The 72,089-nt window shown below is 45.6% G+C and overlaps 2 protein-coding genes and 1 pseudogene across 2 annotated transcripts in view; 2 read left to right on the top strand and 1 right to left on the bottom strand.

The window, feature by feature from the left end:
• Positions 1-40,102: 40,102 nt before the first annotated feature.
• LOC136508455 (putative pentatricopeptide repeat-containing protein At3g16890, mitochondrial) lies at positions 40,103-43,765 on the top strand. Its single transcript, XM_066503136.1, is given in 4 exon segments — positions 40,103-40,550; positions 40,552-42,289; positions 42,438-42,558; positions 43,157-43,765. Coding segments are annotated over 2 exon segments (2,067 nt in total). The 5' UTR covers positions 40,103-40,154; the 3' UTR covers positions 42,223-42,289; positions 42,438-42,558; positions 43,157-43,765.
• Positions 43,766-50,907: 7,142 nt separating this feature from the next.
• Positions 50,908-52,374, bottom strand: LOC136506452 (uncharacterized acetyltransferase At3g50280-like; annotated as a pseudogene).
• An 18,270-nt stretch (positions 52,375-70,644) lies between these two features.
• Positions 70,645-72,089, top strand: part of LOC136507581 (uncharacterized) — a 3,239-nt gene continuing 1,794 nt past the window's right edge. The window contains exons 1-2 of the mRNA XM_066502256.1: positions 70,645-71,043; positions 71,123-71,220. Coding sequence (XP_066358353.1) covers positions 70,645-71,043; positions 71,123-71,220 — 497 coding nt within the window. The remainder of the gene's footprint in view (positions 71,044-71,122; positions 71,221-72,089) is intronic.

Genomic DNA, 72,089 nt, shown 5'->3' with positions numbered 1-72,089 from the left:
CGAGCGCGCGGGAAGTAGCCGGCTGTTTGTTTGGCTTACGGGCGGTGGTTGTTCGTTGCCGGCAATGCAAATCCAGATTGAACAGGCTGAAGGCCAGGAGGAGGATTTGCTTATGTAATTTTGATGACAGAGCATAAAGGATCGGAATCCATCTGGTTGCACACGATCGACGCAAATCATGCGTATCCGGTTCGGGCACGGTTCAACAGACGACCGAGATCGTCTCTATCTACGTACACATTGATGTGCTATACATCGAGTGTTACACTCGGCAAAACGTTTGCCAAGTGATTTTTGGACGTTTGCCGAGTGCCCCTAGTAGTCGGCAAATCTACCGTATCCATAGTGATTGATCTAACCCCGGCCCGTACCGCCAAGCCCAATGACCTGTTCACAGAGATTTCTTATACAGAATTTTGTGTACCTTATTAAATATAACGTCAGGTTAATCTCTCCCCCTCTCTCTCTCATTGAATGAGAAAAAAAAAATCTTTCCCTTAGACTAAAAACACGGCCCAAAGCTCACTCAGAAACTTGAATAATGATATCAATTGCTCTCAAAGTGGGCTTCAAATTTGTGCTCAGACAGACTTCATTAAAGTGCTAAAGGAACGAGAGAGGTTCATGTTGGTATATATGAGATCGGAAGGGCTAGCGCTCGGACGTTCGGACGGATGGCGCGTCCAAGCATAGCTCCCGCGTGTTATCCTGCACTACATCCCACGACCCGACTCCACATCCCATCCAGCATCAGTACCCCTGCGTCCGCATGCCACACTGTGCCTATCCCGCGCTCCAGCAGCCCATCCCACGTCCCACGCCCATCCCCAGGCCCCACGTGGGTCCCAATCACATGTCCTGCTTGCAGATGCATGCCGCGAGGCATCTGCCGCCCTCAAGGTGACTCACGGCGGCACCCCCAGCAGCAGCAGGGCGGTTTGCGACAGATGAAACATGTGCTCTTCCAGATCTACTTTTGAAATATCCAGATGAAACACTTGCAATATACATCTGAAACAGATGAAACACTTGAAACGTGCGCTTGAAATATGCGTGTATAGCCATAGCAACATATGCAACATCGAGATCTACTTTTGTAATATTTAGATGAAACATTTACAACATGTGTCTAAAACATATGAAAAACTTGAAACATACACTACAAACACTACTAGAGAACAGACTTTAGAACGATGCCCCAATTTGGCATTAGCCTCGGCATTTTTTGCCCCCGGAACTAAAGGACCCTTTAGTTCCGGTTGGTAATACCAACCGAGACTAAAGGTCCCTGCCCAACGGTCGTCCGTGGGGCAGGGATCTTTAGTCCCGGCTGGTATTACGACTAAAGGTTTACCTTTAGTCCCGGTTGGTAATACCAACCGGGACTAAAGCTTTTAGTCCCGGTTTGGGTGATGCCCCGGGAATAAAGATTAATCTTTAGTCCCGGTTTGGCCCCCTAACCGGGACTAATTATCCCGGCCTATAATTCAGCTCATTTCTTCCTCCCCGAGCCCGAGCCATTCCATTTAAACTCACTGCCTCTGTTCTTCAGCTTGCTGTTGTTCTTGCTCTCTCCCCCTCCACTCGTGTTGCTCTTCGATTTTGGAGGTAACAAACTTAATCCTCTTATGTTTTATCAGTAGCTTATCTCATTTTGCGATGTAGATGCATGTGTAACTTTATATGTTGGACTTTATTATGATTTTATATGTCATTTTTAGCTCAAAATCACATGATGATTTGCATATATGTTTGGATAAACAAAAGTTAAATTAGTTCATCAAAATCACGCCTCGCTCGTCCTCGCTGGAGCACGCGCCATCCTCGTCCCCGGTGGCTTACGTGATCTTAGAATTAATTTTTCCATGAAATGAAAAACTTAGAAATTTGTTAGAAAATTGTAGAAAATCCGTACTAGTTGAACTTGCGGACCATGTTCAGCTCAGCAAGCATGTTCTCTGCCGAGTGGTAACAGACGTCAAGAAGGAGCTTTGATTCTACGAGGGAGAGCGGCAACGGTCGTGGAAGACCGTGTTCCCTTTCTCATAGAATCGGAGCTCTTCCTTGGCCAAGTACGGTACCGTCCGGTGGAGAAATGCTCGCCGAGATGATCACGTAAGCAAGATCAACTAGTACGGATGATTATTTATTGAAACATGTTTTTGAGCTATAATTTGATGGATATTTGATAACTTCAGACCTACAAATGTCATCTACAAATGTTACTATCCTCGGCAACCTAAACGCCCGCGAGCTCGCCGATATCGAGCAGGTCACTTAGAATTATTTTTTCTATGAAATGAAATACTTAGAAATCATGCCTTTTATTTTTTAGAATTAAATTTTCTATGAAATGAAAAACTTAGAAAATAGTTAGAAAATTATAGAAAATCCGTACTAGTTGAACTTGCGGACCGTGTTTAGGTCGGCGAGCATGTTCTCTGCCGAGTGGTAACGGACGTCAAGGAGGAGCTTTGATTCTACGAGGGAGAGCGGCAACGGTCGTGGAAGACCGTGTTCCCTTTCTCGTAGAATCGGAGCTCTTCCTTGGCCAAGTACGGTGCCGTCCGGTGGAGAAATGCTCGCCGAGATGATCACGTAAGCAAGGTCAACTAGTACGGATGATTATTTGTTGAAACATGTTTTTGAGCTATAATTTGATGGATATTTGATAACTTCAGACCTACAAATGTCATCTACAAATGTTACTATCCTCGGCAACCTAAACGTCCGCGAGCTCGCTGATATCGAGCAGGTCACTTAGAATTATTTTTTCCATGAAATGAACTACTTAGAAATCATGCCTTTTATTTTTTAGAATTAAATTTTCCATGAAATGAAAAACTTAGTAAATAGTTAGAAAATTATAGAAAATCTGTACTAGTTGAACTTGCGGACCATGTTCAGCTCGGCCAACATGTTCTCTGCCGAGCGGTAACAGACGTCAAGGAGGAACTTTGATTCTACGAGGGAGAGCGGCAACGGTCGTGGAAGACCGTGTTCCCTTTCTCGTAGAATCAGAGCTCTTCCTTGGCCAAGTACGGTGCCGTCCGGTGGAGAAATGCTGGCCGAGATGATCACGTAAGCAAGGTCAACTAGTACGGATGGTTATTTATTAAAACATGTGAAATCCATACTAGTTTTGTTTAAATATATCATTTTAGAAAATATGAAATTTACACTAGTTTGCAAAAATAAGTATAGAAAGTAGATGACAACTGGTACCGGATCCTCGGCCTCTCGTTCGGTTGCGAAAACAACTGAGGCCAGAACTCTCTCTCATTATCTGCGGCAAGTGTAAGCAGAAGATTGTGATGGAGTACCGAGTCAAGAGATAGGGACCCAATAAGGGTCATGTTTTCTACAAGTGCCCGGATGACGATATGAGTTTCTTACGCATTTTATAATTATGGCTAATTGACCTGCTTTTCTTGAATATTTTTGACTAAATATTTTTTGGCTTTAATTTCAGTGGGAGGGCAATGGATGCGATGGTTGGTACTGGGAGGAAGATTATGCTACATACATGCAGAATTTGGGTGCGCTTGAGGTAGCGGCTGCTGATGATGAGGCAGTGAGCCAGCAGGAGAAGCTTATTGATATTCAACAGAAAAATGATTTGTCTATTTTAGTTGCGTACGATCACGAAATAATTATGTTACTGAAGTGCATTATAGTTTTAGTTTGTTTAGTGATAGTTGGGATTGCTTACATTGTAGCCAGGCTTAGTTAATTAATCAACCATGTGTGTCATCTATGTTGTGTAATAAAATACTTAATTATGTTCAAGGTTTTCATAATTTGTCGTGTAATGCAGATTATGTCACGCTATTGGATGTATAATGCCGATCGCCGCTCCTAAGACTTTATTGAGGGCGTGCACTATTTCTTAGGTGTGGCCGAGGCAAATAAGCGGGATGGTTTCATGTGCTGTCCATGTACCATATGTAAGAATTTAAAGGAATATTCAAGCTCAATGAGTCTTCATTCATATTTGCTTAAGTCAGGTTTTATGTCAAACTATATATGTTGGGCTAAGCATGGAGAAAGCGGGGTCATGATGGAAGAAGGTGAAGGAGAAGATTTAGACTTTGATGACATTATTGCTCAGTATGCTGCCTTTGATGATACTACAATGGGGAGAGATGAAGAAGAGGTAGCGGCAGAAGATGATCTCGGTGATGCTCTTGGCGATGCCATTCGTGATGCACAATAAGAATGCGAAAGTGAAAAAGAGAAAGTTAAGTTCGAGCGCATGCTTGAGGATCATAGGAAGTTGCTATACCCGATGGCCGAAGAGGCGCAAAAAAACTGGGTACAACACTGGAATTGTTACAGTGGAAGGTAAAGAATGGTATATCCGATAAGGCATTTAGGAATTTATTGAACCTCATAAAGAAGATGCTTCCGAAGCCAAATGAATTGCCCACCACTACATACGAAGCAAAACAGGTTGTCTGCCCTTTGGGATTAAAAATCCAGAAGATACATGTATGTCCTAATGACGGCATCCTCTACCATGGCAATGAATACGAGAATTTGGATGAATGCCCGGTATGTAAAGCAGCGCGGTATAAGATCAGGTGCGATGATCCTGGTGACATCGAGGGTGAACAACGTCCTAGAAAGAAAATCCCTGCCAAGGTTATGTGGTATGCTCCTATAATACCACGCTTAAAACGTTTGTTCAGAAATAAAGACCATGCAAAGTTGTTGCGGTGGCATAAAGAAGATCGTAAGGTAGACAATATGCTGAGACACCCAGCTGATGGGTCCCAGTGGAGAGCGATAGACAGGGAATTTCCAGAGTTTGCAAATGAGGCTAGAAACTTAAGGTTCGCCTTAAGTACAGATGGTATGAATCCTTTTGGGGAGCAGAGCACTAGTCATAGCACTTGGCCAGTTACTCTATGTATCTACAACCTTCCTCTATGGTTATGCATGAAGCGGAAGTTCATTATGATGCCGATCCTCATCCAAGGTCCGAGGCAACCCAGTAACGACATTGATGTCTATCTGAAGCCATTAGTTGAAGAACTTCTAGTTTTATAGAACAAACCAGGTGTACGTGTCTCGGTTGATAGAGTGCTCAAAGGTTACAGCAATGTTCCTCTTGACATTGAAGGCGGTGATGGGGAGAAGACACTAGGAGAAGCAGAGAAGACATTTATTCAATGGCGCAAACGCTTCATCATCATTCCTGGGGCGCCACCGCTTCCCCTACCTCACCCTAGGTAGGAATGATAGTGAATGAAATATTATTTTTCCATTAATTTTATATTGGCTTCAAAAATAATTGACCACAACTTGTTTTTGTAGCAGGGTCTCCCCCCAGCCTAGCCCAATTATTCATTCCCCATCTCATCACAGCATCACGGGGGGTGAGACGACTTCATCCCCACGGTGATCTCCAACTCCTACACCGGCCCCATCGCCTTCACAACGATCTCCAACTCCTACACCGGCCCCATCGCCTCCACAACGATCTCCAACGCCTCCACACCGGACTCCAACACCGGCCTCATCGCCTCCACGCCGGTCTCCAACACCGCCCCCACCACCTCCACAGCGACGCACTACAAAGACGTCTAAGGTCCCAGCGGCAAAGAAGACCCCAAAAAAAAGAGTTATTTCTCAAGAAATACTTCCTGAAAAGACTGATGAGCAAATAGCAGCTGAAGAAGGCAAAAAAGTGAAAGATTTTTTTATAGATATCCAAAAGCAGAGACAAGCAAAGCTTAAGGAGAAGTTGTACTTTTACATACCACGAGATCAGCTGAGGCAGAAGGTCGAAGCTCACAAGAAAAAGATGCTTGAAGTTCGTAAGCCACCGCCACTATCAGACTATGACCGCTTCCTTGTGAAGTCACATGATGCACATAAGAAAAGGAAAAGAGCATCAGGGAAGGATGTCCCACAGCTCAGACAATAGAAGCAACCAATGCAAAATCTTGTTGTTGCTAATCAATATGGTTCCAACATAGAAGTCTATCGACCAGACAACTCTGGAGAAGTGTCGGTTCAAGACCTTAATGATTTTTTTGAACAAACTGGTTTAACCTTGGATCAAGTGACGGGCAAAGCTCCAATCCAGAACCTGGAAGTTGATACCTGGAAGACTTATAAATTTGGCAAAAGTCTGTACAACCCTGCGGCTCTGAATGAATTGAGTACGCAAATGTACTTGCTCAACAAGTGGTACATGCAGGCGTGTGGCAGGAGTGAGCAGTGGATCTTTGTCAGATTTAGAGACCATCATTACTTCCATGGAGATGACATCTTACATATTAGTTTCGAAGAATTGCATCAACTATTCCACTTGGACGCTCTGGACAAATCAATCATTAGCTCCTTTTGTTTGTAAGTGATTCTTACTTTTATTTAATAAACTCACTTCCATGCGTACGTGTATATAATTATCCTCACATGTAACTTATATTTATATACAGATTCCAGATGTTAGAGCTCCAAAGAATACAAGACACTAGTGTTGGCTTCATTGATCCTTATATCATATTCAAAACTGATATTATTGTCAAGGACCACTGGGTATCTGAAGCACAGACGAATATCATGAAGTTCTTCGTGAAGCAGCACGACAAGACAACAATACTTTTTCCGTACAACTTTGAGTAAGTGTTAATAATAATGTAGTCTACACATTTTATGTAATATCAATACAACTTATATGCATGTACGTGTGTGTATAAACCAATGCAGGTTTCACTAGATACTCATTGTCATTGAGTTAAACTCAAGTCAGTTAGTAATCTTGGACTCATTGAGAAAAGAGCGAGCACAATACCAAGATATGATAGACATTATCCAGGGGTAATTTCGATCTCTCGCGCACAACTATTATTGAATAGACTTTGCCATAATTTATTATCGATCGTACATTATTGGTCGCATAGGGTTTGGAAAGAGTTTATTCGGCAACACCGCAAGGATTGCAAGGCACCACTTAATGTAGTTAAAATACCAGTAAGTAGTACTATATATACTTCCCCACGTGTTTAATTACTATATCATACTTCAATTTACATGTGAGATGATGAGAATAATCTTCTTCTCGTACAGTGGTGTTTGCGGCAGGAACCAGGTAATAACTTGTGTGGATACTACGTTTGTGAATTTATCACTGCATACATAAGAAGAACTCCTGAAGATGTCCTCAGAGTACGTATATATCAAATTTTTATTTATTTTTAAATGAATATATATATATATGTATTAATACTTTTCCTTTTATTTCAAATGCAAGACTGAATGGTTGAAACGAAGGGTCATGCAAAAAGACCATCTAAAAGCAGTTCAAGAGTCAATAGCAGGATATCTTCTAGAAAAAGTGCTAAATCCCAACGGCGAGTTCTACTTTGATCTAAGGAACTAATGATGTAAATTAAATGTTTATTGATATCGTTATTTTCAAGAACAAGATTATGAAAGTGTTGTATATATACATATATATCTATAATATATATAGTTTCATACTTTATTCAAATATAATAATGCTCGAGATGAGAATTAGATGTAATTATATGCATGCGTGTATTTATATTAGCAGCATAGAATACGTACATAAAAACATATTATATATTAAACAAATATGTGTAACTGAACTGAAAACAAATTAAACAAAAAAAGAAAAAGAAAAGGAACCTTTAGTCCCGGTTGGGGTTACCAATCGGGACTGAAGGGTGAACCTTTAGTCCCGGTTGGTGTTACCAACCGGGACTAAAGGGTGCGCCAGGTTTGCTCAGCTGGAGGGCCTTTAGTCCCAATTGGTAACACCAACCGGGACTAAAGGTCCCTCTTTAGTCCTGGCTCGATGACCCAGGACTGAAGGTTCCACCTTTAGTCCCGGGATCGTTGTCCTGGCGTGGTAACCGGGACTAAAGGCCGTTACCGCCCGGGACAACAAGTCCATTCTGTAATAGTGAAACATGTGTATGGCGCCATAGTAACATATGAAACATCCAGATGAAACACTTAAAACATACTTCGTATGTCTAAAACACCTGAAACACTTGAAACATAGTATTGCAACATATGCAACATCCAAGATCTATTTGCAACATTCAGATGACACATTTGAAACATAAGTTTAGAATGCCTAAAACACTTGAAACACAGCACCACCGGTGACCGCAACCTACCTGGTGGGAAACTCCGATAACCAGCAAGCTCGGGTCCGGGGGACGTCGAGAGCAACGGTTGAGCGTACACCCTAGGCACAGCACGAAGGCCTCCCCTTCCTACCGACGAGTGTGCTGGATGGGGGCGCAGGCGCAGGCCTCCCTTGCCTCTCCTTCTGTGACGGGCGAAGTGGATGGGGGCATGGCGCGGGGTGCGGAGCAGCGCGGGATGTGGCCGAGTGTGGTGGTAGAGAGGAAGGTGGGCGGGAGGCGTAGCGGAGCACGGTCACAGAGTAGTCGCGGCACTGCAGCGATGTTTTTAAAGAAATTGCAGTGCCTAAAGGGGAGCGGATTAGAGAACCTCATGGCCTCGTGGGCATCGTGGCCCGCCAATAGGGTCGTCTGGACAGATAGACGTCCTGGACAGAGCATTAGCCATATATGAGATAGATTTAGCATATTCCGCTTGGATCACTATTTGATTATTATAATCTTAACTATAGATTATATTAGTCTCCCTTGTTTGAATTCCTAGCTAGATTATATATAGGCTAGGTAGTCATTAATAAGTGCTAGATTATTGTATTTCTAACTATAATCTTGTATTAGTAGGTATGACATGGATTATAGGATTATTACAACAATCTATTGGTTGCATTATTATTATGATCTTGTTAGTCAACCTCCTGTTTGAGCGGGTGATTAGACTAAGTTGTCTTCCATATTGACCACACTATTGATGCGGGACCCATGAGATACCCCTCAATGAAGGGAGAAGATCTAGTCTAACTAGGATTCTTTCCATGTAATCTTAATAGTAGTATTATTCTGTAATCCTACTAGGAACTCTCATAGTAAACTGACTAGGACTCTGGCCTCCTAACTATATAAAGGAGGGTGGAGTTCCTGGAGAACGTAAGACAACACTTTACAATCAATCCAACGCAAAGGCTAACGCCGACTGGACGTAGGGCTATTACTCGATCATGGTCAAGGGCCCAAACCAGGATAAACCAACTGTCTCTTGCATTTACCGTCGAGTTCTGCATACGCTAAAGCCCAAACAAACTACCCCAGGTACCCCCATGGCAGGCTATCGGTGGTGAAACATCAACAGCTGGCGCGCCAAGTAGGGGCTTTCGGCGAATTTGCATCCGAGAGCTTGACGGACCTCGACAACATGATCTTCTCGACGGGATCAACCTTCATCTTTAGTTCATGGATCTACGAGGCAAGCGATGATGGCAAGCTCCAAAGTTGTCTCCTCAAAGATTCGGATCACCTTGAAGACCTTTCTATTTCGGCGATTACGACAGATCAACTCGCCGGAAGATTCACGCAGCTCGTGATGTCTGATCCAACTCAGATTTTGTGGCTTTGCGCATCCGACTCAAACTCAGGCTCCACATCCGAGATGGAGTCTATACCGAGTTCTTTCGAGAAACCAAGTTCTTTTCCGGTGGGGCTCCAGAACACGGCCTCAGCCTATGAAGAAAACAACTCGAAATACACTTAGAGTCCTTTCAAGAAGTCGGGTCCTTTTCTGTTCGAACTCCACAACATGGCAGAATCTTATCAGGCACAGCCCGAAGGATCCCTCGGTCTGGTGCTTAGAATGCCACTAAAAGGAGCTCAGGAAGGTCTCATACTAACTATAACATCTCAAGACTGCATCGTCCATTAGCCAGGTTCTGTTCCTGAGGATAGCGGTACCCAACTAGTCAGCACGACGACGATAGCAATTCTATCCTACCAAGAAGGAGACTCGATCTGCGACCTTGAAGCCTCTACTAAAATCATCAACAACTCCGACAGTGTGGAAACCAACACCGATAATAGAACAATTCACGCACGAGAAGTATTCATGGTTCACCGTCCTCGATCACCATTGGTCCCCCCAGAAGCACCCGACATCAGGTCATTGGATGAATCTGAGTCCAACATATCACCCTTTATCCAGGGGCACGATGGTGAGACTGAGAATCAGAGGCAAGCCAGAGAAAGAAGAAACAAATTGAAACAAGGACGCCAATGTCGTGCTAGGCAGTGCAAGGAAGCTTAGATCAAATATGAGTCAGATCTGGCTGAGTATGATAGAAGAAAATCAGAACAAGAAGTCGAAGAAAGACGCGTGGCGAATACACCCTACAATAGGATCCGAGAAGCACTAGAAGAACTTAGAGCGACATCACTTCCTAGTGAAAAATAGGAATAGCTCTGGGACCTCCTCCAGTCAGCAGCCCTAAGGATGCACGACAGAAGGGCCTGCTCAAGACTACCTACCAGGTCAACATCTCATAGGAAGGAAGATCAAAATAAAAGGAAGTCCACTTTCGAGAGACTTGGACCAAGTGGAAGTCACAATAGATAAAGTAGAAGGGGCCATAGTCAAAACTACCGAATCGAACAACCAAGGAAGATCAGAAGCGAAGCACCCATTTAGACATCCCCATAGAACTACTCTCACCAAAACAACAATTGGCAGGAAGGAGGTGTCGAATCAGAATACAATGAAGCCAGAATGCACGACAGATTCCCCTGTTTTTGCAAACAAACTTGCTTCAATACGACTACCTCAGAAGTTCAAGCCATCCAACCACTCTAAATATGATGGCAAGACCAAACCAAGGCAGTGGCTTAGGATTTACTCACAGTCGATGGAACTAGCCAGACGAGATGACGATATCAAGACCTTGTTCTTTCCCATGGCCCTAGAAACCATGCCCTCCAATGGTTCGACAAATTAAACCTAGGGTCAATCAGAAATTAGGAGGACTTGCAAAGAGTTTTCTGTGAAAATTTCATGGGTATCATTACGCACCCCATCACCCACGCAGAATTAAAAGGACTCAAGCAGAATGTGGGCAAAAGTCTCAGAGATTACTATCGACGATTTGGCAAACTACGTGCTCAAGTACATAACATCACCGAACGAGAAGTAATCGAAGCTTTCTCTCATGGAATCATGGCTAGGTGGCAATTTCAGGACTTCTGTAAAGAAAATCCAAGAAACAATGAAGAATTTGGATGCATAGTAGAAAAGATGATTACTGCAGAGGAGAAGACACGAGAAAGGTTCCCGGATAGAAACAACCGAGACAACCCGAACAAGCAAAATCATCGAAACATCAGACATTAGGAAAGAAAACATGGACCAGACAACACCGTAGCAGTGACTGACAAATCAAGGAAGTTTTCCAAACCCAGAAGGTATGATGACATTGAAAACATGCATTGTATCTGGCACCCTAAAGGAAATTACACCATCAGAAATTGCTACACCTTTAATGATCGATACACAAGAAAAGACAATAAGGTAAACACTAAAGAAGACAATCAGAAAAAAGATGAAGACAACCATGAAGTCAAGGGATTCCAAAAATCCAGAGGGACAATAGCAGTGATCTTCACTGGGGCCCCAAATTCTAGAAGCAAACATCAAGAAAAGCTGGCTCTACGAACCATCATGGCAGCAGAACTGGCTACTCCAAGATATCTCAATTGGTCATAGTATCCAATCCAGTTTTTAAGAGAAGACCAATGGACTAGCATAGGAAACACAGGCCATTACCCACTAGTTCTAGATCCAACTATCGCCGGTATGACTGTCACAAAAGTACTAATCGATGGGGGAGCCAAACTCAAGATCATTTTTTCAGAAACGCTAAGGAAGATGGGACTACAACTCGCCGGGATGATTACACCAATGAGCACCCCTTTTTATGGGATAGTACCCAGCAAGGCAGCCATGCCACTTGGACAAATCACTCTACCAGTTACTTTTGGAACTCCCTCAAACTACCGAACAGAGTTCATCAAGTTTGAAGTTGCAGACTTCGATTCATCATACCACATAATCCTCGGGCGCCTAGCACTAGCAAAATTCATGGCAATACCGCATTACCCATACCTATTGCTTAAGATGCCAGGGCCTAATGGTGTCCTTTCCCTTCAAAGTGATTTGAAGCGCGCTTTTGACTATGACGTTTAGGCAATTCAAATTGCAGCCAAAGCGCAAGCCACCAATGGTAGAAAAGAAATAGCCACTATTGCCGTAGAAATGAGCCGAGAAGAACTAGAGATACCGGCTAAAAAGCCCAGCATCCTCGCACCACCAAAAGAAGCCGACGTCAAGCAAATCGACCTGGGCACCGATGATCCCTCCAAAACGGCAACCATCAGCGCCCACCTCTCGGCAAAATAGGAACTCGCGCTCACCAACTTCGCTTGGAAGCCGGCCGACATGCCAGGTGTCCCAAGAGAGTTGGCTAAGCACAGAATCGATGTCAATGAAGGCTCCAAACCTATGAAGCAACGGCTGCGATGATTCTCACCTGACAAGAAGGCAGCAATCGAAAAAGAAATCACAAAGCTAATGGCAGCCGGATTCATCAGAGAAATCCTTCATCTAGATTGGCTAGCAAACCTAATTCTAGTACAAAAAAAGAATACAGACGAGTGGAGCATGTGCATCGACTACATAGATCTCAACAAGCACTACCTGAAAGATCCATTCGAGCTACCATGCATTGATCAGATAGTTGATTCAACAGTAGGATCTGTCCTATTATCCTTTCTTGATTGCTATTCAGGATATCACCAGATCGCATTAAAGGAACAAGACCAGAGCAAGACATCTTTCATCACTCCGTTCGGTGCCTACTGCTACAAGACCATGTCATTTGGACTCAAGAATGTTGGTGCCACATACCAAAGAGCTATCCAAACGCGCCTTGGCGATCAGATTGGCGAAAACATAGAGGCATACATGGATGACATAGTAGTAAAAACAAAGAACCCAGACACACTAATCGAAGACTTAAAGCAAACCTTCGAAAACCTGAAAAGGTGGAGGTGGAAATTGAACCCAAGCAAGTGTGTATTCGGAGTTCCTTTAGGACAACTACTCGGATTCTTGGTCAGTCATCGTGGAATCGAAGCTAGCACCAAGCAAATTCGAGCCATAACAGAGATGGGGCCTCCTCGAAGTGTCAAAGATGTGCAGAAACTAATAGGCTACATGGCGGCCCTCAATCATTTCATATCAAGACTCGGCAAAAAAGGGTTACCTTTCTTTAAACTACTAAAGAAGACAGACAAGTTCGAGTGGACAGAAGAAGCCAACGAATCTTTCAAAAGACTTAAGGCATACCTCACCTCCTCGCCCGTTCTCACACCTCCAAAGAAATACGAAGACATGATGCTGTACATTGCAGCAACTTCTACTGTGATTAGCATAGCGATAGTCATAGAAAGAGAAGAAGAAGGGCACGTATATAAAGTACAACACCCCCATATACTACATCAGTGAAGTACTATCAGAATAAAAAATCCGGTACCCGCATGTGCAAAAACTACTCTACGCCCTCCTGATCACTTCACGCAAGCTTCGCCACTATTTTGAAAGCCACAAGATTACTGTGGTAACATATTTCCCACTCAGAGACATCCTACACAATAAAGACACAACAGGGAGTATATCTAAGTGGGCAGTTGAACTTGGTGCTCTCAATATTGATTTCACCTCATGGAAGGCAATTAAATCTCAAGCCCTTGCCGATTTTGTTGCCGAGTGGATAGAAATTCAACAACCCATGTCAAATACCATCCTTGACCATTGGAAGATGTACTTTGATGGATCACTCAAGCTAGGCGGAGCCGGTGTAGGCGTTCTCTTCATTTCTCTAGACGGAAAACAACTCAAGTATGTCCTTCGGATATTATGGCAAGCTACAAACAATGAAGCAGAATACGAAGCCCTCATCCACGGACTCCGAGTAGCAATTACCCTCGGAATCAAGCGATTACTCATATACGGTGATTCAGCAGTAGTTATCAACCAAGTCAACAAAGATTGGGACTACACCAAAGAAAACATGGGTGCTTACTGTGTTGAAATACAAAAACTCAAAAAACATTTTCAAGGATTGGAAATTCTACATGTCCTGTGCGATTCTAATATTGCAGCAGATGTTCTCGCCAAGCTCGGAACGGACAGGGCAAGGGTCCCACCCAGCGTATTCATAGAAGAGTTATCAGCTCCCTCTATTAAACAACCCGATGAGATAACCCATGAACTCCTAGCTAAAGGCACCCAGATTTTTGTAATCACCACCTCATGGACCCAGGTTTTTATCGATTATATCAAAGAGAATAAGTTACCAGCAGATAAAGTAGAGGCTACCCAAGTTGTTCGCAGAAGCAAGAACTATGTCCTAGTAGGGGACAAGCTGTATAGAAGAGCCACATCATCAGGAGTACTCCTAAAATGTGTCTTGTTTGAAAAAGGCAAAGAGATCTTAGATGAAATACACTCAAGTTGCTGTGGAAATCATGCCACTTCAAGAACACTAGTCGGCAAAGCATTCCGCACCGGATTCTACTGGCCAACCGCTCTAAAAGACGTAGAAGAACTCGTCAGAAAATGCAAAGGTTGTCAAATGATCGCAAGACAAGCTCATGTACCAGCTCACAATCTCATTTGCATCCCTCCCGCTTGGCCTTTCTCCTGCTGGGGGCTGGATCAAGTAGGACCTCTCAAGAAAGCAAAGGGCGGTTTCGAGTATATCTTTGTAGCAATTGACAAGTTCACCAAGTGGATTGAATACAAACCACTCGCAAAATACAGCGTAGCCAAAGCAGTCGAGTTCATCCAAACCATCATGCATCGCTTCGGCATGCCTAATCGAATCATCACAGATTTGGGTTCCCCTTCATAGCTACAGAATTCCAAAGTTGGGCACAGGATTGTGGCTTCGGCATAGATTATGCATCAGTCGCACATCCAGAAGCCAACGGATAGGTAAATATGGCTAATGGACTCATACTAGCCGGATTAAAACCAAGATTGTATGAAGAACTAGTGGACTATGGATCCAAATGGGTTGAAGAATTACCCAAAGTAGTATGGGGGCTACGAACTCAAATAAGCAGAGCCATCGGATACTCACCTTTCTTCCTAGTTTATGGATCAGAAGTTGTACTACCTGCCGACTTGATCTGGACGTCAACAAGGATAGAACAATATGACGAAGGAGAAGCAGAACACACCCAAAGATTAGAACTCGACAGTACAGAAGAAGTCAGAGTAAATGCTACCCTTCAATCAGCCAGATACCTCTAAGGTTTAAGATGCCACTACAACAAGAATACCCAGCCTCGATCACTCCAAATCAGAGACCTAGTACTAAGAAGAATACAAAAAACTGACGGACGCCATAAACTACTCAGTCCATGGGAAAGTCCTTTTATTATCACAAAAGTCACCGGACTAGGCACGTACAAGTTGATAACCGAAGATGGAAAAGAAGTCAACAATACATGGCACATCAGCCAACTAAGAAGATTCTACACATGAAAACAACTCAAGGAAGAATATATATACAAGCCACAAGAGATCAACGTTCATGATCAATAAAGATGGTGTTCCTCGACAATATATGTCTTATTATGGCTTTCTCAAAGTTGTTTTCACTAAGCATATCAATGTTCATGATCAATAAAGATGGTGTTCCTCGACAACATATGTCTTATTATGGCTTTCCCCTAGTTGTTTTCACTGAGCATATCGGCCGAGAGCAAAAGAGCTAAAAAGATGCTTGAGCTCGCCGATGAGGGTAGCTAATAAGCTAACACCCGAACCAAAAATCAAAATGGCTGAAATTATGCCTAAGCATACCGGCCAAGAGCAAAAGAGCTGAAAAGATGCTTGAGCCTACCGATGAGGGTAGCTAATAAGCTAACACCCAAATTAAAAAGCAAAATGGCTAAAATTATGCCTGAGCATACCGGCCGAGAGCAAAAGAGCTGAAAAGATGCTTGAGCCCACCGATGAGGGTAGCTAATAAGCTAACACCCGAACCAAAAAGCAAAATGGCTAAAATTATGCCTGAGCATATCGGCTAAGAGCAAAAGAGCTGAAAAGATGCTTAAGCCCGCCGATGAGGGTAGCTAATAAGCTAACACCCGAACCAAAAAGCAAAATGGCTGAAATTATGCCTGAGCATACCGGCCGAGAGCAAAAGAGCTAAAAAGATGCTTGAGCCCACCAATAAGGGTAGCTAATAAGCTAACACCCAAACCAAAAAGCAAAATGGCTGAAATTATGCCTAAGCATACCGGCCGAGAGCAAAAAAGCTAAAAAGATGCTTGAGCCTGCCGATGAGGGTAGCTAATAAGCTAACACCCAAACCAAAAAGCAAAATGGCTGAAATTATGCCTGAGCATATCGGCCGTGAACAAAAAAGCCAAAAAGATGCTTGAGCCTGCCGATGAGGGTAGCTGATAAGCCAACACTTGAACCAATCCTAAGATGTTTTTACAACCAGGGAAAGAGCCAGATGCTGGCCACATCTCGAGTTAAGCAAAAAAGCTAAAAAGAAGAAGCTAAAGATACTTGAGATCGCTGGTCCTAAGTCTCTTCAGTACTAACAAGAACAAAAAGGTTGTCAGGACAAAGATCTACTTAACCCGAGTTATTTACACGGTAGCCAGACAAGCACTCGACAAATCAAGAAAGTTTGTCAAGACAACGATCTACATATACCGAGTTGTTTACACAGCACAGATAAAAGCCTGACAAGCACTTGACAAAATCAAGAAGATTTGACAAGACAACGATCTGCATATACCGAGTTGATTACATGGCGTAGATAAAAGCCATACAAACGCTCGACCTATCAAGGAGCGATCCTACAACGGATGAAACAACACAACCACCATAAACTATGGATGCGCACCACGACCAACAAATGACTACTCAAAAAAAATTCCGATCACTTGAACAACTACATCTGACAACAGTAGACTACCAGAGAATATGCCAAGATCCAGTTCTTTTTGAATAAAAGAACCTAGATATATGCTTAGGGGCTGCAACAGGAGAGGTTTTCAGTTCTTTGAACAAATTAGATTCAAGACCCTCCAACTCTTTGTTCCAAATAGCAAGAGGCTCAGTGAGTGCACTTTTTCTTCAAAAAAGCGCACATCACTCAGAAGAATTCTTCAAGACAGGAGTTTCAAAAAACATAAGATTCAAGACCCTCCAACTTTTTGTTTCAAATAGCAAGAGGCTCAGGGGCTACACTCAGTGAGTGCACTTTTTTCTTCAAAAAAGCGCACGTCACCAAGAAGACTTCTTCAAGACAGACCACTTCAAGGCCTCAAGACAAAAAGAACCCGGACCGAGCTATATCCGAGTTCTTTTTGATAAAGAACCCGGGTATATGCTCAGGAGCCCTTCGACGAAGAATCAGAGCAATTTCAAAACAAGACCCTCCAGCTCCTTGTTCCAAATAGCAAGAGGCTCGGGGGCTACACCCAGATGGGAGTACTTTTTCTTCAAAAAAAAGGTACACACCACCTGAAGATCTCATGAAGCGCTACATGGTTTCACTCAAGAAAGCACTCAGATGATGCTTGTTCCTACTCGGCAAGACCTGAAGGAACAAGACGAGGCTTCCAGAGCTCAACCATGAAGTGCTCGGGGGCTTGTCGATGCGAGACCCATAGGATACCCCTCAAGGAAGGGAGAAGATCTAGTCTAACTAGGATTCTTTCCATGTAATCTTAGTAGTAGTATTATTCTGTAATCCTACTAGGAACTCTCATTGTAAACCGACTAGGACTCTGGCCTCCTGACTATATAAAGGAGGGCGGAGTTCCTGGAGAACGTAAGACAACACTTTACAATCAATCTAACGCAAAGGCTAATGCCGACTGGATGTAGGGCTGTTACTCGATCACGGTTGAGGGCCCGAACCAGAATAAATCGACTGTCTCTTGCATTTACCATCGAGTTCTGCATACGCTGAAGCCCGAACAAACTGCCCTAGGTACCCCTGTGGTAGGCTATCAGTGGTGAAACATCGACACACACTTAATTATCCTAAGCCTCGACCCGTATGGTCGTCCTGTATGCTACCCATATAATACACAGTTGTTCAACCTTCATCCATAATCATTGCAAGTAGATTACACCATATGCTTCACATCAAATTTACATCACATTTAAAAGAAATATTTAAGTTTACAACTCATTGTTCATCACTTAGGCATGACACAAGCATACATCTCAGAGTCTAGCACGAAAGTCTCCAACATAAACAACATAGTTTTTTGGGACATGCCCATGGTTGTGCCATCTCACCATGGACCTATGCCTCATAGTGTAGTGTCTACCACTCCTAGTCCATAGAGGACTCAGGTGCATAGAAAAATACATAAGTGAGAGCTACCTCACCTGTAGAACACAATAAATAGAATCATGAGCACACAATTATACTCAACAAGTCATACCCAAATAATAGCAAGGACCATGCAAGTTGGTTTTGCAAGAAACCATTTTGTGCATATAAGTAAAATGGTCTAGTCAACTAGGGATTCATAGCATGGTTGACATATATATGTAAGCAATAGGCAAGAGTGGAACTCGATCCTCCACAAGTCCTTCCGATCATTACTAGTCTAGATCTAGAAAAGGAACATAATATAAAATGAAGACTCTACAGAGGGGTACATGTTCACCCCACCAAAGACAATGGTGACAGCCATATGACCCGTCAGTACATAAGGGTTGAGTCATGCCTCAACCTTTCCCAAGTTTAGCCAAACCGCCCACGATTGGTTAGAGAGTGAGTTGAGATACTGGCTCTCTGGTTACCCCACACTACAACTCATGCCAAATCCATGGGATATCTAGTCATAAAAAAGTACTAGGCTTACCACACCCATTCATGGTAAGTGGTGTGTACAAGTTATGTTTCAATCACGATCATGGATACACGCTTCTTAACAAATCTTAGTGAGCTACACCATCCGAGAACTTTCTGTCTTGCTATGGTCCAACCCCTCGCTAGTCCTGAAATCAAGTTCTCATAATGTGGTCAAGTTTTAGACTATTTCTCCATGTTGTGTGGTTTAGTATACAAACAATTCCTATAATGCACAAGAAGTGAGAAACCCGTCACTAACTTGATTTCTATAGTTGCTAAGCACGCTAAGCTTGAGTTACGTGATATTGATAAGCAACAAAAAACAAGCATGGTATAAGGTAGATGAAGCAATCGCAAGGTGTTAAGCTCAAATGGGTAAATAGGGTCTCTAGTCTTATTGTAAGTTTGTAACATAGATGCAATACTAACATACTTAGATTAAATGCATTTACAAAAAGAGAGAATATGCCTAGGATCCTGCCTTGGGGTTCAATGGGTGGTGTTGCAAACTCAGGCTTGGGTGCATGCATCGTTCTCCGGGTTCACCTTGTGTAGTTCCTCTCCTATATGATGCATGAACATGGATGACTAAAAGCTACGCTTATGCTTCGTATAACATGCTTAAACACTAGTATGATTTTGCATGAAAGCATATGACATAGTATTGAGTACATACAACATAAGTGTTGTAGTATAGGTACCTAGACAATGTCTAGGATTTATCGAATTGTATAGTGAGTGAGAACAGATTGTTTGTGAAACCTCAGGCTATGCGATTAAGGTTGAGAAAACATTCTGAGGAGTTCAGACCATCCTAGATGTAAGGAAAATGGACCCTAGGCCCATTTACTTTGGATTTTGGTGTTTGATGACCAACACAACCAAATTAGACTAATGAATTTGTAAGTAATTATTTTGTAGTTCAATAGGGTGCAAGACGTGACTTGGACGAAGGCGACATGATGATCCCACGATCAACACCATAAGCAAGACCCTAGAAGCACAAGAGAAGAACCAAGATATCAAGCATAGTCCAAGCATGAAGATGGAAACCAAGTCGGACGCAAGATTGTGAAGAAACGAGCTCGACAGAGGTGATCGGATGTAGCTCTTATAGGGACCAAACGCGTCTGATCAGTTGCTCGGCAACAGCAGACTTCAGTAGCTATGACCGAACGTTGAGCAAAGTAGTGACTGGACGCACCGATGACACTGTTCTTCATCACAGCAATGTCTTTAGCGTGACCGAACACAGCGGCACTGGACAACCGGACGCACAAAGTACAGCGTCCGATCGAGTCCACAGAGGTTCCAGAGCGGTGCCAGCGTGACCGGACGCGTCCGATCGAGTGAGACTGGACTCAGCCCAAAGTCCGATCAACACGCACGCTCTAATGGTCGGGACAACCGGACGTGCCCGGTCAGGATGATAGCAGCGTCTGGTCAGTAGTAGAAAGCTGGGTTTCGCCCCCAACGGCTGCTTTCTCGATGGGGCTTATAAATAGACCCCCAACCGGCCATTTGAGATGTGGAGAGTTGAGGAAACATACCAAGGGTGTTGATACACCATTTTAGTGATCTCCACTTGTATAGTGCTTAGTGATTCATTAGGTCATTAGCGTAGGTGCTTTGCGAAGTGCTTAGGTTGATTAGATCACCACTTATGTGCTTGCTCTAGGTTTAAGCCTTGTGGTTACTGAGGTTTGCATACCTCTTACCACTCGGTGCTTACGCGCACCATTGTTGTACATCAGAGGGGCCTGTAGTCTTGCGAGATCACACCAACCATATTTGTGGTGTGGCCACCACCATGTACCAGAGGGAACAAGGTCCGCGGCGTTTCGGCCGGAAGCTTGATAGTGAATACGGCGGGGTGCAGTTCGGGAGAGGCTTTGCCATGAGTGGCTTAACCGGAGACCTCCTTGTGCGCGGGGAAGGCCCGGAGCTATCCACAGAGTTACTCAACTGGGAGCTTGGCCCTTGCGAGGGATTCCTTGCGAGGGGCTCCAACAAGGACTAGGGAGAAGCTTGCGCGCTTCTCGATACCTCGATAAAAATACCAGAGTCATCGATGGGAGTTTGCATATCTCTACCTTACTCTTTAGCTTTCACATTTACATTGTTTGCATAACTCCTTTTGTGGTAGAGATAGCAACACACTAGCAAAACCATAGTTGCACATTTGGATAGTTTATCTTTTTGCTTAGGTTTTGCTAAGGATAGAAAAAGAGGCCATAGTTTAGAGTTGGAGTTTTAAGTTGCATAATTCACCCCCCTCTTAGGCGTCACGGTCCCTTTCAATTGGTATCAGAGCCGGTTGGCTCAATTTGGAGCTTTGGCTTCACCGCCGTTGAGCCGATGCTATTTAGAGTGGTTGGGATGGATACCTCTAGGCCTCCGCACTTTGATGGCACTAACTTCCCCTACTATAAAGCTAGAATGGCTTGTCACCTTAAGGCGGTAGATTTGGGTGTTTGGAGAGTCACTCGTGATGGGATGAAACCCATTAAGAATCCCAATAAACCCATAAAGACTGAAGAAAAAGAAATTCATTTTAATGCTAGAGCTAAAAATTGCTTGTTTGAATCTTTTAGCATAGATGTGTTTAACCAAGTGTTCACTTTAAATATGGCACATGAAATTTGGTTAAAACTCCAAGAGCTCCATGATGGCACAACTAATGTTCATGAGTAAAAACATTGTCTAGCTAAACAAAATTATGATTCCTTTAAAATGAATGATGATGAGCTTGTTCGTGACATGTATTCTCGTTTGAATCTAATTATCAATGAGCTAAATTCTATAGGATTAACGAAGCTAGATGATGCGGACATCGTGAGGAAGATCATCTCCGTGCTACCACAAAAGAAATATGCAAGCATCATCACCATCCTTCACAACATGGAGGACTTGAGCATCATGACCCCGGCCATAGTCATTGATAAGATAGTGGCATTTGAAATGTCACGCAAGATGGGTCAAGAAGAAGCCTATTCATCAAGCAAAGGTAAAGCTCTCGCATGTAGTGAGAAAAAAGAAGATGAAGGGCAAGCAAGTTGAGAAAAGCTCAAGATCAAGCTCCTCAAGTGAAGATGAGGATGATGATGAAGAAGAATCAAGTGATGATGATCAATCTTCCTCCTCCACCTCCGACCTTGATGAAAATTCAATCAAACTTATCAATAAGGTGGAGAAGATGATCCAAAGGCTCAATGTCAAGGGTGTGCCCATCCAAATTCAAGATTTCATCTTCACCAATCAAAGAAATGAGCAAAGAAAGAAAGGATGCTATGGATGCGGTAAGTTGGGACACTTTGTGGAAGTTTGTCCAAACAAGCCCACACCCAAGACAAAGAAGAAGGCGTGCAAGGACAAAGCTCTCACATCAATAAGGTCATGGGATGATTCTTCAAGTGAAGAAGAAGACCACCATAAGAGGCGCGGGCACAAGCACTCATCATCAAGCACTTCACGTGTGTGCCTTATGGCATGAGGTAACAAAAAACCTATCCCTAGTGATAGTGATAATGATAGTGATAGTGATAGTGATGATGAGCTACATTCTTATGATGAAATTATGCAAGAAAATCTTAACTTTGCTAAAGTTTGCACTAGTCAACAAAAGAAGCTTAAAAAATTAAAAGAAAAACTAGATAGCTCACAACAAGCTTATGCTACTTTGCTTGAACAATATGAAACTTTTGCCAATCTTAATATGGAGCTATCTACTAAACTTGAGCAACTTGAGACTAGTGCAAACACAAATAATTGCACAATCAATGATGAGCAACTTATAAAGAAAAATGAAAAATTAAAGGAAAAGTTAGCTACCTCACAGGATGATTATAAAAGTTTGCTCGCTAAAATGGAAAACATATGCAAACATTGTGATAAGCCAACTAATAAAGTTGCTAATCTTGAAGCCGTCGGTATAACCCCCACCGAGACACCTAAAAAGAAAGGTTTAATTTTTGATAAGCCTAAAAAGGATGCCTCTACTTCTTATAATGATTTATGTTTAGACTCACCCTTGTGCAACCAAGTTTGTGTTGAGAAAGTTGTTGTAGAAACATGCACACAAGAGGTCACAATGGAGAATGAGTAATTCAAGCAAGAAGTGGCTCGCCTCACCAAGGACTTGACTCAAGTGAAAGACAAGACGGAGCAAGCCCAACTTCATCAAGATAACACCATCAAGGGATTGAAGAAGCTTGATGAAGGACAAACCATGGTTTGCTATGTATGCCACAAGGAAGGCCACAAGTCCTATGAGTGCAAGGTAAAGAATGGGGGAGGAGAAAAGAAGAAAAACAAAAACAAAAGGCAAGCAAGCAAGCTCTCCCACACCTACATCAACAAGGTGGACAAGAAAGCCTCCACACCTTATCTCATGAAGAAGAAGAAGAATGACAAGGTGGTGACCATCAAGTTGAACAAGCAAGCCAACAATGGGACCAAACACATTTGGGTGCCAACGGAGATTATTTCCAACATGAAGAGCACCAAGAAAGTTTAGATCCAGAAAGGGAAGTGAGAAGTCCGATGGACTTTCAGGGAATTTAGAGACTTGGCAAAGTATGGGTGCATTTCATGGGGTGCATCATTATGGACAAGGTAATTGCCAAGTGGGTTAGTGAATACTATGGACCCAAATTCCCCTTCCCATGTTAGGTAACTAGATTTAATTTCTTGCAATCTTAATTAGCATTTGGTTCATTTTCATGCATAGGTTTGCATTTGCATGTTTAATCTTTTATCTTGCATACACTAGGTATATTTTATGGTAGGCTTGCTCCGTTTCACTCTTAACCCTTGGAGAAAACCTACATGGTTTAAATTGTTTAGGAACACGACACATAGCTTGTTTTACAATTGTTCATCTAATATGTGCCAAAGTCCAAATTGTAGATAATTTCTCCTGAATATCACTTTCAAAAACGATTCTCACATTCATGTGATGTCATCTTTCAAGTGGTATTGTTGGTCTAGAAAGTGACCAATATGTAAATATTTATAGTTTTGCCATACATTGTGATTGGATGTGGCCTAGCACTCAATGACATAGGGTTTATACTGGTTCAGGCAACGTGCCCTACGTCTAGTTTGAGTCGGTCAGTGACTTTATTCTTGAGCCCAAGTGATGAAGTTTGTTGTGGGGTTACAAACAGAAGGGAGAAAGATGGGGGGTGCAAGAGGTCCGGTCGGACTCTAGTCTAAAGGACCAAGAGTGATGGGAGCTTCGTTGTGCCCTAAGTGTTCGAATGTCTGTTGTTCCTTGGGATCCTTGGTCATTCGGATCATGTGTGTTGTTTTAGTTATGAACTAATTCTCCTATTGGGAGAGAGCGCGTCCCCTTTTATAGATGAAGGGGACGACCTTACAAGAGAGAGAGAGAGTACGTATGCTACTAAGTCTTGTTGCCCACGTTGTCGGGTACAAGACGATTATAGGCGCCCACAATATTGTTGTTGTCAGACACATGTGGGAGGTTTTTACCATGTTCTCCATATAGGGCAAATGATACCACCTACAACACTGTTGATGCCTAGAGGCATGTGGGGGGAGCCTTATTGTGTTTGTCTGGTATGGGAGTCGATGGCGCCCACAACACTGTAGGGTAAATGTTGGCGCCCACAACATTGCTGGGGTTCTGACATGCCTAGAAGGTTATAGGGCACCCTTCTGATATGTCATGTTGGTACTATAGGTGTACAGGGTATGGTCCTTGGTATTACGGTTGACTTGAATGTCTTGCTTTACCTGCTCCGCCCGTTATCTGGTCCTCACTGAGCGGGCATCCCTGGTTGGTTGGTCCCAATTGGCTCTAACTGTGCCAGTTAGAGAAGAGCTGTAAGCAGAGGTTCGGTGCATCCTTGGTCAGAGAGGTGGGCCAGAGTCAGAAGCAAGCATTGTTCCTCCTTGGCCAGGCCTTCCGGTCGAAGAGGTGGGCCAGAGTCGAAAGCGAGGCCTTTCGGTCGGAGAGGCGGGCTGGAGTCGGAAGCGAGCGTTGTTTTTCCTTGGCCAGGCCTTCTAGTTGGAGACTAGATCACTCTTTTGGCCTATCATTTTAGGTAGTTTTGGGCTAGCCCAGGAGTTGCGCATCGTTCACAATGTTGTCTGCTAGACCAAGCCTTTGCTGGGAAGTTGGTCCATGAGAGACCCCGGGTTCATGAACCCGACAGGAGCCCCCGAGCCCTCGGGTGATTTGGGTAGAATTGTCTGGGGGATTTTGTCTTGACAGTGGGTGCGCGTGAGCTCACTTGCAGTTGTAGACCTTGAGCCCCTAGGTGATTCAAATAGAATTATCTAGGGGGGTTTCATGTTGCTAGCGGGGGAATTTTTTGTTTCGTCAGCGGGTGCACGTGAGCGCACCCATGGGTGTAGCCCCTGAGCCCCTGGTGATTCGGGCAGAATCACCAAGGGGTTTTGTCAGCGAGTGTTTTTAGGGATCGGGCATAGCCAAGGGCTTAGGATCCTAGCATCGGGCACAACCGAGGCAGTTTTAGGGATCGGGCGAGACGGACTCGTGGATCCTAGCGTTGGGCACAGCCGAGGCAGTTTTAGGGATCAGGCGAGACAGACTTGTGGATCCTGGCATCGGGCGTAGCCAAGGAAGTTTAGGGATTGGGCAAGATAGATGGACTCATGGATCCTGGCATCGGGCGCAGCTGAGGAAGTTTAGGGATCGGGCGAGTCGGACTCATGGATCCTAGCGTCAGGCGCAGCCGAGGCAGTTTTAGGGATCGGGCAAGATGGACTCGTGGATCCTAGCGTCGGGTGTAGCTAAGGCAGTTTAGGGATCGGGCGAGTCAGACTAATGGATCCTGGTGTCGGGCACAACCGAGGTAGTTTTAGGGATCAGGCAAGACAGACTCGTGGATCCTAGCATCGGGTGCAGTCGAGGTAGTTTAGGGATCGGGCAAGATAGACTTGTGGATCCTGGCATCAGGCGTGCCGAGGGATCAGGCGAGTTAGAGTCACGGATCCTAGGCATAGCCGAGGCATTTGGGCGTCTTGAGCCCCTGAGTCCCGTTGGGTTTGGTAGGGGTCAGTTCAAGTTTCGTGCGTTACCCCATCCGCGGTTTCCGCAACCAGAGGGGCTGGGCTAACGTCGCTTGCCTCGATGGCTCGAGTGACATGCTCGGTGAGCTTGCTAACGGGCATGTTCGAGTGAAATCTGGGTCCGTCATTCATGACGGGGTCGGCATAGCCCTCATGTGGCATTCCACTTCTCCTTAACCCACGTCCCGGTAGATGCCTGGGTCATTTCGGAGACCGACCCAGGTGGCCCACTGGCCTCCACTCAATGGAGATTCTGTGGGCATGGCTCGAGGTTAGGATCGAAAAAGAAGGTTGATATGACCCTATCTACTACGGAGTAGACTGGGTGAGGGCCGCTCGAGGCTCATCTATGTTTTCTCCCCTAGATCTATTTGATGCGAGGCGGCCTCGAGCCCTTCATGGGCCGACCTTTGAACCCCGATCGATCATTGCTCATGTTTAATGAGGCAACTGCCGCTTCGTGACGCAACATGGAGCGTTGTGATGCATTTAACTGCATATGTGATGCTTCGAATATAAGGGATGAATGAATGATTTGTATGAATGAATGTGTGAATGATAGCAGATGATCATATAAAGAAATAGTGGGGGTTGGTAATGTTACCTTGATGACTCGAGTGACGAGGTTTGAGGAGTTTTTATCAGATATGTCCGATCGGGACCATGCTCGTTGTTCGTGACGAAGTTGGTGTGGCCCACATGGGGCATCCCTCTGCTCTTTACCTATTTCTCGGCATTCACCTGAGCCATGCAATCAACTCAAGAAGCCTGTTGGTCTTTCCTGGATGGAGATCGCATCATTGGGCTCTTCCAAGGCTTACCTAGGAAGGCAGAGGGCCGCCTATGCATGGTGGCGCTTTGTTTGCCATGCCCGACGTGTGGTAGTGGTGGGCCATGCCCAGACCATGTTCTGTCGAACTAGGCGACATTTCATTGGGTAGGGCACATCCTATTGGTCAAGACGCGTCCTGTTGTATTCCTATCCGCATTGAATAGGGGAAGGGAGAGGGTTTTTTGCCCCAATCCTTTGCCCTTCTTCAACTGCTGCATCTCCTCCTTAAATAGGGGAAGGGAGAGGGGAAGGAGAACTCATAGACCCGTTTGTGAATCCAGAGCGCAATGTCAAGTTTGAGGTCATCCAACATAGATGAGATGGTGTTGGCCACCTTCACTGAGAAGGGGCTACTTCCGCTGAAGGAGGTGGCGCACTAGAGGGTGCTGCATGTCACCAGCTTCGTCACTGTCTATGAGCCCTTCGTCGGGATGGAGCCGCACATGGACTCCATCCTATGAATCTTCGCCGGGCGAGCCTTGTCAGAGGGGAAGCCGCCCAAGACTACGCTGGTGGGGGGTTTCACCCTTGCAGCCGCTCAGGTCATCCAGTTCATCAAGTTTGATTAGACATCCTCTAGCCATGGCAGCCATATCTAGGAGCTGCCTCAGCTGCATGAGAAAGCCTAGAGCTCCATGCTTTTCTACTGAGCATCTATGGGTGCGATGCCCTTGAGGTACCTATTGCGCTCGCCGAAGTCGAGGAAGCAAAACCGGGCGGGGCCCTTGTGGTGGTGGTTATGTCTAGTGGCATGTGTCATGGCCTCACCATTGGCATCAGACGATGCCGCCAAGAGGCCACAATAGTATTTAGAGTAGAAGTAGTCAGCAAATGTAACCATTAAGTTTGTGGGGGAGCCCCCGTGTCAACAGTTTTTGTATTAATGAATACATTAGTTCTTCTTTGTGATAGAACCACTATCCATTCCTTGTTTTTTATCCTAGCATAGCATTGTTTTATCCTTTCTTTTTCGCACTTGCCCCATTCATTCAATAGGCTACAACTTTAAGAACCCGGGCATGGCCCACGAGGCTCGGCAGCTCATAACCGTAGGTTATGGCGGGTGCGCTCGGTCAGGAGTAAAAACAAAGTCATGTAGGGTAATCAAAGGAATGGAATGCCCTCTCATTCGAGCAATGCCCTTTTGTTTGAGCAAAAAGTTTTTACCATGTGATAGTAAAAAAGAGTGGTGGTATTGTACCCTCATGGAGCCCTCGAGCGACCTAGGCCAAAAGTGTTCGGGCTAGGGCGCTTTACAGGTGCAAGCATTGAATAAAAGTGGTATGACCGAATTTAGGGGGAAAACGACATAGCTGTTCAATGTTCCAAGTGTTGGTGAGAACGTTGCTGTTGTCGTCCTTCAGTCGGACCTGGTCGGATAACTTCGGTCACCGTATAGGGTCCTTCCCATGGTAGAGAGAGTTTGTGTTTCTCCTTTGTTGATTGGGTCCTCTAGAGTACAAGATCACCGACCTCGAGGATCGTCGCCCTGATCTTCCTTTCGTGGTACCTGCGAAGAGTTTACTGGTAGTGAGCGGAGTGGACAACGGTCGTCTCGTGGGCTTCCTCGAGCAGGTCGACTGCGTCTTGCTGAGCCTCCACGGTTTGGTTGCGGTCAAAAGCCTTCACTCTTAGGGCGCTGTGGTCAAGGTCGGAGGGCAGCACTGGTTTAGCTCCATAGGCTAGGAAGAAGGGTGTGAACCTTGTGGATCAGTTTGGGGTCGTTCTCAGGCTCTAGAGGATCGCTGGGACCTCTACAACCCATCGCCAGGCGTACTTGTTGAGTCGGTTGAAGATGCGTGGCTTAATTCCTTGGAGGACCATGCCAATGGCATGCTTGACCTAACCATTAGTATGTGGATGTCCGACCGAGGCCCAGTCGATCCTGATGTCATATCCATCACTAAAATCCAGGAACTTCTTCTTGATGAAGTTAGTTCTGTGGTCAGTGATGATACAGTTAGGAACACCGAACCGGTAGATGATGTCGAGGAAGAATTTGACCACCTATTCCGAGAAGATGTTGGTGATGGGCTTGGCCTCTATCCACTTGGTGAACTTGTCGACAGCTACAAGCAGGTGAGTGAAGCCACCCAGGCCCTTTTTGAGGGGACCTACCATGTCGAGTCCCTAGACCACAGACGGCCAGGTGATGGGGATGGTTTTAAAGCACCTGCGCCGACAAATAAGTCTATCGAGCATAGAATTGGCATCCCTCACACCTACGGACGACCTCCTCTGTATCTCGTAGTGTGGTGGGCTAGTAAAAAGCTTAGCAAAAGGCTTTTCCGACTAGCGACCTCGGGGCCGCGTGATGTCCACAGATCCTAGCATGGACCTCGAGGAGGAGCTGCTTCCCCTGGTTGGTAGGGATGCACTTCATGAGCACCCCCGATGGACTTTGTTTGTAGAGTTCATCTCCAAGCGCGACCAAGGTCTTGGCATGTCGAGCGATCCATCAAGCTTTAGTCCTTTCGGGTGGGAGAACCTCCTCGAGGAGGCAGGTGAGTAGCGGTGCTCACTAGTCGGTTTGATCGAGTGCCAACACGGCAACGCCAGTGGGCGACGTCGTCATGGAGGCACTGGGGTCAGAGCCCCTGGGTGCCAGCTTGGCGTCAGGGTCAGAGCCCCTAGGCATCGGGTTGGCGTCGAGGTGTGTCAGGATCAGACCTTCCAAGATACGGGTGGATGGCTCGTGGAGATCGTTGATGAAGATCCTGCCCGGAGACAGATCCCGCTTGATGACCAATTTTGTGAGAAAATCAGAGGCATTGTTGTACTTTTGGAGGACATGATGCAGCTCGATCCCCTAGAATTTGTCTTCGAGCTTGTGCACCTCCTGGTAGTATGCTGCCATGAGGGGGTTTTTGCAGGAGGACTCCATGACTTGGTCAACGACCAACTCCGAGTCACCGTGGATGTAGAGTCACATAGCGCTGAGCTCGATGGCGATGCACAGCCTATTGATGAGGGCCTCATATTCCACGGCATTGTTTGAGGCCGAGAAATAGAGGTGGATGGCTTAGCGAAGCCTACTCCCATCTGGGGATATCAGAGCCACTCTAGCCCCCGAGCCGGGTGCCATTATGGACCCATCGAAGTATATTGTCTAGTATTTGTGGGTGACGTCTAGGGTCGGTAGCTGGACCTCCATCCATTCGGCGACAAAATCCATGAGAGCCCGAGACTTAATAGCAGTACGGGGATATACCTGATGTCGTGGCCCATGAGTTCGAGTGCCCACTTGGAGATCCATCCTGCGGTGTCGCGGTTGCGGACGATGTCTCCGAGCGGGTATGAAGTGACGACCATGACTTCGTGGTCGGTGAAGTAGTGTAGGAGCTTCTGGGTCACCATCAGCACAGCGTATAGGAGTTTTTGCACTTGGGGGTACTAGACCTTGGGGTCAGTGAGTACCTCCCCAATGATGTATATGAGTCACTAGACCTTAAGGTGGTGTCTTGACTCCTCCCTTTTGACAATCAGGGCGACGCTAACCACATGGTTGCTCGCTGTGACGTAGAGGAGGAGGGGTTCTCCTTGTTTGGGAGCGATGAGGATTGGGGCCATCGTCAGTGATGCTTTGAGGCTCTCTAGAGCCAGCTGAGCTTCCTTAGTCTAGATGAAGGTGTCTGTCCTATTGAGGGGCTTGTAGAGAGGCATCCCTCGCTCGTCGAGCCAAGAGATGAACCACCGGTGTGCCTCTATACACCCTTGACATTGCGTATAGGGTCCATGTTGGAGATGGCCATGATCTTTTCAGAGTTGGCCTCAATACCGCATTCGGACATGATGTATCCAAGCAGCTTCCCCTTCAGAACCCCAAAAACACATTTCTCGAGATTCAATTTGATGTTGAACCTTCAAAAGTTCACGAACGTTGTGGCCAAGTTTGCGATTAGGTTGCAAGCTTGAGCTATTTTGACCACTATGTCATCAACATAGACGGCAATTGTTGGTTTTGGCCGCTCGGCTTGATTAGGCTGATCGAGCGGGTCGATTTGGTCGGCGAAGCATTACTACATGCACCTTTGGTAGGTGGCGTCAGCATTCTTCAAACCGAAAGGCATGGTTATGTAACAGTATGAACCATATGGGGTGATGAATGAGGTTGCGAGTTGATCGGACTCTTTCATCTCAATCTGGTGATAGCCTAAGTAGGCATCTAGAAAGGAGAGGATCTCGCATCCCAAGGTGGAGTCGACTATCTAGTTTATGCGTGGCAAAGGAAAGTGATCCTTTGGACACGCTTTGTTAAGGCCAGTATACTCAATGCACATTCTCCATTTCTTGGTCTTCTTTTTAACAAGAACAGGATTGGCAAGCCAGTCAGAGTGGAATACCTCTCTGATGAATCCGGCTGCTAGGAGTTTGGCGATCTCTTCACCTATGGCCCTACGTCTCTCATCATCAAAGCGATGCAGGCGCTGCTTGGTGGGCTTTGAGCCCAAGATGAGGCATAGTGAGTGCTCGGTGATGTCCCACGGTATGCCCAGCATGTCAGATGGCTTCCATGCAAAGACATCACTATTGGCGCATAGGAAGTCGATGAGCTTGCATTCCTATTTGGCCGGGAGCTAGGTCCTAATCCACACCATCTTGGTTGGGTCTGTTGGGTCGATCCCCACCGCCTTGGTTTCCTATAGTGGGCAGAAGGCCATCGAGGAGGTTGGTTTGTTACAGTCCGAGACCACTGGGGTCGATGACTACCCGAGCCACGGGAGCTTGAACGAGTTGATGACCACAGTGGCAAGCTCAAAATGCTCGTGGTCGCATGTGAAGGCGTGCGAGAAGGTGCTACCCATAGTGATGATGCCGTTTGGACCTAGCATCTTCAGCTTAAGGTAGGTGTAGTTGGGGATAGCCATGAACTTGCTGTAGCATGGCCGCCCTAGGATGGCGTGGTAGGACCCTAGGAAGTCCACCACCTCGGAGGTGAGGATCTCCGAACAGAAGTTGGCTCGGTTGCCAAACATGACGGGTAGGTTGATTTGCCCGAGCGGGTATGCCTACGCTCCTGGGATCACGTCGTGGAAGGGAGAGCCCGCTGGCCAGAGTTCTGATTGGGGGACGCACATGGCATCGAGGGTGTCAACGTAGAGGATGTTGAGACCGCTACCTCCATCCATCAGCACATTGGTGAGGCACTTCTTACGGACGATGGGGCTGACGATGAGCAGGTAGCGTCCTAGTCTGGTGATGTGGGAGGGATGGTCCCTCTGATCAAAGGAGGGGACAGCCATCTTGGTGGCACATGGCTCTCTGTAGCGTGCCTTGTGCTGGCACTTGGAGCAAATGGCGTCAGATCCCCCAAAGATCATGATGCATTCCTTAGGGTCAGGGAAGCTATCCTTGTCCTTGCCTGCCATGCCTCCTTTCTTGGCTACCGCCTCTTTGTCGTTTCCTTCTTTTGACCCGCTGGCCTATCAAAGGAAACATTTGAGGAGCTCACAATCCTTGTAGAGGTGTTTGATGGGGTAGGCGTGATTGGTGCATGGGCTATCCATGAGCTTGTTAAAGTGGTCAGGCAGGCCCTGCTAGGGCTGCTTGCTCGCACGATCAGCCATGGTGACCAATGTGGTGTTGGCTGGTTGGCACCGATCCTTTTTGTTCTTCTTGCCCCTCTACATGGAGGGGTCCTTGTCTTAGTCCTCGCGCTTGGCCTTGCCTTTGTCTTAGCCTCCATTGAAAACTGCTCCGACCGCCTCCTCACCGGAGGCATGGTTCGTGGCAACATCGAGCAGGTTGTGGGTGGTATGGGGCTTTAGGCAGCCAAGCTTGTGGATCAGGGACTCGCAGGTTGTCCCAGAGAGGAATGCGCTGATGACGTCTGCATCGACAACATCAGGGATGGAGTTGCATCATTGGGAGAACCTACGAATGTAATCCCATAGGGACTCGCTGGGCTCCTGCTAGCAGCTCTTGAGGTCCTAGGAGTTACTAGGGTGGACATACGTCCCCTAGAAATTTCTAACAAAGTTCCTCTTGAGGTTCGCCCAGTCATGGACACTGTCATGCGGGAGGAATTCAAGCCATGCTCGAACATGTTCCCCTACACAGATGGGGAGATATCGAATGATGAAATGGTCATCATCCACTCCTCTAGCTCGGTAGGCAAGCTAGAAATCTTTGAGTCATATATCGGGGTTCGTCTCCTTGGTGTACTTGGCGATATTGGTGGGTGGTCGAAAGTGCTGTGGGAACGACGCTCTCTAGATGCATCGGTCAAAGGCCCATGGTCCCAATGACCATGCCTAGGGTGTGTTTCACTGCTCCCCTTGATGGTCTAGCTAGGGCCCATGTTGCCTACTCTCACCACTGCCCGATAGACGTCATCATCATGCCAGGCCTGATGCCGGTTGCTAATGACGCTACGAGCATCTTGGTTCAGACCGAGCCGTTCATGTATCGGCGGTCAGTGTGGAGCAGACGCCGGGTCAGACTGCGGCGCAGCTGTGGACTCATTTGTCGTGCTTGGCAGCTGTAGTGGTGAGCGGATGGAATGATCCATCTGGTGCGTCCCACTCCCCTGGTGGGGAGAGAGGCCATGAGTCAGAGTCACGATGTGGAGCTCTCTGCCTGTTGAACAGCAGTGGCTTCCACCAGCGCTCAGAGGTTTCGGTGGACCACCCGCTCCTAGGGGTCGATGGGCTTGGGAACGCCGTATAGAAGCATTGCCATAGCGGCGATGTTCTAGCTAGCCTGAGCGAACTATGGGAGATCATTCCCCTTGTCCATAATGTCGCGCTAGACCTAGCGGGCGTGACCCCAGGCGCCGCTCGCTGGGTTACGCGCATGGGGCGCAACGTGCTGCACCAAGCGTGTCGGCGCAGGTGGCGGCTAGTTCTGCCATCGTTGTCATACCTTCTCGTCATGCTCTTGTGCGAGCACGAGGGTCCAGAGAGGTGTGAGTCTACAAGGACTCCGCTACCACGAGCGGCTGTCCCAGAGCGTCCACCATAGCGCACTCCCGAGACAAACGGTGGCTAGGTGCTACATCACCGATGCTAGAGCTGTCGCTCTCAACCTCGTCATCCAGGAGTTCATGGAAAGTGGTGGGAGCATAGCTCACCATTTCCATGAATTCAAATGTGAGAGGGGGCGACACCAGCGTCCTTTGGAGCCCCTGAGCGTACACTTCAATAGGGGACGTGAGGCCATAGGGGAACTGGTTGCATGGCGGTCGCGATGCGGGCAACGGGGTCCCTCCGGATAACTAGCGGAAGATAGTAAATTGTGAGTAAGCAACAAAGCTTACGTTACTCACAGCAAGGTTTGAGAAAAGAGCGTATGCTTAGAACAAAGCACAGGCACCTCGCTGTTGAAGTCATCGGGTGTCCCAGAGCCGATGGAGGGTGCCCCTCCAATGGGTGCCAGAACAAGTGCCTCCTCGTGGAGGTGTAGTATGCCGAGCCGGTCGGTGATGAAGTCCAAGCTTCTGAAGAGGAAGGCCTAGGATGGCTTGAAGACTGGTGGAACCCACATCCCAACAGGTGGGAGTGTAGGAAACTCCAGCGAGCCAAAGTGAGTCGTATCGCTTGAGCCCGCCATGGCAAAGATGGCGGAAGATGGGCCATCCAATGACCGAAAGCGTGAACGTACATCGTCTTCCCCATGGATGGCGCCAACTGTCGGTGCAGTAAGTGACCAACATGTAAATATTTGTAGTTTTGCCATACATTGTGATCGGATGTGGCCTAGCACTAAATGACACAAGGTTTATACTGGTTCAGGCAATGTGCCCTATGTCCAATTTAAGTCAGTCGGTGACTTTATTCCTGAGCCCAGGTGCTCAAGGTTTGCTGTGGGGTTACAAATGGAAGGGAGAAAGATGGGGGGTGCAAGAGGTTCGGTCGGACTCTGGTCTGAAGGGCCGAGAGTGACGGGAGCTCCACTGTACGCTAAGTGTTCGAACATCTATTGTTCGTTGGGATCCTTGGTCGTTCAGATCGTATGTGTTGTTTTAGTTATGAACTGATTCTCCTATTGGGAGAGAGCACGTCCCCTTTTATAGATGAAGGGGATGACCTTACAAGAGAGAGAGAGAGTACATATGCTACTAAGTCTTGTTGCCCACGCCGTCGGGTACAAGACGATTGTAGGCGCCCACAATACTGTTGATGTCAGACACATATGGGAGGTTTTTACTGTGTTCTCCATGTAGGGCAAATGATGGCACCTACAACACAATTAATGCCCAGAGGCATGTGGGGGGAGCCTTACCGTGTTTGTCTAGTATGGGAGTTGATGGCACCCACAACTATGGATGAAAATGGTATGGATATTTTCCGACCGTATTCGAAACCGAATCCGTTTAGAGGGGTTGAGATCTATCCGTATCCGAGTCCGGATATCCAACATCCGATACCGTATCTGTATCCGAATACTCAAATCACATATTTATGATGTCGATATCCAATCGTATCCTATCCGATATAGTTGACACTATCCGTATTCGAATCTGAATCTGGACAGAAATATGAAAACAAATGTAATATCGGTGATGTCCGTCCATATCCGATCCATTTTCATCCCTACCCACAACACTGTAGTGCAAATGTTGGCGCCCACAACACTGCTTGGGTTCTAACATGCCTAGAAGGTTGTAGGGCACCCTTCTGACATGTTCTGTTGGTACTGCAGGTGTACAGGGTATGATCCTTGGTATTGCGGTTGACTTGAGTGTCCTGCTTTACCTGCTTCGCCCGTTACTTGGTCCTCACCGAGCGGGCGTCCCAGGTTGGTTGGTCCCAGTCAGCTCCGACTGTGCCAGTCGGAGAAGAGCTGTAAGCAGAGGTTCGGTGCATCCCTAGTTAGAGAGGCGGGCCAGAGTCGGAAGTGAGCAATGTTCCTCCTTGGCTAGGCCTTCTGGTCAGAGAGGTGGGCCGAAGTCAGAAGCGAGGCCTTCTAGTCGGAGAGGCAGGCCGGAGTCGGAAGCGAGCGTTGTTCCTCCTTGGCCAGGCCTTCCGGTTGGAGACCGGATCGCTCTTCTAGCCTATCATTTTAGGTAGTTTTGGGCCGGCCCAGGAGTAGTGCATCGTTCACAATGTTGCTTGCTAGGTCGAGCCTTTGCTGGGAAGCTGGTCCATGAGGGACTCCGGGTTCATGAACCCGATAGGTATTTTTTATTCTAAAATCAATGTGCATGTCTCCCACAAGTATTCCATACTTGTGTGCATAAATTTAGGGGGAGGTTACTCTATAAGTTGGATGCTTTGAGACTAACACCTTTTCAAGCTTACCATGCATGTAGTAGTCTCATTGCAAGGAAAATGGAGTCCCCGGAGTTAAGCATCATACTTCAAATATCCACCACCTATTGCAAGCGGTATAAATCAAATTGGTTTCCACATATGATATTTCTAAACCTATATCATCACGTTGATTTCACTTTAGTATTTATATGTTTTCTCCATGGATTATATAGATTAAATCCTTTGAGCATTAATTTACCAATTATGCATAAACTTCATTCTCCATCATATGTATGCATATATTTAGGGGGAGCTTAGTCTATGTAATGTGAGAGTCAAATTTTGTGACCTATTCCACTCCATATACAAAGGATCACAAAGTTTGACCCTCCCTTTATGCTACTAATGTCTTCTTTTTTGGTGTTTGATTTCAAATGGGGAGAATTTATAGGACCAAAAGCAAGCCCAATCATAATAATTTACAACTGGTAATGGTCTGAGAAAGAGATGATAGTGGATTATAGAGTTATGGGGAGGCTTAAATCCATAATGCCACATGGGGACATTTACAAGGGAAAGATAAGTTTCCAAAGATGTTTACATGTGGTATCTTTTAGCTTTACATGTGGTATCTTTTAGCATCATATAACCTTACCCTTTGCATTGCATCCTAGCAAGTAAATAGTTTTTAAATTCCAACATTTTTATTATTTGCTTGCTTTGGTCGTGTTGTCATCAATCACCAAAAAGGGGGAGATTATAAGGAAAATGGACCCTAGGCCCATTTACTTTGGATTTTAGTGTTTGATGACCAACACAATCAAATTGGACTAATGAATTTACAAGTAATTATTTTATAGTTCAATAAGGTGCAAGACGTGACTTAAACGAAGGCGACATAATGATCCCATGATCAATACCATAAACAACACCCTAGAAGCACAAGAGAAGACCCAAGATATCTAGCATAGTCCAAGCACAAAGATGGGAACCAAGCCAGACACAAGATCGCAAAGAAATAAGCTCGGCAGAGGTGACCAGAGGTGGCCCTTATAGGGACCGGACACGTCCGATCAGTTGCTCAGCAACAGCAGGCGTCAGCAGCTGTGACCGGACGCTAAGCGAAGCAGTGAGCGGACGCACCGATGACACTGTTCTTCATCATGGCAATGTTTTTAGTGCGACCGGATGCAACGGCACTAGACGACCGAATGCACAAAGTAAAACGTCCGATTGAATCTAGAGAGGTTCCAGAGCGGTGCCAGCGCGACCAGACGTGTCTGATCGAGTGAGACCGGACTCGTCCTAGAGTCCGATCAATGCGCGTGCTATAACAGTCGGGATGACTGGACATGTTCGGTCAGGATGATAGCAGCGTCCGGTCAGTAGCTGAAAGTTGGGTTTCGCCTCTAACGGTTACTTTCTCGGTGGGGCTTATAAATAGACCCCCAACCGGCCATTTGAGATGTGGAGAGTTGAGGAAACATACCAAGGGTGTTGATACACCATTTTAGTGATCTCCACTTGCATAGTGCTTAGTGATTCATTAGGTGATTAGCGTAGGTGCTTTACGAAGTGCTTAGGTTGATTAGACCACCGCTTATGCGCTTGCTCTAGGTTTAAGCCTAGTGTTTAGTGAGGTTTGTATACCTCTTACCACTCGGTGCTTGCGCGCACCATTGTTGTACATCGGAGGAGCTTGTAGTCTTATGAGATCACACAAACCGCGTTTGTGTTGTGGCCGCCACTGTGTACCGTAGGGAACAAGGCCCGCGGCATTTTGGCCGGAAGCTTGATAGTGAAGACGGCGGGGAGCAGTCTGAGAGAGGCTTTGCCATGAGTGGCTTAACCAGAGACTCGCTTGCGCGTGGGGAAGGCTCGGAGCTATCCACGGAGTTGCCCGACCATGAGCTTGGCCCTTGCGAGGGATTCCTTACGAGGGGCTCCAATGTGGACTAGGAGGAAGCTTGCGCGCTTCTCGACACCTTGGTAAAAATACCGGAGTCGTCGACGGGAGTTTGCATATCTCTACCTTACTCTTGAGCTTCCGCATTTACATTATTTGCATAACTCCTTTTGCGGTAGAGATAGCAACACACTAGCAAAACCGTAGTTGCACATTTTGATAGTTTATCTTTTTGCATAAGTTTTGCTAAGGATAGAAAAAGGCCATAGTTTAGAGTTAGAGTTTTAAGTTGCGTAATTCAACCCCCTCTTAAGCGTCACGGTCCCTTTCACTAGAAAATCTTAAGTGTGGGATCTTTGGACTGTCCGCTGAGTAAGGATGGACTGTTTGGAAAAGTATTTTAGAAGACTTAGAGAAAAGCTTCTGTGTAGAGTTGACGGACTATTCGCTGTCCGGGGCTATGGAATCTATGCAGAAGGATTTTTTTGGCAAAAAAAGTGGTTGACGGGCAGCCCGATAGTGGTGGTTAGACTGTCCGATAGAGCATAGTTTGAGTGTTCTAAGTAGTCTCGTGGGTGCTTAGTGTGGATGTAGTCACATTTCTAAGGTCTACTAGGTCACATTTATCAAGGTGCGTTATCCTAAACCAACTTGGTTCACAAGATCACTAATTTTGGAGAACTCTAGGGGATGACTAACTAAACTTGATCTCTAGGATTTTAGATTCAGAGAGCTTGGGATTCCACTCACCAAGACGATGGAGAAGAAGCAGAAACAAGTGTTGGTGTTGCTTGGGCTCCTCCCAAATCCGTTGTCATCCGCCTTCTTGCTTTCCTCTCCTTGAGCCTTCCCTTGCAAGGGAGAGCGGGCTCCTCGCTCTTGATCTCAAGCAAGAGAAGGTGCAGGTCTATCTTCAGGTGCTGGTGAACTCCATGGATGGCTTCTTGATGCTTTCTCTTCCTTCTCTCTCTCCTTGCTTTGGGTGTGTCCTAGAGAGGGGTGAGGGCAAGAACTAGAGAAAAAGAGAGAGTGAGAGAAAGTGGAGATGGCTTCCTAGGGGCTTTGGTTTGTGAGGCATGGGCATGCGTTCTGACTTATGGGTCCAAGGGGTTTAGAGTTTTTTTTTGAAAACACGGGGGAGTCTCCCGGATACTCGTAAGAAAAGAGGTGGGCGCCGGGTTCGAGCCCGGGTGGTGTCGCTCTCACCTGGAGCGCTCGACCAAACGAGCTAGCGCTCGTTCCCCAAGGGGTTTAGAGTTTGACAACTCACTATTCGGTGCATGTCTGTGATTTATCAGACTATCCGATAGGTTCTACTGGACTATCCGACTGGGTATGTGCGGTGCAGAACTGTGCAAACTCGTTAGACTTAGACTGTCCGACAGCTGGTGATGGATTGTTCGTGAATCTCAAGAACCCAAAAAGTGCAGTTTTTGACATGTAAATTTTGCGAACATGAGATTTTGATGCAGATTATGCTCTTGATGCTTATGGTAATTCAAAATGCAGAACCAGATCATGACAAATATAATCTATAATCTCAACTGTTCGAATCATCTAGAAATTATTTTATCAGAATCCAAAGTTGATCCCAATAAACCCCTAATTATCATGTGACATTTCTTACATTGCCAACATAAACTTAAATTATGGGTTTCATAAGCATCATTAATGCATAAAGAATCGACACATTATACTACTCTTAGATGACATTTGGTTCAAGGTACGAGACATGACGGGATGGGGGGCGATCCCATTACTAGTGGTGTTAAGGGTGTCCCGAGTGATACTATCGATTTGCTAGCTTAGCTGGAAGTGAGAGAGCGAAAAAATTATTATCTTATTTCCTTCCTCCCCACCTGCAGAGCATTGCCGTAAATCCCGCTCTCACAATTCTCGATCCTAGCGAAATCGCCTGACGATTATCTCGACGCTAGAGATATGCTTTTTTTCATCGTTTAATATTTCCACGCCGGGCGAAGCTGGCGACGTAGCCGGTCATTGAGGACGCCCTAAGCGGCAAATGAAAAGACCATTGGCCCCTCAAACCTATTTTAAACCTTTTGTAATAAATTTTCTAATAAAATAAAAATGTTTTAAAATCGGTAGATATTTTAAAAGACATTGAAAAATTCTCGTTGACAATAATTATTTGTAACCGAAGTTGATGGGCTATAAAATTATTGTAGTATATTATAGAATTCGAATTCGCCAGCTTGACTTCTGTTCTGTTATTCCCATTCCCACGGGACAAACCAAACCCGAAGAACAAAAAAGCGGATTTTCACCCCCACATCCCAATCGAATCAGATGAGAAGCAGGAGGCCGCTCCGCGATCTCCTCCCGCGCCTGCCCAAACCCACCGATACCCCCGCCCAAATCCGCCAGAAGCTACAACTTTCCACCAAATCCGGCCAGGATGCGGCGCAATCCGCCGCCGCCGACCCAGCCCGCGCGGTGTCGCTCCTGTCCGAGCGGGAATGGTTCGCTCGGATCAACTCGGAGTTCGCCGCCGCGCTCCGGCAGCTGGGCCCGCGGTTCGTCGTCCGCGCGCTGCATCACGCCGCCGGGGAGCCGCTCCTCTGCGTGCGCCTCTATGTCTGGGCGTCGCGGTTCGGCCAGCGCTTCGCGCGGGACCGGTCCGTGCGGCGCGCGCTCGGGGACGCGCTGTGGCGGCGCGGGCCCGTGGTGCTCTCCGCGGCGCTGGCTCGCCGACGTGCGCGGGTGCGGCTGCGAGGTCTCGGAGGAGCTGCTGTGCGCGCTGGTGGAGAGCTGGGGCAGGCTCGGGCTGGCGCACTACGCGCACGAGGTGTTCGTGCAAATGCCGCGCCTCGGGCTGCGCCCCAGCACGGCCGTCTACAACGCTGTGATCGCGGCATCGGTGCGGGCAGGCGCGGTGGACGCCGCGTACCTCAGGTTCCAGCAGATGCCTGCGGACGGGTGCCGACCGGACAGCTTCACGTACAACACGCTCGTGCACGGAGTCTGCCGGCGTGGGATTGTCGACGAGGCACTGAGGCTGGTGAAGCAAATGGAGGGGGCGGGGATCAGGCCGAATGTTTTCACGTACACGATGCTGGTCGATGGGTTCTGCAATGCTGGCAGGGCTGATGAAGTTTTTGGTGTGTTGGAGAGGATGAAGGACAAGGGTGTGTCGGTGACTGAGGCTACATACAGGGCTCTTGTTCATGGTGCATTTCGTTGCCACGGGAAAGAAAGGGCATACAGGATGCTGAGTGAGTGGATTGAGAGTGATCCTACTGTGCCTTCCAGTGCATATCATACTTTGCTGTATTGCCTCTCGAAGAATGACATGGCCAAAGAGGCAGTTGAGCTTGTGAAGCAGATGAGCAAAAGGGGATATCTCCTTGACAGCACAACATTCAGCATTGTGATCCCTTGCGCTGTGAAAATCTTGGAGTCGAGTGATCTGTGTGAGCTGGTAGATGATTTCATCAAGAAAGGTGGGAATCTGGGATTTGATATGCATATTATGATTATCAAATCCTTGCTGAGGTGCAAGGATATCTCAAAGGCAAATAAGTATTTAAGTCAGATGGTTTCAGATGGGCTTTTGTCTAGTGTGGCATCCTACAACATGGTGGTTGATTGCCTTGCCAAGGCAGGTGAGGTGGAAAGAGCACTGGAGACTGTCAAAGTTATGCAAGAGTCAGGTTTCTCTCCTAATCTCGTAACTTTTAACACACTGATAAATGGATATTTAAAACTAAGCAATGTACATGATGCGAAAGCAGTTCTTAAGATGCTCATGGAACATGGTTTCATGCCAGATGTCATTACTTTTACCTCCCTTATTGACGGGCTATGTCGTACCCATCAGCTGGATGATGCCTTTACTTGCTTCAGTGAGATGTCTGAGTGGGGTGTTAGGCCGAATGTGCAGACATACAATGTTCTAATACATGGATTGTGTTCAGCAGGGCATGTTAACAAGGCCATTGAAGTTCTGAATAAGATGAAAATGGATGGTATTACACCTGATGCATATTCCTTCAATGCACCTATTTTGAGTTTTTGCAGGATGAGAAAATTAGAGAAAGCTCAGAAATTTTTTAATGCCATGTCAAGGTATGGTGTATCTCCAGACAGTTACACATACAATGCCCTGATAAAAGCTCTATGTGATGAAAGAAGAGTTGATGAAGCTAAAGAAATTCTACTTGCAATGGAGTCCAATTCCTGCATTGCTGCTAATCAACATATGTATTGGCCAGTTATTGGTGCACTTACTAAAATAGGACGATTCAGTGAGGCGGGAATGTTCATGAATAAAATCCATAGAAAAACTGCCCACTTAGGTTCCAGTGCTTGTTTAAGGGTAGGGTCAGATATTTTGGTCCAGACTGTCAAAGCATGACTTATCAGTTACATGATATTTTGCTACATGAATGCTGCCCTCTCCTTCGATGAACAGATCTATATCGGTATATCCTCATCTCTGCTAAGCTACTGTACAACTAATGTCTACCATTGCTTCACATGATCTATTTCAGTCGTGCTTATTATCTCCACCCTTTGTTTTCCTATTGAGCCATCCATAATAGTGGTGACAGTGTGCTTGCATTCTGTCAGAAAATGTTGATCAAGAATTGGGCTTCTTAGTGCCTTGAAGAATTGGGCACTGGGATGCACGGCATTTCAAGGATGCAATGAATTTGGACTTGTCCCTCTGAAACCTATTCAGAACAATTTGGTATGTTTCTCTAGCATCTGTTACCTATTATGTTAAAAATTGTCTACATAATGTGATAAGCTTTATGCAACTCTATTGATTCTTTCAGCATGTAATTACTGGCTAGAGAAATTCTAGAAAGAGTTATGCCCTACATTCTTGGCCTTATTCATGCTTGATAAAGAAACAGAAAACAGAAAATTTTCTTCAGAAAAAAACTGTCACCTTGTGGATATACATGAATCAGGATGCAGTACTACATGATACATTTCTATGGACTGTAGGCTATAGCTTGCTACCCTACAAATTTGGTCTTTAAGCACTCAGTCGACGCAGCCAAGGACATCAGGTCTTTAGTTTTTTTTTTCCCCTTCCTTAGCCTTGACGATGCCCGCCAACTCTGAGCCTGGTTGGTCATTCACCACCGTTGCATTACCTTTGAAAGTGATAAAGTTGTTCCTCTGTCACATAGTCTGACAGTGTTGAGTTAAACAGCCACTTCATCACTAGCGGTGCTCATTTCTTGTTATGGTGAATCATCCTTGCAATGTTCTTATGCTCTGCAACTTCACACTGTTTTTTTCTTCATCTTTCATCATTTGTCTTCTTGTTTTTACAGGGCATGCAACATCTAAAACGATTGGCACACTCAGGCGAAATATCCAGGACCAGGCAAATGGAAAATATTGAGGCCGTTGTGATGGCAATAAATAAATCTGCAAACAACCACTCATTCGTGGCAAGGCTAGCGAAGCCATTAAAATTAAATAGCGATCAAACATGGTAAACATTTCGGCTATTGGGGTAGATATTCACGCCGGTTCTTCCTCGAGATAAACACGACAGATTCTATCTGAAGCCTTCTTATGCCAAGATAAAAGTGTAGGACCGATAAATTAATGGGATTTTTTTTTAAAGCTCTGATTAGTACAACGAATGGGAACCCGTTAGAACCCGTGTGCAGCATGTGTATAATTCGGATGGATGGCTAAGCGGAGGCAGACGATCACAGCAGAGATGTGTTTGTCCAGGTTTCCCCTTCACGCCGCAGGTGCCCAAGTCCAACGCCGCAGATTTGGCGAATGGTAGACCTGTCAATGCCACTTGGCCCTGTCAACAATTGTCACGTAATGGTCCAAAGTTAAGGCTGACTCGAATTGTTCCTTTTTCAAATATTTTTTGGAAATATAATACCGCACTTGGCAGTTTTTTGTTGTTGTTGTTGTCACACACGGCAGTTGATATGTTGGCTCCCAAAGTAGCAGCTTCCATTGAACATGACGTGCTGGTCCAATGCAACTCATTTTTAAATTTGTAGACTAGTTGTGAACTAGACAAGTGAAAAGCACACAGTAATTCTCACTCTTTCTCAGCATTGGATTAATTGGTCAGGACACATGTAATATTGTTACATACTCTAGACGAGTATGGCATTGCTAGAACAGCATAGAAAAGTAAAAAAAAAACAGAAAATAAATACTCTAGACGAGTATGGCATTGCTAGAACAACAAAAATAAAAGGAAAAAAAATCTATAAGAACCATATTTCCATCCTGGGACATGTGGGTTATGGTCCCACCAAGCTACTGCTGAGCCATTCTGATCTTTATGTGTACAAGCATATGATTTTCTTTATGACTTTTAGGTAGAAAGCAAACAAGCATATGATTTTCTTTATGACGTTTAGGTACAAAGCAAACAGTCATTCCCAAACCTCGTGTCCTCGCGGCCTCGCCCGTTCGACATTATGTAGTTTTTGTTTGACGAAAGGCGACAAAATCTTTATATCTATATATCTAATAATTAAAAATAAAACGTCAAGCCCCAAAGAGGGAAAAAATCCAGCACCAGGCCGCCAGAGGTCCTGATATTTGTTGCATGCGAGATAACCGTAACTCTATTTAATAATAAGGACAAACAGAAAAAAATATACCCTAATTAATTACTTCTTGGTACGCTAAATCCTGTTCAAAACAACCTGAATTACCTGTATGGAGAGAGTATCTCTACACCTAAAATATACCGTGGGCTATCATCGGACGTCGCCCCGCTCACCTCCCTGTCTCTGGTTCTCCTCTGCCTCCGAACTTTCACTCTGATGTGGGCTGAGGTATTTTTTTTACCATGAAAATCAATGATCTGAAATAAAGTGACAAAAATTAGAGTAAAACAAATGGCAAGAGAGGCCTTCTTGAGAAAGTAAAAAATTACGAAAAGAGACGGATCTACCTACAAATCAAATGATGCAACTATCACGTTCAAAATAGTAAAATAAACGTTTAAACTTGAGTTATCGTGCTACTATCTTTTCCGTTGCTAAGATCTAGCTACAAATACAATGCTGCAAACAACATGCTCAAAGTAGTACAACAAACGTTCAAACTTCAGTTATCGTGGTACTATTTATTTTTTTCCGCTGCAAAGATCTAGCTACAAATAGGATGATGCAAACACCACACTCAAAGTAGTACAACAAACGTTCAAACTTGAGTTATCGTGGTACTATTTTTTCTGTTACAACGCATGAGCACGATTCTATCTCTACACCTAAAAAAATAATAAGGTTATTATCTGTGTCTGCGTCTGCACCGCCCTGCTCGACCCTATCCACAAGAGTGGGAAAAGTTGAGAATGATGTGGGGAGTGAATAGAAAGGGAATATGGTTCCGATTGATAAATCATTAAAGATAAAAAAATAAAGAAGACCTGAATGGCTTTGAAAATAGTTTAGAGTTCCAAATGCAAAATTATTTATTACTTTTTTTTATTATTTTTCTTTAGAATGATCAAATTCGTCACCATGCAACGTACAAACATATATCTAGTAATAATAAAAGAAAATTTTTACTAAAATAAATAATAACATTTTCAATATATGTATCCGAAAGAAATAATAACACACGAGCACAGGCCAATGGTGGGCATATAAGGCGGAAGTGCATATAACGGCTGAAGTGCATCACAAGCAGCCATGAGAGCACTAGCAATACTGCTAGTGTGGCCTTCTCTAGTGGTGGGGATGCAGGCTGAGTCGTTCGTCAGGGACAATCGGCCCAACGCACCGTCTCAGCTTTTTTTTATTGTCTCCTTCTTGAACGATGCGATCTGTAAGCTCCATCTCACGTGCATGACAGACGACGAGAAGATCTATGCCAAGTTATCATAAGGTTAGTCTTAGTGAGAATTTCATGATAGTTTTATAGTTTTATAGGTATTAAAATAAACTCAACTCAATATATGAATAAAAAAAAGATAATCAAAGTTTTATGGGTTAAAATGAGTTTTACGGAGAATAAACTAGTATTACAGCAATGGTCAAAATGCTTTGGCCTTGAACACTTTGCAACATGTTTGTTTTGCCGGATGAAGTAGTACGAGTCATAGTCACTCCGGACGAGGTGGCCCCTCCATTTTGCTAGGAATGAGTTGATTCCACAGATTGAGCTGCAACCGTAACTGCAGCATGTTTGTTTGGCCGTGGCTTGTTGTAAATGATCGTAAATTTTTAGTCGGAATAATATTTTTCTCTCACACAAACCAGCCAGCAGTACTTCTTCACGAACCAGCAACGATACGAACCAGCCAACCGAACAGGCTGTTGGTGCCGGACGATTCTATTGTGTGCCTGTGGGGACATACCTCCGGTATCCGTAAGACAAGATATGAGCCGCACCATCAAAGGTGACCCAACCCATAAGATCAAGACGTGCACCGCAAGTAGGCACGGAGCCAGCGGGTGGGCTAGGGGGGCTCCAGCCCCCCCTACCGCTCAAGAGCAAGCGAAGCCCCCTAGAGCCGCCGTCTGAAATTTCAGCTGTAGATGTACAGGTAGGAGGGGCTGAGATTTGCTGAACCTCTTTTCTTGCTAATTGCTGTTGTTTAGCCCCTCCTAAATTTTTTCCTAGCTTCGTCCCTGATCGAAGACAGCATAAAGATGTGATTTATTGTATAATACCAAATAAGATAGGTAGGGGTTCCCTAGATGGGATATATCGAATCTGATACACAATCAATATAAAATAACAGAGCACAGGATGTACGGTGTTACGTCAAGCTGACAGCCTAAACTTGTATAAATCTTTTTGTGTTCTATTATCATCTAGTTCGTATCACGTGCACATCCACCGATTCATCTACTAACGTAGGTATATCCCTCTGCGATCAGATTTCGTCGACAGTGGCGCGGCATGTAGCGATTTCGACCTATAGCGGGGACTCGTCGTGCTTCCCGCGCGAGCTGTCCTGCTGGCAGATCGGATCGGCAAGCGTCCCGGCCAATCTGGTGTGCTTTATCTCCGTGCCCGCTGAGCCGACCGCCGACTGACCGAGAGGCACAGATGGCATCGCCAACGACACCACGCGGCACCAAGCTAATCAAGATTGAAAGCATGTATGCACGCCTACCATGCAAGATGATTAATTAAAGATTTTGAAGTTCGTGGGACCATGAGCGTACATCAACACGCTAAGCCAAACTCGCATCTACGTGTGTGCATCATGGAGCATGCACGCACATACTCCTGGAGCATCAGCCACGTTGGACTACCACAACGAATTGTCGAACAAGCTAAGTCGATCATTTAATCTTCATTGTAATATCCTATGATATATTGTCTACATATGCGCAAGATTATTTTGGCAGGAATCCAACTGCGCTCGTACGTTGTTCTGCGTCGTCTCGCATTGGTGGCATGGATCTCGTCAGCAAGCCTCTGGCTCGTTCGTAAGAGCATCGAATTCGATGCCGAAGAGCAACTCGAACAAGCTCGGTCCAGTAGAGGTCTGACGACGGCCTTGCCTCCTACGCGTGCGGAGTAGCCCACAAAGATCGGAAGCAGAGACGAGGACCCACAACTCCCGCTCCTACACGGTTGACGCTCTCGAGGCGTTCCACGAGCCGGAGGCGCTACGTCAAGGACGATTGGCTGCGGATCTGCTGCCCCCGTCCGCATCGGGCGGAGTCGGATCCAACCAGTACCATGCAAGAAGATGCCAAGCAACAAAAGCTAATTATTAAGAGCCTTACAAACAACCAGCACGTAAGCTACGAGATGTGAACATGTGCACTCAGACATGTTTGCATAAGGCAAGCTCGCGTTCAGACATGATACTGCTCGTCTGTTTTTTCTCCGACCCGAGTACAAACAAGCACCAAGGGAGATCGGAGCCGGATACAACAGCTTTTGCAATAGCGAGCCACGAGCGAGCCCGCTAAGCCAACCGCCGGAGCCATCAAACGAACCGTCCAAGCCGTCAAGCGGGCTGACCGGACTACTCGTTCCGATCACCTGCCGCGTCGCAATGATCGCCGCGAAGAACAGCGTTACAACGACCGCGACTGCCACCATGACGACAGGCCAGAAAGCTCGAGGGCCGGGCAATTTCATCGCCACCGACTATACGTTATGTCCAAAGATAAGTACCTTTTTATATATGAATATTTAATAAAGTTTTCGCCATGATGTTTCTTCATACTATTCTCTACATGATTATTCTCCAAACGACTTTTCTCCATATATACAATCTTAAAGATGACATACGCTTTCACCTCAACGGCTCCCCGAACAGCCATGTTTACGCTTGTGCTCTCCAGAGACGGCCATGTCTCTGGCTTCTCCTTACACGTGCACGAGCGCCTGCCCTCTGCGTTATGGGTGGTCGTCAGCGGCTCCTCGGTGATGCCTATATTCCTAAGCGTGCACAGGAGCTAAGCTCTTTACGCCATGGGGTGTGGGATAGCCGGGGTTGGGGGCTCAACCAACAAACTAACGGCTCGGGTTAGTTTATATTAAATATAAACACATCTTAAAAAAAACTTAATGTTTATAATATATTTAAGATATTCTTCATCAACTCACCAACCAGTCCCGCTCTCACTTGCGTTACCAAAAACAGTCCTGTTCTCAATCTCACTCCTACACGTGCACGAGTGCCAGCCCTCTGCGTTATGGGTGGTCGGCAATGGCTCCTCGACCACGTCTGTGCTCTTATGTGTAAACGGGTGCTAAGCACTCTACGCTATGGAGTATGGGCTAGTCGGGGCTGGTGATGCGATACAGAACCAACTGGCTGGAAGTTACTCATTTAAAATATGAATACTTCATACAAACATAATGTCTATCTATTCCGCTCTGTTGCCTTCATCGTCGAGTTCATATATTTATTTTTACATCATGTACTACTCATTCTACATATTTATTACAGGATCATCATCCGGGTGGTCACACCACCTGACCTTCGGACTTATCCGCCGATCAACCGGTCGGACCGCTAGGTTCATGGACTTCGTCGCTGAACAGTTGGTCGGACTGTTCGGCGTTCACTTCTACTCAGCGCTCACTTCACCGCCGACCAGTTGGTTGGGCTGCTCGGTGCTCGATTCTTCGCCACCCAACTGGTCGGATTGTCTGTCGCTTCATCGTCAGCTACGCTGGGGGCTCGCTAGCTAAGCTGGGGACTCCACGGTGTTTAGATTGTTCGTCGCTTCATCGTCTTCTACGCTGAGGGCTTGTCAGCTAAACTGGGGACTCCTCGGCATTTGGATTGTTCGTCGCTTCATCGCCAACTAAGCTGGGGACTCAGCGTTCGGATTCTTCGTACAAGAGTCGCCAGCTAAGCTGAGGACTCCCTTGGCGGTCGGATCTTGTTATGTCTCATCGGTGTGCTATCAGCTTGCTCCATGTTGTTCGGATCAGGGTGCTGATCTTGGGCAGCACGTCTGGGGTCTTGATACGCACATGACAGATGACATTGGCAAGCTTTCAGATTTATTTTCTTTGACCCTACTATAAGATTTATTCTTTATCTTCTAGCAGGCTCGGGGATTAAGTGGCTACACTTCACCTAGCGGTGAATGTAGTGCTCTTTTTTTTATTTACCCTCCTTATTGACTAAATCATGGATAATTCCTCGCAAACGGAATTTAAGTGGCTACACTTCGCCTAAGGTGGAGAATTTTTAAATATTTATCTTGAACCCCTTACATCCTTCTAGCAAGCCGTACTTGGCTAGGTCCGAGATCTGCGTACCAGTGAAACTGGTTGGCTTCGACTTTCACCGCTCAGTTCACCAGTTAAAATGGTCGGTTTTGACTTTCACCGCTCAGGTCACCGGTTTAACTAGTCGGCTTCGACTTTCATCCGTCCAGGTCATCAGTTTAACCGGTCGGCTTCGACTTTCACCGTCTAGGTCACCAGTTTAACAGGTTGGCTTCGATTTTCACCGTCCAGGTCGTCAGCAAAACTGATCGGCTTCGTGTTAAACTGCTTGTACTTGATCAAGACGGCGTCGCCAAGCGGATACAAGGCGCTCGGGAACTAGCTGTGGGGGATATGACCCCCGGTATCCATAATACAAGACATGGGCTGCACCACTAAAGGTGACCCAGCCCATAAGATCAAGGCGTGCACCGCAAGACTACATAAAGATATGATTTATTGTATAATATCAAATATGATATTTTTCTTGTAACCCTACCCCTCCAGAGTATATAAGGAGAGGTAGAGGTCCCCTAAACGGGATATATTGAATCTGATACACAATTGATATAAAATAATAGAGCACATGATGTAGGGTGTTACGTCAAACTGACAGCCTAAACCTGTATAAATCTTGTGTCTTGTGTCTCTGTTAACATCTGGTTCATATCACGCGCACCTCCACCAATTCATCTACTACCGTGGGTATACCCCTCGGTAGACTGCCGACCAAATTTCATCGACAGTGCCGCAGTCCAAAAAAGTTTAGGCTCCATTCGTTTGAGCCGATTCAACGCCAGGAACGATTTCGGTCCTGAAAAGCTAATATAAATGAAAGTAGGTCATTCCCCATGAAGCGAACAGGGCCTTAGTAGGATCGGATGTAGGCTCGGATCCGGGGGTGCAATCCAAACACGCTATTAATTTCAGCATTTCGCATAAAAAAGATTCTGATGTCACTATACAGATACAAACTTGAGTACTTGACCAAATCCATAAAAAAGTTACCATTCTCGAAAGTTTCCCAAGCATCCGGGATGGGGGAACAGGTCTACCAACGCTGCTTCAAGAAAACCGCTGCGGCCGTCTTCAGCGTGGCAGTGACACCAAACACCATTGTTAGCGGCTGCTCTCCACAAATTAGAAAAGAGCGAAGTGAAGTAATCATTCTTACATGTCATGTCAGGCAGGCACATTTTTAGAAACTTCTTGTGTTCTCTTTTATTCTCCATGAACAATTTGCTTACAAAAATCCGAGATGAATGTATCAGAGGATTATTTAACACGTGCACAGTAGTGCATAGACGTTATTTGTAAAAGGACACGGCCGGTAAGCCGGTAACACGAGGCCTCTCAATTCCGAGTTCCCGACGAGATGACAGCGAGATCACAGTCACGGCACGGTGACCGCGTCCATGAACTCGCCGTCGGCGACGAGCCTCGCAAGCGTGTTGGGAGCGAGGCACACTTCCAGCGCCATTGCGCCGCCGCCGCCACGGCCCACAAAGACGGAGGTCTTGCCGTCCAGTTTGTTTCCAGGGCCGCTCCGCACGGTGAGCGGCGGCTTCCCCCAGCCGAAGTCGTTGCCGTACACGTCGAACCGCGGCGAGCTCCCGGTGCCGACGGCCGCCACGCTCAGCATGTCCGTGTTGTACGCCAGCCGCGGCTCCCGCACCCAGCGCTTGACCGACTCCCTGACCAGGGCCGCCTCGTCGAACGACACCACGGCGCGGTTCAGCCGCCACGCGGTCCAGCCCAGCCCCTTCGCCTGGATCTCGCCGGCGGTCGACGTCACCTTGCAGGGCACCACCGCGTTGCCGACGTACCCCGCCGGCGGGATGCCCTTCACCCGGCCCCGGCACCCGATGAGGAGCACGTACGCGGTCTCCTGCGACGGCTCTAGGCGCCGAGCTCGGGACACCGACCGCCAGAGGTGCGCCAGCAGGGCCTGCAGGGAGGAGATGGTGGTGACTACCATGGCCGCGTCCGCGCCGCCTTCGCCGGAGCGCACCTCGGAGTTCGCCGCGGCCTTGAGCTTCCTCACGCTCTCTGCGGAGAAGTGGAAGAAGCACTCGTGCAGCGTCGTTGCGCGATCGTATCCCCGTATGGCGTGCTCCAGCTTGGCGAACGGCAGGGGCACCGGCACGGGGCAGGTGTCGAGGAACCAGCGCTCGAGCACCGGCAGCGGGTGTGGGCTCGTAGTCGTAGCGCCAGCGCCGCCGCCGCTCCGGCTCAAGTCGGACCACGTGTTGACGAAGTGCCAGAACGTGGTGCCGTCGCCGACGGCGTGGTTGAGCGACACCGCGACGAACACGGCGTCGGCCAGCTCGGTGACCTGCGCTGCCAGCAGCGGCGCCCGTCGTCGTCAGGAGTCTGAGTCCTCCCCATCGTCCACGGACGACGCGGCGTCGGCGCTGGAGAGACCGTTAAGCGGGAACAGCGACGCCACGAGCTCGCGGGGAATGTACAGCGCGTCGGAGATGTCGGCGGCCGTGACGCCGGGCGCCGCCGCATGGACGAACTCGGCGCCCTCGCCCGTGCACGACAGCGACACGGTGATGGTCCCGTCGTCGGCGCGTTCGTCTACGGCCAGGCGACCGGCGAACGGGTGGAAGCGGCCGAGCGCGCGGGCGAACGCCGACGAGAGGTGGTCGACGAGTTCGGCCGGTTGGACGCGGCGGTCGGGCTCGGGCTTGGGCAGGAGGACGCCCTTCTGGATGTAGTCGAGGCTCAGCATCCGGAGGTCCCAGGGCGTCAGGTGGATTGTCCTCGGCACCGACGACGGGGCCGGCGGCGGCTCGGCGTGAACCACGCGCCGCGAGATGACCTGGACGCGGAGGCGGCCGGTGCCATTCACCATGGAACCTTGCATGGTGCGCGCTCGATCGTACGTCTGAGCTTGTAGCTAGTGTGAGCTAGCTCTAGTTGCTCACTGGCACTAAGGAGTCTGATGCGAGTGCTAATGCCCTGGCATGAGCTGCTAAGCTCTCCTCCTATTTATAGTTGCAGAGGTGGTCAGGTGGCGGCGAGAAAGTTGACGGCAATGGACGCGGCGGCAAGGAAAACACACAGACATCGCCTCATCTGCGGCGACCCGAAGAACCACTGATGCCGACGGAAACAACGGTCAATAGGGGAGGGTACAGGCAAACGCCCTCATGGAGCGGAGAAGACCTGTGCGGCTGTATAGCAAGCGCTAATCGTTTGCAAACTAAAAATTAATTAAAATTAGTTCTAGCTCATCCAAACAGAGATTTATAATAAGTGAACTACTTGGTTTTAGCAAAGCCTCTAACTATTTGTTAGCTAACTAGTTATAGTTAGATAACTTCAATTGATTTAGACCAATTTTCAGCTTCAGTTTGGCATATGAAAGTACCCCTAAAGATTATGATCTTCCTTTGGTTCTTAAAAGAAATTGGAATGGTAGTAAGCCTGAAACTATCCATCATTTGTTTTATAAGTGTCATTATGCCCAATTCAATTCATATGTCATGATGTGTTTATTTTGTTTGGCATTCAACCTCCACGGAATACAAATCATCTTTTTGGTAGTTGGTCGAAATTGGATGGTCGCCAACATAATAATCTTTTATTGACCGAGGCAGCAGCATTTTGCTGAGCAATTTGGATCACAAGAAATGACATGGTGTTTGACAAAGTTCAATCAAAAACCCTTTTGCAGGTTCTTTTCAGGGGGACATATTGGCTCCGATTTTAGACTCTATTACAGCGCTCGGATGAAGACAAAGAATGGATTTGCGAGGCATGTTGGTTACTAGAATCAAGAGCCATGTTGTTCTTCAAGTCAAATGGATGGTCGTTTAGTTACCGTCTTGGTCTTTAGTTGTGAACCTGCAATAAGTTTATTTCTTGGTGTGTGTGTTTTTGTTTTAAGTTTGGTGTTTGATGCTTCTTTTTTGAAAGAAGTTGAAGCCGGATTTTTCCATTATCTAAAAAAAGCTTCAACTAGTAACTAGTTTTAGTTGATTCCAACATATATCTATATATGACACACCAGGAGGATATCTCTTTAGTTGATTCCAACATATATCTATATAAGACACACCAGGAGGATATCTCTTGACTTTGGTTTGGAATTTTTTTATAAAATAATATTATTTTTATAAAAAAAATACAAAATTAGATGGCAAAATACCTAAATTGCATAAATAGATGCCTATCGGCTCAATAGCTGATATGAACGACGTTGGAGCGCCGATACGACAGCCGATATAAAACTTTGCAGTTGAAGATTTTCTTCATTTGAAATCATTTAGCACATGAAGTATTCAAACAAAGCATATACTCACTCACTCCGAAGTGAGATTCCTACAAAGCACATGCCCCTAGCTAGCTAGGGGTGCTTGTCCTAATATTTTGAAGAATTTCTAATTTTCAAACTGTTTTTTATTTTCTAAAATTATCCCTGGCAAATGGCCTAGTAACATAGACCATTAGACAGAGACGATCCGTCTGCGTGCCTCTATTAATTGAATTGAAAATATGACTCTAAAAATGCTGGAAGCTCTATGGGTGCCGTGGTCACAGCGAAGACAGATTTTGCCATTGAGCCTGGTCATCTCTTGATCATTCAAACACGTTAATGTGATGTGTGGTCACTTCGCACCTGGAAACCCATGCTACTTCTGTTTTGTAAAAAAAAAAAAAAAACGATAGCATTGACGCGGTCCATTGAGGCTCTGAGGTGGTCAGGTGGCGGCGGAACTGTGTCTATGTTGACAGGCGGCAAGCGCGCAGCGGCGAGGAAGGAAACCCCACAGCTATGGGCCGGCGGCGGCAAATTGGTCGTCGCCTTGATGGTACGGTGGCGGCTCTTTCATAGATAGACAGCGAGAAGAAACCTGAACGATTAATGGGCATCGCTGCTATACCATATACAGGAACTGGAATTTGGAACGAATCGGCACGCACATTGCTTTCTTTTTTATTAGATTAGAACTTTGGGTATATATATATTTTTTTTGTTACTAACAAATATACCCATGCATTGTAACCGAAATAAACTACTCACTATGTACCAAATTATAAGACGTTTTTGGCTTTCCTAAGTATATAAATATTGCATGTTTTTACTATGTATCTAATGTACATGTAAGTACATAGCAAAAAGCTATGTATCTAAAAAAAAGCTAAAATATATTATAATTTGGACGGGGTAAACATTCATGGAAAACAAGAACCTGAATAATATATCTATTTATATTTTACCTTTTTTATGAAAATTTTAAAGCTGTAGTTTATTTTCACGATGACTATGGCATCACAATATAAGCTAATGTAGCAATAATATGATATTGTCCTATTCAGCTTGTATCAAAGTTAAAATATAGTCTTGAGAGATTTTTTGCTCCCCGTTGACACTTAAATTGGGCCCAAGTCAATTTAAATAGGCCCATAACAGTTTTGGCCCAATCTAAGAAAAACTCCGTAAAGCGACATGATAATAGTACCACATTGATTTTTCTATGGGATAAGACCACCCCTACCCCTTATACATGGCCGATTGAGTTCCCACCTATTCAATCGTCATACAAATCAATCTACTACCTCTACTCTAACCCTTTTACCCTCTTCTCTAACCCCCATGCTGTTCATCCCTTGATCTGACGACCAAGGATGGCGCCCTAGGCTTGCCAGCCGACCTAGGGCAACCTGGCGACGTCCTTGCCCTGACGGGTCTCTCCCGGACGAGAGCTTCGGCGGTTTCTTTGCTAGTTTGCTTGAAAACTAGTTGGTTCTTCATCACACAAGCATATTGGTTATCCTTCGGTGGTTTGCTTGTAAACCTCTCTATTTATTCACCGCATAAGCATGATATCCTCACTGCGTTCTTTGGTCCGCGGCGGCCCGGGCATCGAAGGCCCTGCTGGTGTGTGATTCGGATCACTTCCGACGTCAACACACTTTTTAACGACTCCGCTGGGGAAGAATTTGCTTCGGCTCAACTTTGTAGCCAAATCTTCTTGCCCTAGCCCTACTCCTCGCTGATCTATCTTCGTGTGCTCGCCATTACCGTTGCATTTGGCCCAAAAGGCCGGTCACATCTGGTTTTGACCCCTTTTGTTTTTGTTTGCTATTTTGCAACATGTTGTGTTTGCTATTGGAAAATTCAGCAAGGTGGTTTAAGTTCTAAATCATGGAGTACCAAGGCGTTGCATCACAAAACTACTGCAATTACCCCGAGGTGCAGCTTGCAAATGCATCTTATGATCCTAATAGTTATTTTGCAAGTTCTATGAGCTCTTATGTTGATGTTGCTAGTTGTAATCATACTAGATATGTTGCATCGGTTAATACTTTTGATAATGCTCCTCATCACACACATCATAATTATGGATATTATGGTCAAGAGCCATTGCATGTTGTAAATTCTTTGAGTTTTGATGCTACTAGCAACATACAACATATAAATCGTTATTCATTGGCTATAAGTTCACAATATGTGGTTTCCCCACAAAACATGTCAATGAATGATAGAATTGGCTATAACAATGCTAATTATTTAGCCAATTGCTCTCAAAATTCAGCACCATATGCCAATGCTCCTATTCATAATTCGGATTCATATGTTACTCCCAACTCGAGCCTAATTAATGAAAATTTAGCAAGGTATTTAAGTGCTAATACTCATGACTCGGCTTCACGTGTTACTAGTAACCATAGCCGAATCAATGAAAATTTAGCATCTTATGCAAAGATCAATGCCCATAATTCGGCTTCATATTTTGCTCATGGTCATAGCTGAACTAGTGAAATTTCAGCAAGGCATTCGAGTGCTAAAACTCATGATTCGGCTCCACATATTGCTAATAATTATAGTCGAATCAATGAAAATTCAGCAATGTGTGCATATGATTCGGCTTCATATGTTGCTCTCAAATCAAGCTAAATCGATGAAGATTTAGCCCATACTAGAAATCCATATGGATCTTCTAAATGGAAGGTGCCCGCTTATCATAGACCGTACCTATTATGCTATGATTACTTGAAAACTCTTGATAGTTGGTGGGTACCTGATTTTTATGAATTTAGTGGTGAAGATAGTAAGACCGTCGTGGAACACATAAGTATATATCTCTCACAGTTGGGTTTTATGGGTAAAGAAGACTATATAAGAGTGCGAAATTTTCCTTTATCTCTTACTGGTATTGCATTTGCATGGTTTACAGCTTTGCCCCGGTGTACTATTGGTTCATGGTCTCAATTAGAGGAGCAATTCTATGAATATTTTAGAAAGATCAATGAGAAAAGGCTGATCGCAGTTGAGTCATCGGCTAAAAGAGGATTGCTAGGGGCATAAAAGAAAGAATTGATTCGGATGTAAGCAAAGGTTTGGCTACAAAAGCCGAACAACAAAATATCCTTTTCGAATCAATCACATATCAAAAAACAAGTCTTACTATAGAAAATGGCTAGACTTAATTTTTCAGGAGCTAAAGGGGTTGTACACTTATCTAGTGATTACCGCATCATTGATGGAGATCAAGCCCCAACAAGTAATAAAAAGGGTTGCCTGCCTGCTCAGAATCGGCTGAGCCGACTTCAAAGTCGGCTGAGCTGATTACTGCCTGCCTGGAGTTGGCTAGGCTGACTTCCCAGTCAGCCATGCCAATTGCCCATGTTGCTGATGTGCTTGCTAGTGCCCAAGTCGGCCTAGCTGATTTCTAGTCGGCTTAGCAGACATCGATGCATCTTCAGATAATTCGGCACCCATTGTTGTTGATCGTTCTCTGGAGATGAAGAACAACATCATTCAAATCAAGGACGTACACTTCTCCAACATGATCAACAAGGTACAAAACACAAATATTTTGCTCAAATTTCAATCTAGTCATACTATTTCAATTTCTGTATCTATTAGAGATATCCTTGCTAGTAGTTGTAAAAGACCGATTGAGAATGGCATTTTATTTGTTGATGATAAAACAAATTCAAATTTTATCGGCCAACACATTGTTCCATACGGCAAGGCCGATAGTGCTAGTTTGTCAAAGCAAAAGCTTCCCAAAAGCAACTGCAAAGGTGTGGCCGAATGTATTGACGTCAAATCTGATCCATTCGTTTGCCTAGCTTTAAAGCCGACTCCACAAAAGAATCAAATAAGGAAATCAAAGTACACCTTTGACTTTACTTTTTGTGATCATGTCTTTGGTATCTTGCTCAAGAATAATTTTATTAGAATCATTGATCACAATGCTTTGCTATCTGTTGAAAATTTAGAAGGGCTTACACATTGCAAATGGCACAATTCTTCTAATCATAATACTTCTAATTGCAATATGTTTCATCGAGTGATCCAATCGACCATTGATAAAAGGATGATTGAGATTTTCTAAAGCTCAACAGATAGACCAATTGGATTTAATTCGTCTTGACAACAAACAGATTTCGAATCGGCTTGCATTAGCCGATTCACTCAAAGGTCAAGGCTTGAATGCCTAAGAGAGAGATGTGAAGCCCACAAGTGAAGACAAGGTTATTGTCCATGAATTGTTAATAGAAGACATTCCAGAGGACAACAATATTATCATAGTTCTAGAAGACATTAGGGGCCAGTGAAATCTCTTCAGCCAAAGCAAAGGTCGATTGATCCCGTTGAGCAAGGGGAATTTGCTAAGGATCCTCCTTTGGAGCATGCCTCTCAAGATGAGAAAGAGAAGGAGGATGCTCACAAAGCTATTGGAGGTAAAGGCCATGACAAGCAGAAGAGTAGAAGGCCGAAGCTCAGCTTCGAGGAACTTCTAGTTAAATATGAAAAGAAAGCTGAAGCAAATATCACTAATTGGCCAAAAAAGGTCCAATCATCAAGATTGCCTCCAAAGCGCAAGTCTCAAGAGTGGAATTGGTAAGGAGATAGATCACACGCAGCACAACATATCATCCTTTTGAGTAGCCAATTCCTATGTCATATGGACCACAACCCATAGGTTTTCATCCTTATTCATCTTGGGGCTGGTTTGATCAAGAGGCACATGTTCTACCGTATTTTAGGCCACAATATGTAGGGTATGCAGCTCCTAGACATTCAGAGATATTATCATCTTATAAAGACCGTTTTGATCAAAATCAGTCTGGAGCTCAACCAAAGAAGAAAGCGGTAAATCAAGTTTGCCGCGTGAAGTATGATGGCCGAAAGAAGAAGAGTTCAGATTTGAATTCGACTATTGAAAAGCCGATTACATTGCTAAAAATCTAGCTATTGATGGCAAAGAAGTGGGGAAATCATCTATTGATATCCTAGGTGCCAAATCTGAACACAAAAAGGTGAGAGTGCCCAAAATCAAGAAAGATTTGTCGCTATCCAAAATAGAAATAAAACCGATATACTCAATCGGTTTACCAAAGTGGCAAGAAAAGAAGTTGTAGAAGCTTAGTGCAGAAAAGTTGAAAGAAAAAAGGCTTGGCATGGGTTCCTAAAGGAAGCATTCAAGCTCAGAAGGATGATGCTCGAGCAAGTGGTACAACGAAGACAAAGGAGAGAAGGAGATTCAAGAAATAATTTCCAAATTGGAGGTTTGCACCAAATCATCAAAGTTATTGGTCATGGCATCATTCATACTCTCTGCCTATGCCTATGTGGAATTCTTCCCCTGGTATGCATGGTTATCTCTCAGCTCCTTATTTTGATCTTTGGTGTGGATCTTTACGTTATGAAGGGTTACCAAATTATTTTACTTATTGATGATCAAGTGCCGAAATATTTATTTCGGTTATGCATGCTCCTGTGGATGAATGCATATGGCCGGCATTTTGATATCACCCTTAGTGTAAAAATATAGCTAATGAATGCTAGCGACCATCGTGCTATTAGAAAGCCCCCATAGAATTTACTTTGATGACTTTAAGGCCGGGGGCATGATATATGCATTTTGATTTACTTCATGGATGTGACTATATGATTAATCAGCTTGCAAATAAGGCCAAGGTGTTGGCATAATCATTATTTCTCACAATGGTGCTATTTGAGACATCAAGCTGATTAAAATTATATTTGAGCCGAATGTGAAGTTTTCTTATTCGGCTTGGCCATATTGCAATCCATAGGGTAAAACATGTTGAAGTCTATGGTGATTCCTTGCTGGTGGTACAACAAGTTGCTAGTGAATTTCAATGTTTAGAAGGATCGATCACTAAGAGCTTGTCTTGATGCTTGCCTTGATACTATTGACTATTTTGCTGAATTTCGAATTCAGCATATTCCGAGGCATGAAAATCAAAAGGCCAACATGTTAGATCAACAAGCATCTAGCTATGACCTAGGTGGGTGTAATTTTCATATTCAAGAATAGACGATGCATGCAAATTTAAGTTTTTCCCGTGCAGGTATAGAGCAGTCGGCTCGCCGACTGCCCTAGTCATCTAGGCCGGCTCCTCCACATTGGCTAAGCCGACTACCCTAGTCGGCTCAGCTGACACCCTTGTGGCCAGCTCGGTCACTTTGCCCAAAAAGTTCCCAAATCAGCCCGACCTAACTTTTAGAGATGTTGGGGGCCGATTTAGAAGATTAGAGGACTCCCTTGCTGAAATATTTATGTGATCCAAGTGCTAGAATTGATAAGAGTGTTCGGCGGAGCGCTTTCAAGTATGTGTTGCATAATGATGAGCTCTATCGAAGAACCACCAAAGATTTGTTGCTTAAGTGCTTGGGATCTGATCAAGCAAGAGTAGCTATGGGATAAGTCCATGAAAGCACTTGTGGTACGCATCAATCGACCCAAAGGATGAAGTGGTTATTGTGTAGAGCCGGTTTCTATTGGCCTACTATGATGGCCGATTGCTTTCGTTACTACAAACGATGCAAAGAGTGCTAGAAGTTTTGAAATATTTAGCTTGTGCCTGCTGCTATGCTTCATCCTATTATCAAACCATGGCCTTTTCGTGGTTGGGGGCTAGACTTCATTGGCCAAATTCATCCCCCATCTTTAAAGGGGCACCGATTTGTGTTGGTTGCTACAGATTACTTTACAAAGTGGACCGAGGCAGTTCCTTTGAAGAATATGACACGTAAGGAGCTAATTGAGTTCATCACTGAGCATATTATTCATAGATTTGGCATCCCTCAAACATTAACAACAGATCAAGGGAAATCATTTATGTCCAAGGAAGTGAGGGAATTTGCCGAATTATACAAAATCAAGTTGCTAAATTCATCTCCATACTATACTCAAGTTATTAGCTAGGCTGAGTCTAGTAATAAGACTTTGATCAAGCTTATCAAGAAGAAGATTGAGGAAAATCCAAGGAGGTGGCATGAAGTTTTGTCTGAAGCTCTATGGGCACATCATATTTCAAGGCATGGTGCCACAAAAGTTACTCCTTTTGAGTTGGTATATGGTCAAGAGGCTGTGTTGCTCGTCAAAGTGAATTTGGATGCATACAGGCTTGCTAAGCAAAATGATTTATCTGGTGTTATGTATCATGACTTGATGATGGATAATATCGATGAGGTGACTGATATAAGGTTAAAAGCTCTCAAGGAAATAGAGAAAGACAAGGCTCGAGTTGCCAAGGCATATAACAAGAAAGTCAAGAGCAAATCCTTCCAAGTGGAAGAATTAGTGCGGAAACCCATACTTCTAATTGGATCGAAGAGCAATTAGTTTGGCAAGTGGTCACCAAATTAGGAGGGTCCTTACAAAGTGATCAATGTCATATTCAGAAATTTCTATCTGCTAGAGACATTGCAAGGTAAACGTCACACAAGAGCAATCAACATGAGGTACTTGAAAAAGTATTTTCTAAGTGTTTGGCAAGAAGCCTGAGTGCTCTCCAAACAATGGCCGATACATACATCGCCCTTAGAACAAAAATAGCCGATATATACATCGCCCTTAGTCACTGAGCAGCCGATGAGATGGGTATCGTTGTTGTTTGGTTTTATTTTGTTTGATTAAGTGTTTTCAGGTTCATGCATCATTCACCTGAAAACAGGGGGCATATGTTGACACTCAAATTGTGCCCAAGACAATTTAAATAGGCCCATGACAGTTTTGGCCCAATCTAAGAAAAACTCCATAAAGCGACATGATAATATTACCACATTGGTTTTCCTATGGGATAAGACCACCCCTACCCCTAATAAAATAAGGGGTACATGGTCGATTGAGTTCCCATCTATCCAATCGTCATACAAATCAATCTACTACCTCTACTCTAACCCTTTTACCCTTTTCTCCAACCCCCATGTTGTTCATCCCTTGATCCGATGATCAAGGATGACGCCCTAGGTTTACCGGCCGACCTAGGGCAACCCGGCGACGTCTTTGCCCTGACGGGGTCCCTCCCGGGCGAGAGCTTCGGCGGTTTCTTTGCTAGTTTGTCTAAAAACTAGTAGGTTCTTCGTCACGCAAGCACGTTGGTTATCCTTTGGTGGTTTGCTTGTAAACCTCTCCGTTCTTCACCATGTAAGCGTGATATCCTCGCTGCGTTCTTCGATCCGTGGTGGCCTGGGCGTCCAAGGCCCTATGGGTGTGTGATTCGGATCACTTCCGACGTCAACACTCTCATTACAAAGCATATAAATATTTACTTGTAAATACATTATAACATACTATCCATGTGTTGACATAGTTAAATATCGAGTTCCCCCATTTCCTTTATGGACCCATAGAAAATTGTAATTCTAATATCTGATTAAAGCCGGCAAGTTAGATGCCAATGTGTCAAGAACTGGTCTATCCACTAACCATTATAGTGAAAGACATCTCTTGATTTTTCACGTATAGTCTACATCGGGATTGCATGGTACATCTACACCGAGACATTTATTGAAATTGAACTGGACAACAAACTAAGTGAGAAATTATAGCTCTTCAATGTTAAGTATAGAAGAAGAAACCAATCTGAGTTTAGTTGAGCTGGTTGGATTCTTTGCGGTGGATTGGAACCTTTCTAACTAGATTTAAGTCACGATTTGATACAGGTACTCATTTTTCTGAATTTATTTAAGCTTTTATAACGGCGTGTTGCTCTATAATAGCTGTCCGCGTATAGAGGAAGGAAGGAGAAAGCGTCTTACCAAAATGACCGGGACAAAAAGGTTATACAGAATGAAGAGATATAAGAGGAAAAAATAACAGAACGTGCGACTTCAGTCGGTACTCGATAGGTAGATGGGTCTCAACAAGACGACACCGTCCAACAAGTATATATGACTCATCGAGCAAGCACCTCTAGACCATAGTCAATTACACACTATATAGCTGGCTGGCCAAGACAGAAATGTCACGATCGAAATTTAAGTGAGCCAGTGACATTTACCTGACTCTGTATGACGTGTACTAAATCAGGGGGTTTGCTTGACTGCGTCCTGCGTGTGGACCTATTTTTCCTCTTCCGCAGCGTGTTTGGTTTCCTCTCGCTCTCTCTTGATCTAATGGGATAAAATTTCCCCGTTGTTCATTAGTGCACGTATGGTTTAATTTCTTGCTATTTCAGCTACTTGGTATTTGGTACAATGGACTATACACACACTAACAAATAAAAATATTGCATGGGATTCAAATTGCAGACGGGGCGGGTTGTTAATGTAACCCGTCCCGGAAAATTTGCTTTTGTGGTTGTTGTGGCCCAGCTGTAATATTTTTGCGGCCCAACGTCATTGAACCCACTAAGCCCGTTGGACAAGAGACAAAGCTCACAAGACCCGCAAGAATCGCAACAGCGACAGCCACAACGACGACCCGATGGCGCACTGCCGCCTCTTGTCGTCGGACTCAAGCGACAGCGACAACGTGGCCGCCATGCACATCACCGCTGACCTCGCCCACCTCCGCGTGCGCTACTCCCGCCTGGCAGAGTACCAGTCCACCTATGCCATGAAGCTGGCGTGCGAGAAGACCAAGGACCGTGTCGCCGAGACCGCCGCCGAGGAGATGTGCAAGATGTAGCTAAAACAAAACGTATGGGTTTCTCTAGAGGAAAACTTGCATGCATACCTATAACAAACGCTAGAATGCCGATATGGTTGAAGTAGCAAATAGCCAATGTATCAATTAGTCAATGTTGCACCATAATAAAGCCTTGTTTAGTTGGCGAATTTTTTTTGGAAAGGGTACTGTAGCATTTTCGTTGTTATTTGGCAATTAGTGTTCAATCATAGTCTAATTAGGTTTAAAAGATTCGTCTCGTGAATTTCGTCTAAACTGTGTAATTAGTTTTATTTTTTATTTATATTTAATGCTTCATGCATACGTCCAAAGATTCAATGTGACGGGAAATCTTGAAAAATTTTGGAAACTAAACACTACCTAAGTAGAAATAGTCCATGTTACGCCCATTAAATAAAGGATCCAGTGGAGATTACAGGGAGCACACGTGTCACGTGTGTACTAGCTAGCAAGACAGAAACATCACGATCGCGAAATCAAGAGAACCATACTGACATTTCTGTCTTGTTCGTATGAATTCACGCTTGGAATTGCTGGTAGGTACTTAACCTGAACTAGGACCAGCAATTATTTGAAAATTTTCTTTTCCAAAAAAAGGTTATCGTCAGTTCGTCACTGTTCAAAAACGGAAACATTTGTTGTACGTCACGGCCCCGCGCTGAGATTTTGTGTATAAGTGAGGGAGAGGGACCAATGAGGTCACAGTCCAAAAGATTTTGTACAGACGTTGGGAGGGGACTAAACCAAACAAGGTGTTCATCGGTGTCCGTTTAATTAATTTGCAGACCAAAGCGAGCTACGTAGTTCATGGTAAACCATATTATAAGGCGGATTTTTTTTTCTCGAATACGCAAAAAAATTACACATCATTGTAATTAAGGTAGAAGAATTTAACCATACAGACGACGCATTTCTATCGAGCGTCCTAGGAGGTCAGCCGAAGGTTGGACTATCCTAGCACACACAGAGACTTAAGTTTCGATATTATATAAAAGATAGACAGACGAGGAATATTTAATTTCATCTCGAGTGGCTAGCTCTCTAATTTCTTGAAATTAAAGATGACTCCCTGAACTTGAAACGATTTCATGGCCATTATGAACAATGACTCCCTGAACTTGAAACGATTTCATGGCCATTATGAACACCCATGATCACAAAAACACCAACAAGCTTCCAAAAGGTTCCTCATGCTAGGAGGCGGCACTATGCACTTTGGCTTGTTCTTCAATTCTGCAAGGGGCACGGTGTTGCTTGGTCTTTGAACGAAGCTGAATGTCTAGATTTTTTTTTATTTTTAACACTTTTTATAAACTAGTTTTAAATCTAACACTGTTTTATTTTTTTTTAACTAACATTTTTGGTCGCACCTATTTTCATGGCGCGGCGAAACACATGTGCCGCGCCATGCATGGTGGCGCGGCGGGAGGGATGACGTGGCGGCGACCGGGGCGCTGACCGGTGACGTGGCAGGGTCTGCCGCGCCACCTATCTTGGCGCGGCACTGATGCGCCAAGGCCCACGGCGCGGCAGGACCTGAACGCAGACAGAAGCCGACCAGTCTCAATTGCAATTGAACAGGAGCTGAACAACTACAAGTGCCGCGACGCATTGAAACGAATATGAAGCAAATAAATGGAGTCCGTGCGCAGGTTGACAAGTTGCCACATAACATTTTTATTGGTTCAACATAACCAACTAAGTCTGCAAGTTTCGAACGACAATATTCGTTCGACATAAGTTTGACATAACCAACTAAGTCCTAGGAGTGTAAGGATCCCTCGGACGCCTCTGTCTCTTCGGATTTGTAGGTAACACATTAGGAGTGTAGCCAATGTCGATGTGGTCACATTGCCGGTGCGTACGGCTCGTACCCTGCAAGTATATGATATGCACGATTACTTATAATCTTTATGATCGTTAGTTCATAGAGCCTACGTACTTAAAGAAACTACCTTTGTTACTACCTGTGAGGCTCCTTGGGTACCAAGGGTCCCACTGGTGGTGCTGTATGCGGAAGCCCGGGGGGTCATCGTCGTCGTCGTCGTCATCGTCGTCCTCGTTTGCAGGGTACTTCCCAGCGCTATAATGTGGTGGTGTACGCACAGCGGAAGCGGCATCTGTCACCGGCTGAGAAGAGCAGGCTAGTGTCCTCAAAGAGCCAAAAGACGTGCCACCCAACCGCGTCGGGTAATCGGGTTCCACCCAAGGAGTGTCCATGTAGCTCAACTTCTAAGCTAGCTTCCTGCAGCTCCGCTTCACCTTCTGGATAAATAGATGTTAAAGTTAGTGCATTTCCCAAACACATATACACTAAAGAAATATTTTTGGAACAGACAAGTTTATGTTTACCTCCACAAAAGCCTCGAGAACACCTGGCCCCTGCCCTCTAGACTCGTGAAGCCGAAACGTTGCTTCGTTGAACAGCCTTGACAATTGTGTCGTCTGGGTACAGAAACGCGGTTGGACAGTTTTAGTACACATACTTAATACCAAATGGATAACAAATTGTACCATTCGAGTATCTTACCACGTATCTTTAAAGCGGGGCTCTCTGTAGTTGTGTGTCGTCCCTAGTGGCAACGTCGTACACATCTTCGATCACATCATCCTCGTCGTCCTCGTCAATCGCCTCCTCAGTGTACAGGGGCTTGATATGTGTCCTCGTAGACCTGTGAAGCCATAGCAGGTACTCATCGAAGGTGTGCTGGTCGTGTGGGGACCCGCATCAACCGGCTGCCGGTCCCTGGTCTGCCATAACTGGATGTACATGTTGTGTCACGTGCCAATCCTTAGTCTTGCACCTCTTCCTACGGTCATACCTGCAACAAAATAATTGTTAGTTGTACCATACACACCTCTGAATTGTAGCTTTGTTATTAATCGATAACGCACCCATGCAATTCTTAGTTGATGGAGTAAAGCGATAGTGGGTAACCTGTCATTCTTTCAAACTGTCTGCAAACCCTGATGGGCAAGTGAATCTCGACCACGTGGAAGAAAATAAGAGGGACGTTGCAGCGATACTCGTCTGACTCATCCCTAGTGACAGGACTCAGATAGTCCTGGAGCTTCGGAGCATCCCAAGGACACCAATGCACCTGAACATTTCGTAATTGAGTTAGGTTGTGATATAGTGTACATCGGACAAGACATATGTATGATAGTAAAGAGAGCGTAACCTGGTGCTGTGTCAGGACGTCGAGACAGTCCGTGTACTTTCTGTACTTATGCCTCGCATTCCCTCTAACTAACTCTGCTTGCGTCTAGATATACAGAGTTATAGGGAGTGTATCCTGCCCGTTCTAATGCTGCATTGAATACGATAATGAATTAACCATTAATAATTTCATCATATGTAACTGTCTTGAAGAATATAGTGAAGGGGCCTCTCAACGGGCCATCGTTCCTAACACCAAACTTGGAGTAGGTAGGAACAACCCCCAAGGTTCGCATACCCTGAGGCGCGATGACAAGCAATGCAAAGCTGTCGATACGTCCATGCCAGGACTGCGCTGCCCTAGCTGTATATCGCTATGTTATACCACGGCTGGCGTAGTATGTCAAGAAAGATCCAGTTGATGGTATTACCCAAGGCGTCTGGGAATAGGAAAGCACCAAGGAAGTACTAGAGCCATACTCTAGCGAACCTGTCGATCTGAGCCTTATCAGCCTGTGGGTCCAATAATCAAAGCGCTTTGTGATCCATGACGACGAAACACCAGAACTTTTTCTAAAATTCACCAAAGAAAATGGGACCTAGTGGCTGCAAGAAAGCAATGCAAGTATTAAATAGGCTTGAATTGCTCACTTATTTTTCTTGGAAACCTTGTCGTCCGGTGAAAGAAAACCAGTGAACTGAGCCACCAGCTCCCTCTAGTGATCATTGTCAACTATACCTGTCACTGGAAGTCCCCCCAACCGAAGGCCAAAGATAGCCTTCACGTCATGCATGGTCAAGGCCATCTCGCCGCAAGGTAGGTGGAACGTGTGGGTCTCAAGCCTCTACCTGTTATAAGAATAGAACGACTGTTAGTTACCTCAAATTTGTTATAAGAATGTTTACGTACAATGAAGGCACTCGCATTTGTCTACAGCTGCAGTAAGTAGTGCTGGATCAAGGGGCGGAAGACCGCAGTTGACAACATGGACAAGCTCGAGGAAGCCGGCACACCGTATGTACAGCGCGTAACGCTCGTCCAACTGGTGTGTCCTGGTGTGCGTGCGGGACCTCAAAGGAGGCAAGGGCACCTCTGCGGTGGTGTCAGTCAAGAAGTGTGCTCGGTGCGGGTTATTGTACTCCACCTCAAGAAGGGGATACAATTGGTGCTGCGTGGGAGGAGTCATCTTGTTACAAATTGATAAACAAAGGGTTAGAGTATTCAAATTAACAATATTCAAATTAACATTATGTAGCATTGCAAAATTTGAACTACTTGTTATGCAATACGAACATAATATGAAAGCACATGTATATATTCAAAGTAACATTAACAGACATATTAAATAACTTCACTAGAAAAATAAGCAACTTCTTTCTATAGCTGTTCAGACACAAGACAACTAGAAGATGCCATATCTGCATTTGCTATATAGCTTTTATTTCTTTTTTATTGCACAGTTGATTTACAGTATATAATTTACACAATCTATAATTGGGGATGTCATAACTGCATTTGTTATATAGCTTTCCTTTCTTTCCTCTCAAGATAGCCCATTTCCATCCATCAGAAGCGATGGCCTTTCCCCACTCGCTCCCCATATTTAAGCATTTACGCACAACTTGAAAAGACAAATTAAAGCCACGGCTTTGCCCTAGCGAGTACGCTAAAAGCTTCTTTGCCAACTTTAGAATGAAAATGAATACGGATAATACGGGAAGCTATTCATGGCACCGCGCTAATGAGTATGCTAGAGGTTCCATTACTAACTGCTATACGAAAACGGATGAATGTATCTATGGGCGGGTGAACGTATCTATGGACAATTTAGAAAAACAAAACCATGGTTTCGTGCCGCTGAGTATGCTAAAAGCTTCTTTGCTAACTTTAAAATAAAAAATAGATACAAATAATATAGAAAGATAACCATAGCCCCACGATAATAATATATATACTAAAAGCTTCTTTGCCAACTCTAAAACGAAAGGTGATGAATATATTTTACAAAAGAAATTTAACGAAACATACATGCAGAATTCATTGCACACGAGACTGTTGATATCCCTAACAAATACCTATATGAATTTTACAAAAGCTAGATGAATTTTATAAATACCTATGTGCGGGGCCGGAGGGCGCGGCGGGCGGCCGGAGGGGGTGGCGTGCCGACGTTCGTGGCGTGGGCGGCGCGGCGTTCGCGGCGGGAGTGGCGCGCCGCCGTGCGTGGCATGGCCGGCGCGACGGGCGGCCGCGGGCGGTGGCAGGCGTGGCGGGCAGGAGAGGCGGGCGCGGCGGCCGCGTGCGGGCAGGCGGTCGAGCGGGCGGTTGTAGGGCGTGGCGCGGCGGGACTGGGCCGCGGGCCTTTAGCCGGCTCTGCCGCGCCACCCAACAGGACGTGTCAATGCCGCGCCAAGATAGGTGGCGCGGCAGACCCTGCCACATCATCGGTCAGCGCCGCAGTCGCCGCCACGTCATCCCTCTCGCCGCGCCACCATGCATGGCACGGCACAGACGTTTTGCCGTGCCATGGAAATAGACGCGGCCAAAAATGTTAGTTTTAGAAGAAAAAAAAACAGTGTTAGATTTAAAATTAGTTTACAAAAAAATGTTAAAAATAAAAAAAATCAATGTCCATATCATTGACACTTTTGGCATGATGCAAGATTATTTCTCCAACTGTTCCTCCGTCCATGCATTGTTCACCAGCATTTACTTAGTTTCTTTCTTTCAATTTTCATTCATCCTACCGTACCACGCCCAAGGAAGCCATTGTCAAGATGTGATGTATTACTACGAGAGTATTCAAGTTCAAGCAGTTGTGTTGGGACGTCTTCCAAATTCAACGATCAGCTGCCAAACAACATCTCTTGACAATTTTACACTTTGTCAACAAGCTAAAGCATTGCTCCCCCCCCCCCCCCCCCCCCCCCCCCCCCCCCCTAACGCCCATCCCTAGCAGAGCAGGACGTTTTCCTGTCTTGCATGCATGACGTATACATAAATCGTAATAAGTTAAGGGCGGCTGCTTCCTCCTATCCGAAACTTTAATTTTTTGTGGACCAGCAATGCAAGTTTCCTCTTTGATCGATCGCTAGGGCTGGCGTGTTTGGTGATTGGCCGGTTTCCTTTCCCTATTGATGGTTTCCCGCTTTTAGCCGGTCCAACTTATCTCTTTCGAAAATGATAGGAGTCAGGCGTCCATTCCGTCCGGACACCATGCGCCTAGGTCTACGGACCAGCCGGCCCAATAAACCTCGTGTTCGTCCCCTTCCATTGCTCGCCGCCTCGCGCCGCTCTTGTTTCTCCTCCGCCGCCCGCACCCCCTTCCGTTGCTCCTGCCGCTCGCCCCGCGCTGCTCTTGCTCCTCCGCCGCCCGCCCAGCTGCTCTTGTCGTAGCTCCTGCTCCTGCTCCGTGCGCCCTTCTCGCTACTACCTGCCGCTGCTCCGCCGGCCCAACCTGACGACGCTGACAGGCGCCGTTAGCGCAAGCAGAAGCGTTAGGCCCTGCCGCGGAAGCCCTCCGGCCTCGACTGCGGCGCCTCCTTGCAGACGACGGAGGAGGCCGCCCCGGAATATGATGCATGTTGCAAGCTCACATTTCAAATGTTTTAGAGGTATGTTGCAAGATGTTTCATACGAATGTTGCAAAAGTAGATCGGGATGTTGCATATGTTGCAATGGTTGTACATGTATGTTGTAAGAGTCTGTCTATAATGTTTCATCTTTTTTCAGACATATGTTGCAAGCGTGTTTATTTGGATGTTGCATATGTTTTCATACATATGTTGCAAGTGTTTTATCTAGATGTTGTGTATGTTTGCAATTGTTTTCAAATGTTTTTGCAAGTGTTTTCAGACACATGTTTCAAGTGTTTCATCTGTCTTTTTTTTTTTGTATCTTCTTCTCTACTATAATGGAGCAGTCGAAATTATACTAGGTCCCCCCACAAAAACATCCCCCGCTGTGAGCCTCCAACCATTGCACACCCAAAAAAATACACACACGAATTCAGCACCATTAAAATCAAGAGTTAATCAAACATCTTAATCAAATCCGATGGCCAAATTCAATGTGGGATGCCAGGCCCACGTTCTCACCCCCGCACCCTGCTCGCACTTCGACGCTGTGTCCGCCATTCAACGCTCCATTGAAACCAATCATCATCACCGAAACAAAAACCTGGCCGCCACCGCGGAAACCTTCCGATGGACCGCGCGGGGCTGCAGGGAGCCGCCGTCCACCATTCTGTGCTGCACGGAGCCGCCGCCGTCGGTGGGAGGGGACCGCGCGGGGCTGGCCACCACCTGCGGGCGTAGGGCGCCGAGCCGCACCTGCCTTGCTCCGGCTGGAGTCCCCGAGCGGCCGCATGCCCGCACCCGCGAAGGCGACGGCTTCGACCTCGGGAGCATGCGCCGACTCCGCCGCCGGCTCGGCGACCCCCACACCCACTTCCCGGTGAGGTCTCCCGGATGGGGCATCTTCGTAGCAGTTCTGTTCAGTGAATGGAAGGATTTAGCTGAATAGGCGTCTGTAGGCTGTGCATATCGCCGGCACCAAGGGGAAAGGTTCTACTGCTGCATTCATGTCCAATATCATTAGGGCGCAAGGCTACAATGTGGGCTGTTATTCCAGGTAATCTTAGCTCGTCATCATCTCTGTCAGTCGTGTGCAGTTGTTAGACAGAATTTTTGTGGCGGCAGTATGATAGGGGGCATGGATATGAATTAATTCATCATTGTTTGCTCGAACAATTGCATAGAAAACATGGTTCTAGCCTTTAGGCTGTCAACAGACATCTCTGTTTAACCCAAACAAATGAATATGCTCATGTAATTTGACAACGTAGGATGATCAGTTTACCAAGTTAATACATGGCACTTTTGTTTGTGCTACCTGATTTACTGTCCAAAAAAGAGATATCAACTAGGTAGAGTGAAGAAGGGCGGGCCTGGTGCAAACGGTAGAGTCTTACCGCTTGTGACCGGAAGGTCCCGGGTTCAAGTCGCGGTCTCCTCGCATTGCACATGCGAGGGTAAGGCTTGCCACTGACACCCTTCCTCAGACCCCGCACAGAGCGAGAACTCTCTGCACTGGGTACACCCTTTTTTAACTAGGTCGAGTGAAGGAGAATTATCACTAGATGGAATAAACTAGGTAGAGTGAAGGAGAATTATCACTAGATGGAAGATGGAACTTCAGTCCCATAGTCTAGCCTGAACTCTTTTTAATCTATCAGTGTTTTTCTTCAGCATTTCATAACAGCATGCCTTTAAGCAGTGCTCCTTGCAACTAGCTTCTTTGGAATGAAATTGGCTGCAGCAAGTATGAGTCAATTATGATTCTAGCAGTAACTAGCAGTCCTCTCAAGTCTCAACTAATTGGAGACCTCTTTATAATGCTGCCAACATAGTTCTCTCATGAAGCTTACATACTACGGAAAACAGTAGGGACAGGGCCCAATTGTAAAGAGAGACTTAGTTTTTCAGGTTGTGCTAACTCCA

Source organism: Miscanthus floridulus, chromosome 15 (genome assembly GCF_019320115.1).
Source record: "Miscanthus floridulus cultivar M001 chromosome 15, ASM1932011v1, whole genome shotgun sequence".
NCBI lineage: Eukaryota > Viridiplantae > Streptophyta > Magnoliopsida > Poales > Poaceae > Miscanthus > Miscanthus floridulus.
Note: the sequence above shows the minus strand (reverse complement) of the source record. Positions and strands in the feature narration are given on the sequence as shown.